This window comes from Pseudopipra pipra, chromosome 8, assembly GCF_036250125.1.
Source record: "Pseudopipra pipra isolate bDixPip1 chromosome 8, bDixPip1.hap1, whole genome shotgun sequence".
NCBI classification, from domain to species: Eukaryota; Metazoa; Chordata; class Aves; order Passeriformes; family Pipridae; genus Pseudopipra; species Pseudopipra pipra.
Window position 1 is genome coordinate 12107835 of NC_087556.1, and position 70815 is coordinate 12178649.

General features: G+C 39.3%; 2 protein-coding genes across 4 annotated transcripts; one reads left to right on the forward strand and one right to left on the reverse strand.

The window, feature by feature from the left end:
- Positions 1-5195: 5195 nt before the first annotated feature.
- Positions 5196-18378, forward strand: PLAC9 (placenta associated 9). The gene is made up of 4 exons (XM_064662561.1): positions 5196-5373; positions 15899-15999; positions 16915-17035; positions 18194-18378. Exons 1-4 carry the CDS (start codon positions 5316-5318, stop codon positions 18202-18204), a joined length of 291 nt encoding a protein of 96 aa, XP_064518631.1. The 5' UTR covers positions 5196-5315; the 3' UTR covers positions 18205-18378.
- Positions 18379-19297: 919 nt separating this feature from the next.
- On the reverse strand, positions 19298-41732 carry ANXA11 (annexin A11). 3 transcript variants are annotated; one of them, XR_010432262.1, is made up of 16 exons: positions 41602-41732; positions 32578-32638; positions 31380-31492; positions 29694-30035; positions 29104-29191; positions 28611-28705; positions 28053-28166; positions 26850-26940; positions 26654-26733; positions 26418-26474; positions 25428-25521; positions 24577-24672; positions 23020-23039; positions 21895-21953; positions 21187-21309; positions 19298-20052 (listed from the first exon to the last, which is right to left on the reverse strand). XR_010432262.1 is itself a non-coding variant. In XM_064662560.1 (15 exons), exons 2-15 carry the CDS (start codon positions 32627-32629, stop codon positions 19993-19995), a joined length of 1464 nt encoding a protein of 487 aa, XP_064518630.1. In that variant the 5' UTR covers positions 32630-32638; positions 41602-41709; the 3' UTR covers positions 19298-19992. The 3 variants fall into 3 exon arrangements, 2 of the variants coding, with proteins under 2 accessions (XP_064518630.1, XP_064518629.1); XM_064662560.1 differs by lacking the exon at positions 23020-23039 and having other exon boundaries at positions 41602-41709; XM_064662559.1 differs by lacking the exon at positions 23020-23039 and having other exon boundaries at positions 29709-30035; positions 41602-41686.
- Between the last annotated feature and the right edge of the window lie 29083 nt (positions 41733-70815).

Consider the following 70815-nt stretch of genomic DNA (forward strand, 5'->3'; position numbering starts at 1 on the left):
GGCAACTACCACAAATTCTCCTACTAAGCAGTGGCATTATGGAAGTATTTAAGTTGTCTTTTAATGCAGTTTTGCAGCTGGAATTAAAGAGGTGAGAAGCCAGTACCATACAGTAATAACTAGCTGTACTGTTGGGGAATCTTGTTGGACAGGGTCCACCATGTGATTAACTACACAGGCAGCAAGAGGAAAAAAATCCATACACATTCTTGCTCACTCTCTGCCTGGAAGCATGTATCAGAAGCATGCTTGAAGAAAAATTGCAGCTAAAGATGTGAGGGATCTGTAATAACACAGGAACTACTACCATCCTGCTACAGGATTGTATATTCTCTGACATGCATATTTTTAAAGGAGCCTTAACCAGGGATTTTTACTACATTGGCTGTAAAATTATACATGTACTGTAAATTTTCAAAGGAATAGCAGTGGAATGATTAGCTTGGCTTCTCTCTCTGGCAAGTCATTCTTCCCCTTGCACCTTTCCATGACTTTGTGGTAATTAAGAGGAAACGAGAATAGGCTGACAAGCAATCAAAAATGTGTTTTATTTCCAGCTGTTTCTCTGTTTCACTAAATATCTCCACTCATATGGCAAATATTACCCATATTCAAAGGCTTCAGATACGTGGCTGATGCATTCCCTCATAGAGAAAGGTACAGAGCTGTAAAGTAACAAACCTCTATTATACTGCTGTTTGTCATGACTCGTGTTCAGCAAGGTGCTATTCAGCAGATGAATAGCTTCTCAGATATTATGTGCTCCTTCACAGAATGAAACTGTTGGTTCAATTTCAAGTAATTATCTCATTTAATTGGTGTGGTTTGCAATACTGATCTGCTAAAGACACTAGATGAGTAATTCTAATTTGGGAATAATCAAGTACTTCCCCCATGAGTATTATTTTCCTCGAATATTATCCGCCATGGACTCACAGATCTATTTCACATTTTTATGCGACTCAGATGGGTGGACATAAAGTTACAACAGCAATGCGACATAGCCTTATATAATACAAAATATTGTGCATATTCTTAGATCACCGTGTGTGCAATCCATGACTGGGAGTCAAAAGTCTATTCCTGAGTCGCTAATTTAGCTGGGAATATATTTAATCCACCTTTGTAAGGACAAAGGTTTCCTTTCTCTAAAATGAGCTGGCACTGCATACCATATTTCATAGGGGGTCCTGAGACATGGCCAGCCTGAAATCTGTCAAAATGGAGGGACATAACAACTAGTTAAAAATACAAAACATACATAATTCACTAATATTCCATGTGACCCACCTTTTCCTTCAGGTTTCTGAGTCAGTTTCCTGGCAGATGAGTGCTCAGGAAGCTGAAGCCACAGCTTCAGAAAACAGCCTGAAGCCATCGGATGCTTACCTAATGCTGGCAAACAGAATCCAGCCCAGTGTGCTGGCACCAAGAGGACACCAGAGAGTCAATTCTCACAGCTGACTCACTGTTGGCTTTAGGCACAGTACAAAATGTATTGTTTTGAAGAAGGCTGGACCAGGGTTGTCTGCTCCATGACACATACGCTTGCTAACTTCTCCAGGGAGGCCACAGAGACAGAGCTGGTCTCACTATGAACCTCACACTACGAACCATGTGATATGGGGGCTTTTTACAGCATCAAAGATTATGCATTTATGACAACAGCAGGAGAACTTCATGCTTTTTGATGTCCCTTGCAAATCAAGGTAATAAACACTAATACAAGTTCATATGTAACAGACTAGAGAGGGGATCGCCCTGGTACAGAACCTGAAGGTATTCACACATTGAAGGCTGCGGCCCATGAGACCTGTAACACCAGCAGAATCTGCCCCATGAATAACAGAGGGATGGAGGCTCTGTGGAGACTGCCAGGCATGTGGTGCTAAGAGTCATTACCATCAAAAGCTTTAAATGGCAAAGTCTACTTCATTCTCATGAAATCACCACTGCAAGAGGCCCTTCATCTGCCCTGAGAAGCAGCCCAAAAGCTGCATACCTGGTCTGTGGAAATCAACCTCTCCAGGTAATAAAATTCTGCTTCTAAATCCATTCAACTACTGTTACAATCCAGCAGCCAGAAACTGAGTGAATTAAGAGAGTGAAAATAATTGACCTCTTCTAAACTGATCACGAAACAGGTCTCATTTTATATAAGGTGTTCAGTAGCCTCCAAGTAGCAAGAACTGGTCATGAGCAGCTGACAGAAATTAAGCCTGTGATAGGAGCTCAAGCAATCTCCACAGTCTGTAATGGAGACAAATCTTCTCTCAGGGGCAGGTAGGCAGAGCACACAAACCTTGCACTGATTTCATCATCCACCAGTGTTAAATCCAGGGTAGAGATTATTCTCTTTCATTTCCTTCTCTTCAGGGTAAGGCACTTTCCTCTCCCTACAAGGATGGGTTTTCTACCATATTTTTGTTCCAAAGTAATCTCCACTTGATTTTCTCTATGTCTCACATAAAGTCCCAAGGGACTGAAGTACAGTACACTCCTACTTTTGCCAAGTGTTTGCTCAGCTATATCTTCTGTCAGCCCATGCTGCAGGATTCCATGCCCAATAACAATATGATCTTTTTCACATGGCACCTATATCCTCTGTTGACACATATCCTTTATTTATTCTATTCCTTCTCCCTGTGCACTCTGTAGGATCACTGTGCACTTATTCATTGCTTTTGCCAAGCATTTGACTAGTCCAAGAAAGTGATACAGAAAGACTGTACCAAAAACAATCAAAAAAAGCGTCTCCCAAAATAGACTTAATCCTTATGCTTGCTCTCCCTTTCACCAAACTGCCTGCTGGCAAAAATTCACATCCCTGTTCACTGGTATGCTTTTTTTGGCTGCTGGTATCTTGGGAACATCTCAACAGCTGGATTTTGTGCAAACCTATATTCATATGATCTCATTGTGTTCTCATATATGGCCATTTCCAAGATGAATGTGCTGAAGAATGCTTTCTCTGATGATAATCAGTTACTAACTTTTCCAAAACCAAACACATTTGTATAATATTCTTTCTTCTCTCTTACACTGAAAAATCTGTTTTGCAATTGAATGGGTGTTGTCACACACTCTGGATTTTTTATACTTCGATTGCTAGTTAAGTTGTCTTACCCTGCAGCTTCATTCTGAGTATTTATAAATAACAAAAGTAATCTGAGGTAATTAACCAAGATTACTAAATATCTCAGGACAGGTAATCCTCCTGAAAAACCAGAATCCCACTTGGCAGAAGTATTCTTTCTGGCTGCATTTCCCTGCAGTGGAAAAAACTTCTCTCTGCTTACAGAAACAACCCCTGGAGCATAATACTAGAGGAAAACCCACACTATTTTGTTTAGTTCTCCATGGCTATCAGACCAGCACCTCACTATGGTCAAACATAACACAGTATGCAAAAATATGCAGCAAGTGCCTGAGAGGGACTGAACTGTTCCAGGAGCCTGAGAGCAATTCAGGAGGAACCTTGAGGAAATGTGCTATAAAGGGGGTGAGCAGCCTCAGGAAAGGTGGTCTGGAATGGAAATGGCCTTATTTTTTTTATAGTGTGTTGAAGGGAAAACTGATTCAATGAACATTCATTGCTTTTTAATGGTATGGCATAGAGGATGGCAGAGAGAGCACACGGAAAAGCACCCACAACAGGCTCCCTTTGCATTGATGCAGTGGGTGATTCTGCTTAAGGAAGGACAAAGGTAAAGGACAAAGACATTCAGAAAACAGCAGCCAGCTATTCACAAATATTCTTCTTCTGCTCCCAAGCCTCCTCTCTTCAAAGCACAGGCAACACACAGAGAATGTCCCACTTCAAAAATCATAGCCTACCATTTCAGCATCTCACATTCAAACACAGGGCTAAACTGAGGGTGGACTCACCATTACCTTTTGCAGTTCCCTTTTAAAGGTGTATTTATATCAAAATTAAGATTTATGTAACTTTTTACCAGGCATGATCAAATTTATTCTCAAAACAAGAATTCAAATCGCAGTATTGCTACATAGTGATTTAAGCCAAAACACCCAGAAAAACACTGCCACTCCAATTTTCATAGCTAATTTCATTTTCATTTCATAAAAAATGTTAACTCATTCACACCAACCCTGAGAGCTCAATAAACACCGAGGTTGTTCTGTGCCCTGTTTTGCTCAGTGCCTCATTCAAGTTACCAGCTAAATTCCAATCACAGAATCTCTATTACCAAGGCTATTTTGCCTTGCAACTGAGCTCACAACCTAAGTTGTTATGGCAGACCCTGAGGATGATTATACTTTGAACTCTAAGATAGCATATCTACAGGCTCACTTTCAGTTATTCAAATAACTTGATTTTCTGACTGTTTGGGAGGTGGTAATGACCAAAGAAATCTGTTCTAGTTTGCAGGATTTGTTTTCAATAGTTAAAACACTGTTTATCCTGGACAATGGCCTTTGGGATTAAGTAGGATGCCTTAATGGCCTCTCACCTTTGCAACATTTTGAAAAAGGTAACTTGAATATGAGGAACAATACCGGGAAGGAGATACCTTAAGTCTAGAGGGGTCAAAGGTTGATGCTTATCCAGTCAGCACCCAGGAACCCACAAGACAAAAACAACATCCAATTAAGATCCTGCTAAAAATCACACACATTGTCAGACTACCATGAGCAGTGCTACTTTTGCACATGATGTTACAAAGCCCAACATATTTCAAAAATCTGCCAAACTGAGGAGAGCTCAAATGGCTCCTCAGGAGCTCCTATGATACTCTCCAAACATAAAGCATCACAGACAGTTGCCACCTCCCATGTACTGCCCAAGAAAGATGTTTCCACACTCTTCAAAACGAGCAAATTCGTAAGCTCACAAGATCTAAAGATATTGTGTTTTCCAGTGCTCCTGCCTTCCCTGCCCTAGATGAAAACCTACAGGGAAAGAAATAACCAGCACCCCTTCTTTCTCCTTTCTCCCTTCCTTTCCTTGCCCCACTTGCTGAATTTTATAGGATCCAAAGCTTTTTATTGCATTCCAGTTGTAGTCTGGGTAAATAAACACAAGGGTAAAAAAACAACTTTGGGGAGACTGGACCACTGCCAGCTTGCCTGGATAGCTGGGCTGTGCATGGAGCTGGAAGGGTGTTTTTTAAAAGGAGGGAAGCAGCAGAGAACAGCTTAAGAATCTTGGCTCAGCCTGGGCATATTTCCGCCTAACTCTGGCTAAACCTCAGCACAAACGGCTGGACGAGGAGTGGATACACAGCTGGGGAGGGAGGGAGGCTGCAGGGCTCTCCACCAGAACTGCAGCAGAGCCCAGCGAGGCTGAAACCATGCTTTTCCTTTGGGCAATGGCATTTATTTTAGTCCTGCAGGAGCAAGATCTTCTAGGTAAGTGATTCTGAACTTGCAAAGCAGAAACTACAGCTTAATCGTAGCATTGTTAAAGCCTTTGCATGGGGTGGGAGAGGGAGGACAATAATTGTTCACTGTATTGGTTTTATATGAAGGTGACACAGGTATGTGTCAAAATTCTGTGGAAATATTGTTTTTAACAGAAAAACTCAATTTTTATGCTATTAAACTCCACCCTGTAGGCATATTGTTTTGGTAGAGATTTTTTTACTTCTTACAGGAGATACCACCACTGTATCTTCAGAAATTCAGAACTACATTGAGGTGTGGCAGCCAGTGCTCTGAATCCCCATCATTACTGTTTTGGCAACCTTATTAACATACTAACTAATCCACTCAGAAATGAGATTGCAGTTCAAGGTGATTAGAGAAAGATTCTCCTTTATTCATACCCTTCTTTTAAAATTTGCTGATAACAGCACCACATTTTTCTTTCTTCTGCTTTGGATTACTTATTCCTGAGATTTTGAGGCACTTAATGCCTTCTCCAAATAACTTGGGAGTACAGAGTATAAACACAGAACATCTGATAAGCCTGCATCTGAATTCTACTTTCATTAACACGAGATTAGTGCTGGAATAACCTGTAATCACACTGATTAGTGTGACCATTCAGTTTGGCTAGTTCAAGGGTTTATAGTCCCCGTGTAACCACAAACCCGGCTTCCCAGCCTGTTTGTACTATATCTTTTCTTCTAGCTGAGGCCCAGATTTATTTTCCCTCTGCTCCTACTTCGTGACAACACAAGGGCTGTATTTCATGGCAGGGTAGTAAGATCCTATTACATTCAAAACATTTCCTGAAAAACTGTTAGCCCCTTCTCCCCCCAAGTCCTGGTCCTCTTCCTTGCCCTGACTCCCTCCCACCTAACCAGCTTTGTAATGTTTATCAGTGATGAACTGAAATATCAATGCCCCCTCAAAAGCATTCTTGTTTTCACTCCACAAGAATTCATTATCCTCTTGTGAGTTTTGCAAGCTTCACCAAAATAAATGTGAAACTAAATAAAAATTAAAAAAAAAACCTGGAAGAATGTTTGGGTTTATTCCCCAAAAAAGTATGGTTTTAAGCTAAAATCATTAGCAAACTCAGATAAAATCCAGCTAAATAGAATAGTACTTGAATAATAACTGCAGTGGAGACTAATACCCAATATAATGCCAGATGGTAGCTACTCAGTCAGGGAATCATGTTTGCTGTCTCAATGGTATACTTCATGTAAAATGGAAAATTTTGTGTCTGTCATGGCCAGGGGAGCACCCTACCTGGCTGACAGGCTTAAGAAAATCATCCCCACTTTCCCTTTGCTATCTTTGGCTTGTGGGAAACCTAACTTTTGATTTCCTTGCAGATCCCCCATCCTAACTCCTGCAGGTTCCTCTTAGAAATTATTCAGATTTGGCCAAATCAGAATTTACATTTTAATTCAGCCATTAATGTAAATAACCTCATATTCAGAGAGCTCAGCCTCCAAATCATTCAGGAGAAGAGGCTGGCACAGGGGCCCTTCCGGATGCAACCACGTGCTCCTGCCTAATGGCCACAGTTCACAGTGCTTTGCTCTTGGTGCTGGGTTAGTTTGTGGGGTGCTGCCCAAACATAGTGTACAATGTAGCCTGGGGAACAATACCTGCCCCACTTAAATGTGTTTCCATTCTTACAAAAACCTCCAGGCAAATTGTTCCGAGGGGTGCAGCACCCCAACAGCGAAGTCTTTGCTCCATGTTTATCCATGGCAGAGAGGTGACCTGGAGTCCTCGGGTAAACAAGTACCTGGCACGCAGGGTGGCCCCACTGACATGTGCCATTCAGCTGAGCAAACCAAACACTGAGTGTTCTGCCAGGGAGGCAGCAACAGGAGGGCCTCAGTGGAGGCACTGCTGCTCTATACTCCACACTGTGCTGTGATTTGCTTTTAAACAGCAGAAGTTTCATTCACTTTTAATTACAAGTTAAACAAGCGTATTCATTTTTTTTTCAGCTAACGTGTTATGACTTAGGATATTTTGAATCCTCTGATATTTACATGCAGTATCAAAGCTGGGAAGATCTATAAGCTAGACCATTGCCTAGAAATTGAAAAGAAAAAAATCCCTTCAGAACAGTCAGCTTTTCCCTAAAATGGACCATTTGCCTTCTCACAGAAGAGCATTTTGTCTCCAGGAGATTAAACCAATGTATTGTAGAACTAAAGCCACAGTAAAAATTTATGTTAGGTGTCCTATCTTAAATCATACTTGGACTCATATTTCTCTACTAACAAAGTAGTAATGGTTTATAACCTATACTGTAGGTTATAAACACTATAACACTATAAACACTGTAGGTGTTTTCTGTCCTTGCAAAAACTTATCAGCATTATTGTCTCCAATGCAAGGATTACAGTCTTTGCAAAACTCATCTCTGAGATCCAGCTAGGAAGGAGATATAAAGCTTGTCACAACAAAGTGTACCAAGAAATAGGTGTGTTTGTTCAGACCATGAAACATCTGAAGATAGGGTTCTCTACAGAAGTGAGCCTTTTTACAGATTTTACATATCTGTAAAACCCTATGATTTGTTACATTTAGGTAAAAGGAATTTATTAAGTTCTGAGGACTTTGTAACCTCCATGTGTAAAAGCAAAAGTTAATACCAAATTTCAAAAAAACTCAGGAGTTTAGAAATATAGGACTCCTGCTATTCACCTGCAGGATGTGGCTCTATTCACAAATGCAGCTGATCTGCTCTGGTTGAAACAGTTGTGAGTCTTGGCCATGAATGCCAAGATTTAGTACATACACATGTACATATTCACTCACTATTCTACTTCTTGAGCTGTCGCAAAACACATGAACTGTCTGCCAAACAAAATATCTTCAAAAAAGTTCCTAGGCTTAAGTATTAGAAAAAAACCTACACTATCATTTCATTGTACTTACCTCTTTCTACTACTATGACTTAGCCATATGCAAACTACACAATCACAGAGCTGACTAATAAGTCACAGACTCGCCTTACCCACTCCCCATGACTGTAGCTCCTATGACTAAACACAGACCAAAAGCCATGTCCTCAAAGTTGAAAAACTGTTTATTCCCTGATACAGTGGTCACCCTCAAATTGATGGTGGCATCCAATATTTATGCATCTCACGTCCTCCACTCTCAAGCCAGCCTTAAGTTCACTAATTCTACACAACTCGGGTTCTTTATGTACACTAAGACAGAGCACCTTTTCTTCCTAAAACAGCTCACCCCCTTCTCCACACACAAGCAAGTCTTCTACAGCTACTAGCTATAATCTTCCTAACACTTAGCTTTAGTTTCCATGACAAAAATATATTCACACAGAAATAAACACATAATAAAGGCAAACTTTTTTTGCAGCCCAAAGCATCATTGTAAGTTACACCATGAATTAGAGTAACGTACCTGCAAATTACGTAGCTCACATCTCTTATCAATCCAATTCCCTGTAGTCCTTTTCCATTGCAGCAGCAAGTGTAAGAGGATATTCCTGGCTGCTTGTTCAGAAGACCATCATGCTGGAATCATACTCCAGGCCAACAGCTCCCTCACAGGAACATTTAATTGCTATCCTTCTTCCTTTGAATGAAAATATACAAAACTTAAGTGCTTCTTAAAATCATAGACATGGTCACACAGCAGAAAGAGGAAAGCAGTTTTTCAAGTGGCAGTTTTGCTTCTGGCAGATAGCCATGGCAGGGACCCAGCTTCTGATGTGCCTGAAAAAAACAGTGCCCACTGGCAGCATGAACTATCCCTGGCCTTGTGCACTCTGTCTCCACTGCTGGGTGAGAGATGAACCTCCCTTATGAAATAAGAATTACATGGATCACTATACCAAAAGCTTCCTCCAAATGAGATAGTTTTACACAGAAATATGTAAACAACAACTTCTAACAAGTCCCATTTCTGATTGTGCATATTTCACAAGCACAAGTGATGCACAGTAGGACCAGAAGACATTGTATCATGACATCTCACACGTAGATGGATGGGACAGACTAGTTAGAGATGTGAGAACTGGTAGGCTGATACCTGACCCACCTTCACTAACACATTCCACAATTCATGAGATTTCCCCTTTGGTCCTTCTCTTTCAGGGAAAAAACCAATTAAAGTAAGTACAATTTTAACCGATCCAGGATCTGAAATAATATTCATAGTAGCATATTCTACATCTTAATAAACACAGTATGAACCAGTCTGGAAGTCTGGAACTTGACTTTCTGATATGGTTATTTAGCTTCTAAGATGAATATTAAAAATAATTAATTTCATGGAGGACACTTATTTCAAGACCCTTCTGTTATCAGAGGCTTGTGAATCTTGGATACCAGAAAATCCCTTAGATTTTCTTCCATGTCTGAAATCTTTCCAAAACTTGGCATTTAGGCAGCAGTTGAAGTATTCAGTGAATATACAGATTACAGATTAACCCCCAATCAGGCATTAAACATATTCAATGTACCTTCTTGAAATAATTTTAAAAAAAACCCAAACAAACCAATCTTACCACAACTCTTAAATTTCAGATCTTTCTACTGTCAGTTTTCTGTCTAATATACAATGCCTACTTTCCATCTCCCACTTTAGACAGACCATATTTACCCTGTATGAAATTTGCGATGTAGTTCTGCCATAAAAGCTAGAACCTAACAATGGTGTGTGTACATTAAAATATTTACATCTATACACATATATAGTTGCATGTAGATATAAGCAAACCCATGGAGCCACCCCCAGTGTGAAGCATAGTAACCTATGGCAGTGTATAAGCTGCTAAGACATTTTAAAATATTTATTACAATTCCTGTAGTCTTTAATGCAATTACTAAAGGCAAGAATTCCTTTATCTTTGAGCAAATAGAGACTCTAAACTGTAAAAAGAGGTTCACAGATGCCTAAATCACAGCTAAGCATTAGTGTTTTATGGATTACAGCCTGAAAGATGCTCTATGTCCAGTTAAAGATATGCTCCTGAGTGGATAAGAACTTGAAGGGTATCTGTGCATTAAAAGCATTTTCCATAAAACACTTGCTATCCAAATCAATTATTTTTGATGTCCCAACAACAAAATTTTATATGGCTTGAGTTATATATAACACAGCTTAAAATGAATTTGGGCACACTGGTGATAATGAAAGTGCTACAGAAAGTTAATTCAGTACTTCCATATCTAAGGATGTCAATGTAATTAAGGACTGACATAAACTAAGATTGATGCCTTCAAGAACAGCCCCCAAAATTAAATATGACCAACAGTCTTAGCTTAACATGGTCTTCAGTCTGAAAGCACTAGTACTGATAGTGTAAGTATGAACTCAGGTTTAAAGGAATTGGACCTTTCCTGAATTCAGCTGAAAGTTATCTTCACCGACCACTTTTATAAACTGTGTAATTTCTTGAGCTAACATTTCAAACTTACGTGCACATATTAAAGTGGAATCCAGCACTGTTGCATTCTTCCCAAACTGGTTAGTGGGTTCACCATTTGAGCCTGGTACTCCATTTCATGACCTTGAGTTCACGATTCCCATTCATTTTCTCATCAAAAGCTGCCTGGCCACCTTATGCTATATGCTCCAGGAATGAAATGATACTGCTAAACCTAAGGCAGTGCAAACAACACACAGCATAGTATGTTTTCCTGAAGAGTTATACATGTTCTTCATTCCCCCTGCTCTATCACGTGTTTTCAGGCTTCCTTGTTTGCCATCTGGTTCCTGTTTCAATCTCACGTGCCCTTCTCTTGGCTTGTAGCCTGCTTTGTTTTACCCCTCCCGCCCCACTGAGCACAACATGAACTCACAGTTAACTTTCAAAACCACACTGATCATACAATGAGGCAAAAGGAATTTTATCGATTTTAAGGCCAATGGGGAACATCGTGGTCACTCACCTTGACCTTCTCTGTCACACAGACCAATGAACCCAACCCAGCGATCTCTAGATCAAGCCTGTAACTTCAGTTTGACCAGCAATGTGTCATTAGGAAGGATACTTATAAAGACCTACCAGATCTGTATGATTACACACTTCAGTGCTGTTGGTCCTAGTAACAGCAGAAAATGACAGCAAAGGAGACAGTTGCTCAGGTTTATTCTGATGTTTACCATTAGCAACTGCTTGGATGATAAAAATGAACCACTTAGCAGCATCTGGATATACAGAACCTTGACAGTCCTAGAAGGGGACATCTTCAGGGAGCATGTAGAAGCAATATCTTGGGGGGATGGGGGAATATATATCAAATGTACAGGAGGCAGAGGAGCTTAACTGAGAGATATTGTCAGTCTAAGGCCTTTGCTCTTAACCTGTTTGCTAAGGTTGTTTTGATTTTTACTTCATTAGTCTGTCTATCCCCTTCTATAAGATCAGGTTTTGTATGGTCAGGCTGACCATTGTACATAGATCCTTACTCTTCATCATGCTACTTTCAAACTTTAAGCATGTTCTTCTATTACACATATCCTTATTAGCAACAGCTCAGAGATGCTCCATTTCCCTGCTGGTGTCTGACTGCATCACAGCACAGGGCAGCTAGAACTACCCAGATTTATGGGCACCATTAGGGTAGAACAGAGGACTTAATCAGAGGAAAAAAGGCACAGGTGGTTTTCTTATCTTGAACAAGACAGTTCTGGTTCTTGATGGAAAATAAACACCCATATATCAAATAGAATGGACTTCAAGAATTTAACTAAACATCTCACTTGCAGGAAACATCAGGGGGAGATTTGCAGATGGGATGTTAACTGAAAAGTAATGTTCTCTCTGCCATACTGAAATGTTGCAACTGTCTGAGTGAAATAATCTATTAAGTTTCAAATGAGAGATTTAAGACATTGAAATATGCCTCCTACACACTTGCCTAAGCTGTCAGAAGTTGCAAACACCCACACATTTTAAATATGTAATTTACATGTCATACAAAGAACATTTCACTTTTAAAAGTGGTTAGCTTTAAAACTTACTACCGAAGTTTTCTGTATTTATGCATGTGATTCGAAACATAGGCAAGCAAAAATTCCAATTTACATTTAAAAGTTTTTTCAGCACCTTGAGAAAGCAAGCACACGGAAGTATCCTAAAATGCCATTTGTCTTTTGTTTACATGGCTTGCAGCCTTCCATTCTTCACTTCCTTTACATGGTGACTGTTACTATTACGTGAGGTAGAGATGCTGCTGGAGTAAGGTCAGTGCCAAAGGCATATGGTGTCATTTTCTTTCACCAGCTGCAATACAGAGAAGGGCAGTGCTCATAAGCAACATGTGACTCTCTTTGAACACATGGAAATTATTGCTTGGATTGAATTGCCTGACCATATTGACCCAGATGTGTGCTGTATTTACAAGGGACCGGATGTGTCCCGTGAACAGCCCATCTCAGAGATAAAGCTGTGGGTTAAGAGCTGAAGCCAGACAATAAAATAGCTGTGAGGTTTTTGAGTAGCCAAAGCCTCAAGCTAGAACTCAGAAAATGGAAGAAATCTACACTGCTGACAAAGCACTTGCTGCCCAGCCAGGAAGGCAACCACCTACCTGAAGTACCCTGTTCTGGTGCAGGTCCTGAAAGGGTTTCTGCTAGGTCAGCCCTCAGCCAGCTCCATACTGTGAGTTCTGGAACCAGACATGCTTTGGCTTATACTGACTCTTAGGTCTTGCTAAGATCAGCTATCAGGTGCTTCCTGAGACACAGGCTTGGGCTATTTACTAAATTTTTTAGGCGCTGCACTAGTTCTGTGGCTCTGAGTGACATCTTACAGCCCTGTCAAACTAGGACGAGACACTTTGTCCTCCTGTGGTAAGTCCATTACAGCTGATAGGGCAGCAATGTGCTCTGAGTGCCAGAAAGCTGTCTCCTGCTGTGTCAGAAGAGAGGAACCAACCACCCCACAGAACCAACCAGCTCAAAGAACCAAGCACTACTGAGTCCTGCATCTCATAGCAACCCCTTTGCCCAGGTCTCTAGATGCACACAGAGTTGTCAGTGCTTTGCTAACCTCACAGTGAGATGCAACAACCTTATGTTGGCTATACATACTTATGGCACATGGCAGCCACCCATCATATCTCACCTACCCCCCTACATACACCTGCCTAGAGAATCAGCCATCACAATGCTGAGGTTTGTGCTGAACAGAAGTGCTAAGCTAAAGGAATGACTAAAGTAATTTAAGCAAGACCATATAAAATTTCTGCTTCAAAAAGTCACTTTGCATATTTAAGGTCTTGTATCAGAATCAAGGTGAAAGAAGTCCCAGTAGAGTGCCAACCATGTCTTTAGGTGATTTCAAAAGGCCAAAGTCTCTGGGTCAATCTGGCTCGAGCAGGACACACTTCTGCTTCTCCTACAGCACAGGTCTGAGCTTTCTTTAATGGATGAGCATGGTATAAGGTGCATGGTCAGCGAAGTGGCCAACACTAACTTGAGCTAGCCAACATTAACTCTCTTGCATTTCCATTTCTAGGGAAAGGACAAAACTAAGCAAGCCTGGCATGTAGATTATGGCTGGCCAGAAGCTCCTTTAACATCTGCATACAACTGGTGCTGGCCTTCACCCAAACTTTACCTATGCCCTTGTGATCCAGATATCTACATCTAGGGTAATATCGTGAAAAATAAAATCTCGGCGGATTCTTAAATTCCTCCACTTGCTCTCAGTCCACATAGTGATTTCTGCTGCCTCTTTTCACAGTTCATTTGTAGTTAGATCTGGGAATGCTCCCAGCAGCCAACTGATCCACAGTTACCTCATCACCATGCCTTCTGCTTGCCCTTGGTTCTATCTCCAACACAATGAGTAGCAGTTCAGCATACAGCTGAATTGGGCCATTGGGCTTGACACTGAGAGCTAGGGCTGGGAATATTGGAAAGGTGGAAATTTTATTCATCTCTGACAGTAAAATAGATCTTGCTATTATCCTATTATTAGTAAAACTAAGGTTTGTAGACAAAGACTGGCCACTGTTTTGTAACCTGTATTTCCAACACAATTTCAGTCTCTCCACACTGTTCCAGTCATGATGGAAAAAAAATGTAAAGAAATAAAAATTATGAGAACTAGCATGGTTCATTACCATTATGTTAAATGGTAACAACACTCATAAACCACTACTATGAGCAGCAAAGAAGAAAAAAAGGGCAATTGCAAAGCAGCTGTTGTTGAAGTACCTGCTGTATTTCTGCACTCTTCAGTAGACGAAGTCTTTGGAATTCCATCCTACAGCACCACCACCTGGTGAATGCTCTAACAAAACCCCCAACCAAACCTCTGCCAAACCGATTTCTAAATAATGTCCAGTACACCAGGTCACATTTTAATTTTCTCCTCCTCCCTGCCCTCCAATTCCAAGGATGCCATTCCAACTCACCCTACAGCTCTCATCCCACTAAACTGCAATGATTACAATCCTTCCTGACAATGTGTTTGCTGTCATTTGACACCTGCACTCCAGAAACCTTGGCACAGACTTGCAGTGAAGCACTGCAGCAGCTCCAAACCACTGCTCTGGCACAACAGTACTGAAGTTGCTGCTCTTGTGTTTCTCACTGTTCGTTATAACACAAGCTCATAGTTTTCTCTTTGTTACAATCAAATGATGACAGAATGAGTTACTGCTGCTTTTTCACTATCATAGCTGCTCTAAGCCTCAAACAAGAGCAAGACCTAACTTTACACGGGGCAAGATACGTTATCACTTTAGTGAGACTTAAAATAGTCTGCAACAGTTCTACACACGTATTAAAATCTAAATGTTACTGAATGTTGCACAGAAGTTATGGAAAGGAAATTGGTTCCACTAAAGCATGGACACCAGCAGGTACTGACCTTTCATGGAACAGAGCCAGCAGAATGAAAAGTTCAAAGAGCAAGAGCTCATGAGTACTGAGAGGTAAACACAGGTCAGTCAGAGATAAGTGACTTCATGTATAGCAGCATATATGAGTGACTTGGTCAGCAAATAACATCAGCTGTACATACTTTCATTGTTTCTCTTTACATTGCAAAGTCAGATTGTCAGGGACAACTTTCTGGCACAGAGGAATCATCAGCCATCATCAGTATCCATTTGGAAAGTGGACAAAATCAGCTACTTTTCAAAGCTTTACTGTACCAGCTGCTTCTGAAGAAAGTCCAAGAGGAACTGCTGTGTGAGGCACATCTTCCCAATGCTTATGTTTTATATAGAGACAGAGTTACAGTCTATAAACTTACCCCACACAGGTAGGAAAAAAGCAGACCATGTAAAACAAACGCACAGATAAACAAAAACACCCATGGCAAGAGAAAACACCTTGTTCTAATGAAGCGTGACATGTGCAGGCAGGGAGACACTCACAGCGCTGGGGCATCGGCGAGAGGTTCAGTTCCTACATTTGCCTCATAAACAATGCTGTTTAGCATGCAAAATTCCAATTCAGAAGTCAGAAAGGCAAGGACTGCTATTTAAAAGCTCCTGCTATTTAACTGTGTCTGTTTTTCCAGTTGCTGCAGATCCTGTCGACGAGTTACCCGGAAGTTTGGGAAGGGGAAGCTGGTGTGATGAACATGATACGATCCACGAACGCTTAGATATTATTGAAGAGGTAAGAGGGGTTGTGCTGGCTCCTGAACCTTACCAGACCTTTGCCCTATTCTTTTAGCCCAAGAAAAAGAATAATATTTCTAGACAGCATCCCTTCATTACTTTATTCTAGTCAAGGTCAGACAATTTTTTTTCAGATGTCATAGCTTGACATCTATAAAGCCATTATCACTAGAAATATATAATCTTGATGATTCCAAAAAACTGATTAACCAATCACTGACTGTTGTATATCAGACTTTTCTAAAATGTTTATAATTGTGCCTTTAATCCAACAATCTCAGAATTGATGTTGGTAAAGTTTCACACTGGCTGACAGCTAGGTTCTGCAGGTGACTTCAAGGCTGATGGAGGAGTTTCTGCTCACCCCTGCTGACACTCAAGAGCTAAATGAATTCTATGACTGGGATTCTATGAAAGCTGCAAAGTTTGGTTTTTTTACCCTGCTGTCTTAAGCACTCCCAAGATACAAGCTAACTATTCTCAGCTGGGTAGTTGCCAAACTCCATGCTGTTGGTTCTTAAAATGGCAATGTTACCTTTCTTCTGCTCTAGTCCCAGCCCTCTTCTTTACACCCCATCAGATCCTCTCATCTTCCACACAGATTCTTTTATTGGAGATGATGGTGACTCAGAAATAATAAAGAATCAAAAACAAATTAATGTAAAGCTCCCTCCAAGAAGTCAAATGATGGGTTATTCTTCATACAGGAGTGCTGTAATGCAAGTCTTGCAAAACAAAGTGCTAATACTTAGTGCCACTAGAGGCCAGCAGAACACAACAAATATTTGAACCTGCAATGCGCAATATAAATTAAACCAGCTGTCAGCATTATGGGACATTGGGTTTACACATTCCTTCCACTTGACCCTTTGACTACCTCCTTTTATCCATTTGTCTCCCTTGTTTCCATTAGAAAGTAATAAAAACAGTGGAGCACCTGGAATCAGAAGTCAAATCACTCCTCAACATCATCAACGAGACAACATCGAACATCCCCATCATTCCAGGAACTCCACTTATAGACATTTTTGATGGTCAGTATCTAGCTGAGTGTAAGCTAAGCTGAAAGAAGTGTTACATATGTTACTACCAAATATGCCATCTTTTCTTGCCCAAGATGATCTCACTCCTTCGTTCAATTAGGGTAGTTAAGGCCTCAGCTGAAATACTGAGTCCAGTTTGAAACACCAGGTTTCAACAACCACTAAAGAAAGGGCTGGGAAAAAAAAAGGGGGGGGGGGGGGGACAGACTAAGCAATCTCAAAGTCTCTTACACTTTTAAGATGCTGTGATTCTTTAGCTTCACGTATGACAAGATAACGGAGGGTAACAAAATAAATTAAAAAAAAAGTACTGGAGATATTATCATTTTGATATCTTAAATCCAACTCTGAAATGCAAGCCCTTCACACAAAATGTGCTTCTGGATAGATGTTTTTGGAATAAATTAAACCACAACAGAGATTAGTTGGATGAGACCACCTATTCTACACAGCTTCTTATAATGGTCTCTCCTCTTCATTCTCTGCCCAAATATCAACGGTGCATTTAACAAGGCGAGACACACTCCTGGTGGAAAACAAACCACTTGTGGAAAGGTATAAGCATCCACAGACATGTTTATGAAGTCAGTTTTGTCAGTGTTGGGTTTTTTGTTTGTTTATTTGTGATAGCTGTACATGGGCATGCCACAGTTCACTTACATGACAGAAGGTGGGCTCGAAGTAGACAGTAGAGTTGATGCTGGTTTTTAGTTCTTGCAGTTGCTATACTGATCTGGTCATCATGATTGATATGTCCTCACCAACTTTGTTACCCCTTAAAATTTCCAGTTCTCTCTGAGGGGCAGTAAACAGGTAACTAAGTAATTAAGTTACTCCCCTGCAATGGAAGAGAGTATTCCAATAAAAGTGAAAAGTATTCCAGTAAAGTGTAACAGTGAATTTAAAATGGAAATCCTGGGTCAACCCAAGCACATCTGCAGCACATCTATAGTAAGTACTACTCAGACAGAGCTTGCAACAACTGCCAAATGGCTCAGGAATTACAGATCAGACCTTCCTTCTATGATTTCATGAATCCAAGTAACAATTCCCCACTTTAGAGTAGCATATTTTAAAAGAGATTTATCCAAAAAAGATGGATCCTGATCTCGTAACCAAAAATAATTACATCAACTCTTCTTTATACAGATACCAGCTGAGCACTGCAAAGACAGAAGACAGGTGAATGTAACAGTGTGGTTGTCATCAACACTTGCACTTTTGCTCATTTAATAAGCTTGTGTTTCCAGAATTTGTGCAGGGATGAACAACCCTCAGCTGTAGTTTCACCTTCTGTGTTCCTGTGCTTTATAATAAACAGGTATTTGCTTTTAGACAGTGTTTCAAAGCTTTATATTTAACAAAACTGCATTTCAAATACAGCATTGTCAGTAAGAAAACAAGATCAGGTGGTGTCTGTGACTACAGCACAACTAACAAACTTCCCTGAATTCAAAAGCTTCCTTCTTCCCTGGCAAAGAAATGAACTCTTGCTATTGGTGCTAACCAATGAAGATACACTTTCAGCTGCAGTTTCCACTCAAGACATGCTCAGATTGTCTGACAGAAATGAGTGTATGGAGCAGTTTGGCTTTGGACATAAGTCACGTTGCTGCCACTGACTGAAACAGGAGTCCTGTCAGCACATCCTAGCCAGAATTTGTCATGTGGACACACGGCTACCATATTCTATAATCTCTACACTCTTCTCCCTTGCCATACTGACAATACAATCAAGAATTAAATCCACGACATCACCATTTTCTTTCAAGACAAACAGCAACATAATTCTAGGAAAAAGGACCTGCCTGGCCCTTACACAATAGAGACAGTGCATGCCTATGAGTGTGAAATAAGAGGGGTTTGCATGTTCTTGATTAACAAACAGCCTATTCTCACTCACCTAGTTAGAAAAAACTCTTCCCCCTTGTACTTTTTTCCTCTAGATGTTTCTATTTTTGAGAATGACAAGCTGGAGAGATGCCATCCATGCTAGCAGAGAACAAAAATTCAGAGTTCCAAGAATAAGATAAAATACAACATGTAAAAGTGAAAATACTGAGCAATAACTACAGATTACATATATCATGTCCAGACAATTGCTCATCAACAGCAAATAAGTACCAAGCTCTCATCAACACAACAGTTTCCTAATAATCCTGTAGATTCAAGTAGAGAACCTCTATGGAAAAAGAAAGTGACATAAAGTGAGTAATTACTCACACAATAAATCAACATGAACACCAAAAAGCATAATCTGCAAAGACTTAGACAGCTTTAATTTCATAATCTCTTCTTACATACATATATTTAAGGCACAGTGCAAAACCTTTAAACATTAACCATAGAATCCTTACTGCTGTAAACACTACTACTGCCTTGTGACAGGTTGCCTTGGCAAGAATGAAATGTGGAACACATCTTCCTTGAAAAGAATCAAGGAAAGAAAACAGAACTTGACAAAACTTCTTTAAAACTTCTTTTGTGTCTTAATTAGACACAAAACCTCAAGCTGCTATCTCCACATATCAGGGAGTCAGACAGCCTGAAACCAACTCTGCATACCGTATATATAAAACTTGCATTAAAATGGCATGCAATGTTTATACAAAACAACACCTTAAATCATACAACTGTGATTTTTGTTTTATAAAACAAACATTATTTCAGCATGATATAAGCAGAAAAGAAATAATGACCTGCCATTCACGGATTGCTGAGAGTGCTATACAGAATCCTGAGCAGATGGCACATAAGCTTGGTATTTTGGGTGGTTTTGGCATTTATTACCTACTATTTTTGAACTGAAGATATATGCAATATTATCTTTTAAAATGCAATTGCTTTAGAAGAAACAGGTCATTACACATTTACTTTTGGAGAAAAAAAGATGCTTTACAGCAAAAACATGAAAATAGAAGCTTTTTAAGAAAAGCTCAATGCTCCATTTAGTCATTTCCACCACACAACTTGAGTAGGATTTTCCGGTAGTCTCCTGAAGTATCACCCTGGAAAGGAATGCAGAAAAAGAAAAGTTAAAGAACAACCAAAAGAGATGAAGCCAGGGCTGAAGAACTAAGAACTTTCTTTCCAGGGATGATTTGGCTCTACTTTTACAGAAATAGGAAGCAGAGTTTATATATACATAACTGTGCATATGCATGCTCCATATTTACTGAAATCAAGTTTTGATTAAGTTCAATCCATTAAATGGGTATGGCCTGTTCTGTTTCTGAATGTCAGAACAAAGGAGAAGTGTGGAGGGAAAAGATGCACAGCTTTCCACCGGTGTCTCACTGCTTTTTACTCATACATTGGTGGTTACAGGGTGTGCAACTATTATCATCGAAGCACTCCTTCAGAGTTACACACTTGGGAAAAGCTCCTGCTGGGTAATCCTCTGTGGCAAATGGCAGCAACACCATATAGCTGCTGGCAAGCAAATCAAGACATTTGGCACACACCTATTCCTTCAGAATCTTTGCAGGATTCTTTCTAAATGCCACCAAGTTACAGCCCCTCAGTGTCAACAGCAGAAGGAATAAACGGGGGCTTAACAGATTTGGCACCCTCATTACAAGGTAAATGAAAGTGGCACCAGTCACTTTCCTCCAGCTCGTACTCCCCTGCCATTGTCCAGGCACCCTCCTGACTGTTGCTAAGGCTCTTAACAACAGTAGGATGGTGGATCAACTGCGAAAGAATCTGAAGTTTAGTCTCCTTCCAAAATCTTGTATTTTCAAGAGAAAGAAATCCTCTACAAGATTTTTAGGAGCTTTCCATTCTTTCAACACACATATGAAGTAGAGCACCACTGTTACCTCAGCTGGAGGACTGAGTGGCTTCTACAAGATCATATTCAGAGACTGGGACAGAGACCAGACTTGAAACCAGGTCTCTGAAACCCCTCTAGACCAATTTCCCTTTCCTTGTCTGTTAGCTTCCTTCCCATTTCTAGCTCATCTACCCCCATGCAAAAGCAAGTGCTGTCTGTTCTCTGCCACGTCAGCCTCCACTATCCCCATGAATGCAGCAAACCAACACGGACAGTTACACTCAGAGCAGTTAACAGCTACTCAGTGTCAGTATCCACCCCCATAAAGGATGTCGTGGCAGGAAAGATAAAAATCTCCAAGTCTTACAGTGATATCTGTGTAGAGAGACCTGCCGTACATCCGCTTGTATTCTGCACGTATGTCCAGCAGGTCAACCTCGCTGCGCGACACCATGATTCGGATCAGAGTCCTGTCTTTTGTCCCTGCTCCCTGAAACGAACAAAACAGCAATGTAACGTATAAATGATGGGTGGAAATGCTGTATGTTACAGCACTGGTTAAAAATAGAATAACTTATCCCCCCAAAAATGCCTGTTTACTGGCAAACCCCACTGACTTCAATAAGCTGGAAAAGAATTTGGCCTATCACGCTTCAACAAATTAAATTTCATGGTAGGACACTAAGTAATTTCTTTGCACAAGAACAGTTCGGAAAAAAAAGAAGGGGATTGACAGTGGTACAAGGGGACAGGAAAATTTAGTAAGTTTAATGGCCTATTTATTTATTTCTGCTAGACCTTCCTACTTAAGAGATACCAATTTCAATTAGTTTAAAGCATATCTGTGTTTTACCAAGTGAAGACTTTGTTTTATGTACGGTTGTATTCATCTCTCTGTTAAGTGGATCAAATTAGCTAGATTTTTCCAGCCTTTCATAATAATGACTGCATCCTGTTAGTCATCTGCCCACTAAAAAATGTAATCCCTTCAGATGAACAGTTCATTCCAATGAGCTGTACAAGAATTAAAAAACCCCCACACTATAAGTTTATGTAACTTGTCATAGGCACTTACCTTCATAGCTTTCTGTAATCTCTCTGCAAAAAAAGCTGGTGTGTTCTTGAGACACTTAACTGCAAAAAGAAATAGTATTACAGAAATCAGCCAATCCTCCTCGATCAGAACTCAGTAATTTTTTCAGTTTATCCTACACAGTCACATGCTTTAATTTTACATAAACATACACTTGATACAGTGCAGCTTCCACTCCTTCTGTTAGTCACTGAAATGTTTTTTAATCCAAACAGTAGCTGCAATAAAGAACCTACACTTCATGGCTCAAAGCAAGCTTTTCTGTCACCAGAAACCATCTAGTGTGAAGCAGCCACAATGAACCTTCAAAGTTAAATGACCAGATTCTTGCTTATGAAGGAAAAAGAGAGGATGGAAAGGTGGCAGAAGACTTGAAGTAATACATAGTGCTCCTAGCTGCTTCTTAGTTCTGAATTTTCTAGTCATGCATGTGCAAAGTGCGGCAACTTGAGTGTTGCCTAATATAACTTGGGTAGCCACCTATTATAGCAGAGAATCTTAGGTGCTTCCTTCCTCTTAAGGGTGAGCTGTCACAACCCTTATTTTAAAGTTCTATTTTAGCCACCAAGTTCATTAGGACTGAAAAATTCTTAATGTGCTCATTTAGTAATGACTGGATTTTATATTTAATTAGTACAGTTCATTAGAAATCTGAAAGAGCAAAATCTAAATCAAATCACTGTCATGTTAATCAGGATAACGAAAGAATCCTCCATCACTCATCAGAATTGAAATCTACACATTGATGCAATGTTGGTTACAAGTAAACAATCATGCAATCTGTGGCAAACTACAGAGAACACAGACCACGCTTGACATCTTATAGCACAGAAGGGTATCAAAATCAATCACACAAAATCAATACAGAACCAAAGGGGTAAACCTAAATATTATTTCACGGCAACACACATTCTATACAGGAAGAAGTACTTTTCTGAGTAGGAAAATGTAGATGAGAGATAGGAGTTCATCACACAACTGTCAATGATACATATAATACTACTCAAAAATGAATGACAAAATGAAATGCACATTTCTGTATCACTGTATTTAGCTAAAACAACACACTTGCACTTTAAGATGTTTAAAGATGTTATTGTTAGTTACCAGTTGTACAATCCAGAAAGCTTTAAAGAAAGCAAAATTAAATATTTTCAATTAGAAAACCTTTTTTTCCTGCAAATAATGTTCACAGAAAAAATGATGTTAACATCATTGAATGATTCAGATATATGTGCATACACATATAAATAGAAAAAACTCCACAAAATCTATTCAATAAAGGGAGTTATTCAGTGAATATTAATGACAAGCCTTATTCTGAAGGCTAATGACTTGTTTGCAAGACACAGTCTCAGTTTTGAATCTGTATCTACATGGAGACCTGTCAAGTCACTGCAAAGCTCCATTAAGTCAAATGACTTCCAAACTCTGAGAATAGTTTCTTTACCAAGGCAATCTTTTACTACAGACACTGTGAAATACCTCTTTTCCCTAAGCTTGGTTTTCTAACAGTACTTTCTGAGGTGACAAATTTTGAATCCTGGAAAAGGTCTGAAAATGTATCACATACAATGAGCTAGACTCAGTTTGGGTCATTAAAAGACCAGTATAGTGCCACTGTGGCAAGCAGAGTAAGAACAGCAGTTACATAGTTCACATATGTACAAAAGAGCTGAGAAAAAAATTAAGCTTTTAAAACTGATTCCCATTTTGAAAGATTTTGTTGGAAACTTCAATGAAAAAAATTTGTTGTGGTTGAGCCAAATATCCTCTCATATCTCATTTCCAAGTGATGCAAAGTTCATTTTTCCTGTTTTGGTAGGAGTTTTGGGGTTTTTTTTTGTGTCTGGTTTTTGGTTTGGGATTTTTTTTATGGCTTTTTACAGCTTTTTACAGTTACATCACTATCATATTCAAAACCAAAGAAAAACACCTTTGAAGTAGGAGCTCTAGGTACCACAGTATGTTTACAGTAATAAACATAAAAAGAAATGGAGATGTAAAGACAAAAGACAAGAAAGTGGCTCACAACTATATCTAGAATAAAACATTTCAGATAAAACTACTACACAACAACTGGAGGCCTTGTCCCAACCTCATGGAAATCAATGATGACCTCTGAAGGGACAGCAGTAGATCTGAGGTAAGATTTTTCACTCCTCAGTACTGGAGGCAATTAAAAACAAAGATTTAACAAATCTGTGAACACAGGAAATGTGAAAAAAATAACCCCTTTGTGATCAAATTTAAGTTTTCTTTCTATTAAAAGGAGGCAGAGGTAACTAATCAGAGTCAATGCCTATATTTTGCTGGATTCCCAAGGCTGTCCCAAATACTCCATTCTCACTGACTCAGCAGTTGGTACAGGTTCTCTTCACTTCTCAAAACGGTGTCAAGTACAGTTAGTAATTCTCTCCTCATTTTAACACGTGAAATTTAAATTCTGTAGTTGCCTGCAGCAAAAGCCTGATCTGTCATTTTGAGGTGAATTAAGTGCCCCACTTTACCAACCACAAGTGACTTCACAGAAAGCTCAACGTGAAAAGCAGGAAACTGGAATTATTGCCAACAAGAACATCCTTATCTGAAGCCACAGATGCCATGTGAGCCAATTCAGCTGCAGCAGAACACCAGAAATGAACTTGCTGAGATGACACATACCCACAGCCAGCATGCCCTTCTCCAGGTCTCCAGACATTTCGCGACATATGCTTTTCTCAATGTCCCGGTTGCACATCCTCTGGTACTCATTGAAGACTGTTAAGAAAAGAGAGTTTTCAGGAGTTAGCTTTGCAAAAATGGGTGGTGTTGGTACATGCTGGATGGCTTCACTTTAAATCGCGTTTCTCAACTTGACACTGTGATGTATTCACACAAGTTTTAGCGTATCAAAGACTAACACTGTGCTATCATATTGTTCCATTTACACCTTATCTTGCTCTTCCCAGCTTGTCTAGTTCTGTCCTTCTGATTAAAGGGCTAGACCAAGGAACCACTGTAAGGGAAATAGTGAAAATTCTTCTAGAAAAGGCTTTGGGTGTCAATAAAATTAACAAGAAAATATTCAGGTTCTCGTACACATCCCTTTCCTACATTCAAGTACCTCAATACCCCAACAGAACATTTTAAAAGTTCTATGTAGTTTCTAAAACATTCCCACCACTACAGACTGATGTTACACCTAATACTAACAAGTAAAAAGGGAAGGGAAGGTTGCAAGTGTCTTGTGCACAACACAAGCATGCAAAACTGAAACAACTCTAGTTTTTCGATTCTTTTGTCAGAGAAACATTTGAACAAGTATGACCTCTACCTGCTCTGATATTTAAACAAGATGACTACAATGTGCAGCATTTGTTCAGCCTTTTCAAAGCAGAATTCACCCCGCTTTTCACTGATATCTCACTGTGCTCATTTTACAGATGGGGGAAATTCAGGGACAGAGTGATGTTGTACATTTTCACCATTACACACAACAGAATCAAGTTCCCACTTGTTTCAGACACCATTACCTGCTCTGAGGTGGGCCCTGCTTCTTGCACACAGAATGGCATTGAACTTGGATTCATCAGTTCCTAGACGGTTCTCTCCAGCTGCATACAACTCCTAAGCAGGGAGGGAATTCACGCTTCATTACTCAGAAACGTAGTCAGGCTGAACAGCTGAGTTACAGATTTGCTTCCTTACAGCCTCTCCACTTTTTATATTTATTTCTTAGCTTATGTACTGCTGGAAAACAGGAGCAAGCAATAAACAGCAACTAGTTCTAACTTTCCTATAATACGTTCTGCTTGCATTTCTATCTTGATGCATAAGTGCTCAAACACAAGAGCTCCAGGTTACTAAAGGAAGGGAAATTGTTTAAAAAGTACCTGAAAACTGTTCTTCCTAGTAGTCCTTACATCTAGCTTTTTTTCTGTACCTCTAGGTGTGTTCTGGGACATTCTTGTCTTTTGGCTAAGGCATACTATGTAGAAAGCTAATTACATTGCTATTTAAATGACAGTAGTAAGCTAAAATGAACCCTTTGCTATGTGAGGAAATGGAACATACAGGAAAAGCAACAGGGCAAGCATTACTAAATACAAGTGCCTTATTTGCTGCAAAAATCCAGAGTTCCTTAAATAACACACAAAAGCTAAAGCAGGTGTTGAACAGATTAAAATTTAATGCATACACATATCACCTCAAATCTCTTTGGGCAATTTCCTTAATAAACAGCACAATGGCATCATCCAACACCTGGAAAACCCAGAGAGCTGACAGAATGGAAGTAAAATATCCTATGGACTCTATACCTAAGAGCTTCATCTCTGTAATGCACCTACATGGCTCTAATGCTCTGTCAGGGTTTTTCATATCACTTCCATCCACTGAAACTTAAGCACTACATTAGGAGAAGTCACAAGGTGTCCAAAACTAACAGTAAGCAGAAACCACACAGTCAAATTTCAGTGTATTGAGTTCACTGTACTCAGAAATGATGAAGCATTTCCACTGACCTGCACATCTCTCTGGACAAGAGACATGTCAACAGTTGTACTTTCATCTCTGTTTCCCTGAAAGAATTAGAAGATACAGAAGTGTTACTGATGGGCTTTGATGGGCTCCTTTCAAATTAAAACAACAACAACAAAAAAACCAACCAAACATAAACAAAGCAAAACCAACCAAACAAAAAACCCTCACCTACAATCACACACACAAACCAAATTCCAAAATCCCAGCAGGCAAGTACCTGAGAAAGTGAAACTAAAAGCCTCTGAAAGTGTCCAGATGTGTCACTTTTTATTGCTTCCTCCAGCGTTTTCTTAAATTCTGGAAAAGAGATGCAATCATGAATCATCACACATCCCTGCTCATTTCCTAAATTCATATTATCAGTCAGTGATTAAGTAAGAAAAGGAAGAAAATTTGTATGGAGCAAATCTAACCTGCTTTATAGACCCTGTTGAGTTCCTGAATATGCTCGTTACTGCGAGAAGCTAAGATTTCAATGAGACAATTTTCATCTGTGCCAACACCCTGAAACAAGGCATAAGGAGAAAACAGATTTCAGATTCTCATCTGTCTCCTACAACCTAGTATAAAAGAAATGTAATAAAATTATATAAAAAAAATTCAGAATATAACCTTGTATAGAAAAAGACAAAGCAATTTAAATGTTACTAATGATGTTTCTAAGACAGATATGTATTAAAGATACAAAATTGAACAGATAATTGAAATTATGATAACAAGCTTTCATTTAAAAAATGTCATCCTTCATCCCAGATTTAAGACATTTTAAGAATCCATTTTTTTTACCATTAATGATTAATTTGTTGATTCTAACAGGTAACTATCACTAACTAATAGATAGCATTTGCAATTACAATACAGCTAATATTATTTCATCCTCATAGATGGTTTCATATTGTGACTAAAGATCACATAAATATATGTACTGACCTTCATTCAAACACTGTCTTAAAATACAAATGTTTGACCTGGTTTTCTTTAAAAAAATCTAAATGTTTATAAAATAGTCTGATTGCTACAAAGTACTCAAAACTTCCATAAATATTTTAGAGAAGGTTCAGCATGAGACAGGAAAATACACTTTTGAGGTGGGCAAAAAGATAAAAAAAGGTACACACTGACCAAAATGTTTGTGAAAATAATGTTCTGAACTATTCTTGAGTACCAAGTGTAAAGTCCCTGGAAACCCTTAAGTTGAGTGGGTTTATAACCAGTTCTATTACAGCTCTAAGCAAAACCCGAAAAATAAAGGCTCCCCATACAGTGGCTGGCTTAGAAGAGAGCTGCCTCAGTGCCTTACTCAAGACTGTGTAACAAATTAACTGCAGAGACTGTTAGAACTCGGTTTCTGCCTTTTCTGAGTATTTCTTTATCAATATATTTTTTGTTACAACACAAACCTATCAAATAAGTCTCTACCCTTAACCTATGGGAACAACATTTCTCCATGTTATTATCATATATTTCCAAGAAACAGAGTACAGAACAGTCAAACAGTGGGTTGAACATCTGGACACAGAGGAGGGAAGGTAAGTCCAAGCTTTTAAATGGCAACCAAATACTTTAGCAGCTCAGCTACTTCCTCTATCTTAAAAATTTGTATCTCCTACACAAACCTTTATAGCTTCCTTGATTTCATAAGCATCAAACATGACAGGTGTCTTCATCATTGCCAAGATTGTCTTCTCAAAGTTACCTGATAGCTCAGACTTGAGATCCTTGATCAAATCCTAATGACAAGGAAAAACAAGGAAAAATGCATAAAGACCAAACTTAACAAAAGTAAACATGAAAAATATGCATTTTAATTAGAATTCTTTATGCACAAGGACCAATAATGTATCTTCAAAGTAAAGCTGTTCCACTTAACACTAAAACCAGAATAATGTAATATGTACATTGAGGTAATTAAGGTCCAATTAAATACACTGCACAGATCAAAGAGTAAAAGTAACGATTTAGGAGAGAAACTGCTTTACATGTTTTATCTGAAACACTGCATGAAGAATTCAAGAGTGGGTAAAAAGTAGCACCCTGAGCAGGCTATGGCTTACAAACCATCTTCCCCTAAAGCTCTTTCCAATCCTTTTTTTCCCAACACTAAGCCCTCTGACTTCCACTGAAGGAATGCAGGCTCATATTCCTTCTTCCCTCTGTTCTCCCGACGTCCGTACCTTCCCATAAGCTGTTTTGAAGGACAACATTATCTGCTGCCGCTGCTTGTTCGAACGACTTCCAAGGCAGTCGATAATGGCTTGCTCATCGGTTCCTGTACGGGCACACAGACACCACAGAATGAGCAGCATGTCATGTGAGGACTCAGCTTTCTGTTTCCATTTGATCCTAAACTCTTCTGAACCCAGATGAAGGACATGCATGCCTTTAATCCATCTACAGTATCTACTCTTGCATACGGCCACAGAACTTCAAGCTCTACCCCCAATAAAACACAGGAAGAACAACAACAAAAAAAAAACCAAGAAAAAACTAAACCAAACTCATTATGCTGTTTATGCCTACAAGAACTTGCAATGATTTTTCTGATAACCAAGGACAGTCACATGTGAACTATCCCACTCAGTACATGTGCAACAATGGAGAAAGATCAGTGCTGAATCAAGCTGCAATTCTACTTTTAACTGAAATGTAAATCCACAGACTGCTCACCTAATCCCTTCATGGCCTTCCTTAAGACTTCTGCGTCCTTCAGAGGGTCAAAACCCGGTGCATCAGTGATTGTGCCTCGGTTTCCATGCTAAAACGAGATCAAATTGAGTTGCATATTAGCATTAAACAGTAAAATACTGCGTTTTACTACTTTGGAAAGATGCCTACTGTTACCCATTTTCTTTTTGTGAGTAAAGTAATAGAAAGAACTCAAAACAACCCTACCTAAAAAAATTTGCTCATTTCTACACACGAATTAATGCAAGGTCAAGAAGGTTCATTGATATTAAATCTGCTGTCCAGGAATTAAGGTTGATGATACTGTACATACAACTGGCAATACTTCATAAAGTTAGGAAAGGCAAGATTCCTTAAATTCGAATTCACATTGAATCTTTCTTCTTGGATAATGCAGTAAAACAGCATTTATTTCCAGTCATATGCCCCTATATTGTTCCATCTCTTCACTCAAACTTCTTTTCATAACTTTATTTTCAATGTGAGGATTGGTTTACACTACTATAATGAAGAAAATGCAGAGAAACATATACATCTTGGGAAAAAAAAAAAAAAGCAGTGAATGCTCTTACTGTTACAGGAGAGACTGCAGGCCCTGTAGTTCCTGAGTAAGAGGGCATAGATGGATTCACAGCTGGACCTGGTGGATAATTTGGCATGGGCTGCTGCCCTGGGTAAGCTGCTGGTGGTTGTCCTGGGTAGTTCATAGGTTGCTGACCAGGCGGTGGTGCAGGCTGGCCTGGGTATCCTGGGTAAGCTGGCATTCCTGATGGTGGATACCCCCCATAGGAGGGCTGCTGTCCTGGTGGAGGTTGCCCAAAGCCACCTGGAGGGACTGGTGGATAACCCCCAGGTGTTGAAGGATACATGCCTTGTGGTGCATTTCCTCCAAAGGTCCCTGCCAGGTTGGCTGCCTGCAGTGACAGCCAATACAGCAAGAGAAAGGAAGGGGTACAGACAGCTGAGTTTCAGTAACGTGCTCAACACAATACAACCTCCCCCCTCACCAACAGACAGACATACATCTACAAAAGAACTTTGCACTAATCATGCCTTACTAGCAAGGAGGATGGATAAAACCTGCCTGTGTTCAGTTGACTCTTGCTTTACTGTGACCATCAGCTGCCATGCATCAAGAAGCAGAGCCAACAAACACAACTGCCACTGCATCCCACACCACTCACACCAAAGCATATCCATGACCACACACCTCTGATTCTAAAAACTTAAGCCAAATAATCCCAGCAACATAAACCTATGCTTAATCTTTCTCTGTCCATGGCTGCCTTGCATGATCACAGCATCCCCTGAGTGCAAGGGTCTTACTCTGAGCAACCTTTGGCTGTTTTATAGACATTCAATGTATTAGTAGTTTACAACTTGCAGGATTTCAGACTACATTTGGAAAGACTTCTGCAGAAACTGCCACAAAGATACACCACATCAATATCATCTCCCCACGTGACAAGCTCAACCCCTCTTCTACAGAGGGACCAGAACTGACATTTAGTGACTGCAGTATTATCAGAAGCTACTTGCTGTGGATATTGCCATGTGCACCCCAGATAGTTTGTTGCTCATTTTGCCTGCTGGCTGCCAAATCCCTTCATTTAATCACTGCCTCAGGAAGGCATCTATAATGCAAATGTCTTCCTAAAACTACATTCGTTATGCAGCAGAACAGATTTTTGAAGACTAAAGTTGTCAGAAGTGTCACTCAGCTCTGTTCTATGAAAAAAAAAAAAATCACCCTGGAAATGTCTGCATTTTCTTCAATCCATGTAAAAGGTTTTTACTTCCATCTGTTAAACATCAGTGCTTATAAGAGATAGTCAATCCTATATTCTTTTCAAGGATGAGTCATTGATACCTCCATACTCTGACTGGGCAAAATCCAGGTAATAGGCAAAATCTGGACTGTGTTTGCCAATGTGAATATATTAACAGAGGATACTCTGTGTTAATAGTCTTTTTCCCCACTCCTCTACACAGCAAAAGCCAAGTTACATTAGTTCTATGTCCATGACTTTTGAAACTAGACTCTTAAATCAACATTTAACTAGTGCTGTTTTCCTAAAAGAAGGAATAGCTTGCAGCAACCGTTTTCTTCAAGAGATGATATTGAATGCTCACTACCTAAACAGATTAGACATAAAGGCACAGAATTCAAGTGATAAACTTGACAGTGACAGTGCCAGAAACACAACTTTGCACTTAAGGAAGTCACAGTAAAACACATTAAATGAAAGCAAACTCACCATTCCAGCCATCTGGCTGGGATTGAACTGGTTGGCATAGCCAGACACATTTTCCAGACCAATTGGAGGTGGATTTGAAGGTGGGTAGGCAGCACCACCCCAAGGACTGCTACCTGAAATCAAACACAGCTGCACTGAAACAAGAAACTACACCTTTTTAAATTTCTTACCACTTAAATTTCTAATGTGTGTTCAACACTACAGGAAAATCGACTGAAGAGGTGCAGAGTAGCAGGGCAATTATTATATAAAGAGAAATTTCACTGGATATTTCTAGTCATGTCCAAATCTGTAAGGTCTCATTTACAACTCTAAACCTATTTCAAGGTTAACACTCAAGACTTAACACTGTACACACTATATTTTGACTAGAGGGTAGTTTCACTTAACTATCAAGTTGTCCAGGTATTCCAGTAGGAAGATAGTATTAATTCCACTGATGCTGCAAATTTGAGAGATGCCCACAGAGCACGACGGTCCATTCACAGATACCCAAGTCATAAAACTTGGCTGCACACAGCAGTATGGTCTAACTTAAGCCAGAATACTCTGCTGAGAAATAGAGTTTATCCTCCCCGGTAGTCTGGCTTCTCACTGTACATCACTTTCCCTTCCTGAGTTAGCTTGCCCAAATCCAACTGGCCACTTTCTTTCTACCAACAATACTAAAAACTGTAAAGTTCACCCTGACAACCAAGCAATAGTTGCATATTTCATCAGCTTGGTATTGTTATAATTGCTATCCTTTTTAACAGCACTCTGCCTTCCATATGGAACCATCTGCCTAAGAATAGTGAATTAAGGATAATTTCATAATAAAGAGCCTAATTCTTTGTGGGATATGGTTTTAAGTAGTGTGACTGATTCCTCCCCATACTTGTTTTTCTCACTAGCTACCTTCACAACTCAGTACCAACAGATCCTTGACACTTTCTGAATTTTTTCAAACTGTGACCATCTCCTAGTGCTGTCTGCTTCATCTGAGATGAATGAAAATGGACTTTATATGAGCACGTGGCAGAACACACATATTAGATAAATCAGAATCCCCAGCACAGATGAAATAGGACTTAACAAGAGCATACAGAAAGCTTTGGTGAGTCAAGAAAACACCCTGCAGCCTTGTTCTTCGTCCATGCCACCTTTCCACTCCAGACCACCACTGCCATTTAATGTTTACTTCATCTAAGCAACTTACCTGGTGCTGCTGGTGGATATCCACCCGCTGGGGGATAGCCTGGGTAACTCATTGCAAAGATCTGAAAAGCACGTGTGACACAGTTAATTTCTGTAATGCTTCACTCATTACATCACATACAACTAAGAGGCAACATGTATGCAGTAGCCAATTACCAAAATTTAGACATAAACTGCCCTCTCTGCCCAGGCTTTTCTCTGAGAAACCTCTTTACCATTCTTTTTGCTGGACTAATAAACATATTCAGATAGCTAAGTAGTTCCAGAGTCACTCCTCAGACTACTTTAGTTATTTGTTCCAGTTGCTACTTACTGCTTACTTGGTCTGTTCTGTTGATTAGGATGTATTACTTGAACATGCTTCCTTTATTGAGCTATTAAAATCTCCATAAGCTTGCAGCTCACACAGAACAGTCTGATTAATCAAGAGTAGAAAATCATTTGACAAACAAGCTACATCTCAAGTGAGTAACTGTATGAGAAGTGTTAGAAGGCATCTAAATGCAGACATCTGCTAAAGTGCAAGGTCAGAGTAAGAAGCACAAGGGATACACCTTCATGCTTGCAGCATTGTCATAAAATATGAAGGGTCTACTGACAGGGTAAGATCACTAGAACAAATTGGATCCCTCAAAATGGATAGTGCCTCTGTCAGCACAGAAGTGCACAGAGTCATTAGATGTTCAAAATAGAAGTGGAGGTCAAAAAGGAAGAACAGCTAAATGAAGGACAAAATTAAAACTGTCTTCCAGAATACAAAAGGCCTTATTTTAAACAGAACAACTCCCAGGAACAATGGTAAAAGTAACTCAAGGAGCTTGTTCCAGATGAAGAAAACATCCACAATGAATCTTAACTTCTTAGAGGTTATTTTTAGTGACAATTCCCATTGTCTATTTTTAGAACTGCTGTGCAAACTATTCCTTTGGGTTTTTTTCCCCTCTTTCCCCTTAAGCACTACCTTTTGCATCTGGCTTGTTTCGCCATGTTTTGGATTTCAGCTGTGGAGTTTTGTTTTGGATTTGGTTTGCGTTGCGGGGGGGTGGGTGGCGGTGTTGTTCTTGTGGAATTGTTTTCATTTTGCATAATCATATTAACTTTCCTTTCTGGTTTGCATGGCTCTTTTGCACAACAACAGTGGAATGGAAAAACACCTTTTTTTATTTATTTATTTTTAGTAAAGAAAATACAATTAGGGAATCTTCAATTTATTTAAAAACTGTTTGGACTTCATGCTGCATGCACTAATTTAAATTTAAAGAGAGAGAAATTATCTAAGAGAAACTGCAATGAACAGAGGAGACCAGAAGTTATAACCCTACCTTACCTACTCCAGTATGTAAAGTGACTAACAGACTCAATAAGCAAACACAGCTTATCAGCAGATACAGGTGTATGGGACAGGAGAGAGGTCAGAAGAAAAAAAGATTAAAAAAAAAAATTCAAGAGAAGGCAGTCTGGCACTTCAGAGCCTCTCTAATTCAGTAATAGGCTTTACATAATAAAGCATAAAAAATAAAAAACAATTATTACCAAGTCACTCAAAAAAAACAAACAAAAACCCCACACACAATCTAGATTCTTAGCATGCATAATGTCAATGTGTACATTTTTAGATACAAATCATTACAGCACTGTAACGAATTTTATTTCTTTGGGTGCAACTATAATTATTTTTTATTTTTAGCTTCACAAGCAAATACAATAATGACAGGATACTCAAAAAAATTGTAGGATGCCTTTTCAATAAAGCTTTAGGTACAAATTTAAGGCAAAAGGCTTTTTTTTTTTGTGGCAGAGGGTGGGATAGACCTTGTTTTTCTTAGCGGAGTCGTTTGCTTGCTTTTAATCCTATGTAGACTATTAATTTTTAAATTGAAAAAAAAATTAAAAGAGCCTTTTGGCAATTAAAGCTGAGGTTGAGAAGTAACAGCTAACTTCATCAGCAATCTGAAAAAAAATGTTACTCTCTCTATAAAAATCATCCACTTGCTTCTTTCAAACACTGTATTTATCCAGGACCTTTCCAAGGGGAAATTTTCCCAGACTGGTTTGATTCCAGGCAAACTAGATACACAAACATACTGACTTCTCATGTTCAAAAACTTCCCTGATGACCATCTTTTCTGTAGTTCGAGTCTCTGTTGGCCAGCTCTCTAACTTAAGAAATATTAACATAGAAAGGTAAGTTTCCCAACCATTCCCACAACCTTGTCTCCATTTCATCTTCTAATCCCATCTTCCAAACTTTCTGATGCTACATCCACATCTTACTAAAACTGTCAGTGACGAGCAGCAGTTGGCTGCTGACAACAAAGTGGTGACACAGGCCAGGGAACAGAAGATACAGAAATCCACCCTGCTATACAAATATTGCGTGGGAGTATACAGGAACAGCAAGGTCTGTGTTTGCTCAGTCATAAAAAAAGTAGTGGAGGAAAAAATCCAAACAACCAAACCACACATGGAAAGAGGGAGTGCCCTGAAGGAAATACAGAACAAATACTGTTAAGGTCCTCTCCCTATTCCCAGTGTTCAGTCCTGGAGATTGACCTCAGGGCTCTATAAATAAAGATCTGAGGTTTTACTCCCACAGTGAACATTGATCTCTATCGTGCTTCACACTGCAAGCCATGAAGTGCTCAGGCTCTTCAGCATTTTCCTGCTGCTTGGCAAGGGTAAGAGGAAACAGACCTGCTCATAAGAGATTAAATCTGTAATATACTTTCAATGGGAATCTTGAAAAGATGCTTCTCTAAGACACAGCACGGCAGAAAAAAAAATTTGTATCAAAATTTGTATCAAAAATACAAATTACATATAACAATGGCAGAAGTAAAGAATAAAATTGTAAGGCTGCCAGAAAACTTCTGTTTCAAGGTACAACAGAAATAAGATCAGCAACTGCGTTCACGCCCATTGCTGGAATTTATTTAGTGACTGCTGTTCAGGGTCCAGCTATGCCAAGGTTCAAATAATCTGAGGACAAAAAAACGGATGAAAAATCGTGACCTTTATTTGTCAAAAATAATTAGTTTAATTATGCCCATTTCACAGGGAACATCGAGTAAAGCGAAACCCTTGGCCTTTACTCCTCCACAAGGTTAATTACCAGGATACAGTAGAAAAGGCAGCCTAAAGCTATAAATTACGGTGCCTGCTCTGAGACTGATCCCTGATTGTGAAACCAGCAGAACAGAATTTATCACCTTACAGTACACTGCCGTTTTTCATCAGATATGAACTGAGGCACCCACCACTGCGCTTTTGCAAGACAAGGACAAGCCACAGTCAGCATCATACCAGCTAACTGCTATTTTACGAGCCTGAGTAAGATTCATCTTTGACTCAAGCACTGCAGCACACAAGTTGTTCTTGTACCAGGTGAAATATTTTTCATCCTGACAGATAAAAAGCCCTGCAATTTTAGTTTCTCATTAAGTCTTCTGTGTATGTGACTCCCTGTCTAGTCTTCTTTTCACTATCAAAAAAATAATGTAGTAGAATGGGGTCCTCTTCCAACAGGGCTAATTTCATGCCACCCCAAACTCAGGAAAACTCTTTTACACAGATCTTATCACTCATTGCTCACCTTTACTGGGCTTCATCCAAGAACATATATTTAAAGAGTACTAGTATATCATCCACTTCCTATAGAAAAACTTTCCTTAAAAAAACCCAAACCAGCTCTGAATAGATGGCAAAACAGAAACAAATTCAAATAAGGATTTCTTTAAAAAACTCTCCATTTCAATTGCATGCTAGTATTGCAACTCAGAAGCTCTGCTAGTTTCAATGATCTTTCTAATTCATATAATCATAACTATTACTATTATAGAAATACTTTATTGGAAGATAATCTGGCACTTTTTGACCTGCTGGCATAACCAGGGAACAGGGAAGAGCATCACAAAGGTAGCACTTGCAAATCTAGTCAAAGTAAAGTAGAGCAGTTGCCAGTCCAACAAAGAAAAGCTGAATGGGAAGATAGACACATAAGCTACAACTGAGCTACACTTTTTCAGTGATAGAAGCCCTACACACATGCTCATGCAACAAAAACCAAAGAACTTAATTCAGCTGCAAAGACTTTCAAGATCCATGTGTAGCAAAAACATGAGTTAATTCCAAGAGGGTGATTTCACTTTGGCTTCCTACTCTGCCCTGATCCAAGTGTTTCCTTTTGTAGCACACTCTTGTATTTTAAATATTCCAAGGACAGTATTGCAAGTCAAAACATATACGACAACACAAATACACTCTCCAAACAACGTAAGAAGCAAAAAATAATACTAAATTAAGTTTATGAGATGTTTGAAGAAACAATGGAATGGGATTGTTCTATTTCAAACTCATAACTTGTCATAGAAATAATTTGTTGCAAAACCAGTCATGCTATAAATAGTCTGAATTATGTTCCCAATTGACTAATGCCTCAGGGATTTATGCTCCTCTATTTTAAGTTCCACCATGCAAGAACAAAGTTTTTACATCGTTTGTGCAAGTCAGAATAGGTACATACCAATTACTGCACGAACTAAAGCAATAGTGTAACGTTCAGTACCCTAAAACAATTACTAGAAAAATACCTGATTGTTCATTTCACACCAACGATTTTTAATTAGCTGCTGTGCCCAAGCCTGAAGCACAAAGCCAGGCAGTAGCCCCACTGCAAAAGCAGGAGGGTTCCAGTGTTCCCCAGCCCTGCGAGGCAACAGAACAAAAGGACGACAAAAGTCCTCTGACAATACTTCCCACATTTACACTGTTTGGGCTGCAGAAGAAGCCAAATAACAGCAAGTTGTCCAAGTGACAACTCGCCAAAGACAGGCACACTGGCAGGACCTGCACAGGACCTTAGCTAAAGGCTGTATGGATGTACCGTACACTGCTCACAAAACCTCTGTGCCCCGCACCAGGCTGACAGCCTCGGGATGCCACAGATAAATATAAGTGTGCAAATATATCAGCTTTTTCATAAAGGTGATGGCTTTCGTGCTTTCTAGACAGGGAAGGCTTACACATGCAGCTGTCCAGCAACACCAGGAAGATACCATTCATCAGTGAGCAAATGGACACCCCCCCGGTTCATTCCAGACCATAAAGAATTACTGATTTACAGCTCATTAATTCTTTCCAGGAACAGACTTGCTCAAGAAAGAGCGAATTTAGGGTAGTAAACTAGAAAGACAGGTATTTCACAACAACCATAAACAAGCATTGTGAAAAGAAAGCAAGACAATGGCCTTCAAACCTAGCCTGCACTTGATATAGCAAGCTTTGGTCCTAAAAGTGTACCACTGAAAAGTAACTATTTTTACCCCTAAATCCTAACATTTGTAAGGTGCATTTATTCTCCTAGCTAATAGAAAACCGAGTATTTTTAAAACACTGTCAAATGTAATAACCAGTTACTCGCACTATAGAGAGGTGCACTGTTTACACAATAAGTGCAATTTTCCAAGTTTAAAGTTGTTATCTCTAGCAACAATAACAGGGATATTTGTGCTGTCTGTTTCAGGTAACTTAAGCACCTAATCTAGAGCAACTGGCAAGCCCAAAGTTCAAAACTAACATGCTTTTTTACCCAAGTTAGAGGTCTTTGGGATGCAAAAATTAATCACAGCGAGTATCACTTCATATGCATGTTGACTGTATGGCTGCAGTAAAGTTTTAGCACAAACAGAGGCCTTCAGAAGCTTTAAAACTCATTTATATTTTTAATATGGGATTGATTTGTTTGACAGTTCTTAAGTCTGCTAGAAGTTCAGATCCAAAAGCCTGAATCAGATGCCCACCTCTCCTACAGTTTAACTGAATTAATGACTCCAAAAAAGAAAGGAAATGGTGAAGTCCGGTGCTTCCTCAAGAGAACAGCTGAGCTAAAGAACAGAATGACCTACCAGCGACACTTCCCCAATGCCCTCAGAAAAACCCCACCACACCCACACTTTGTACTAAAAGAAAAAAAAAACAAAACCAAACAAATCCCCAAAAACTAAAACACTTTTAACCCTCCCTTAAGAATAAGACAGTATCTCCTCTCTCAGTCAGAGAAAGCATAAGGGAAAAAAGGAGGTAGTATCTGGCAGGGACTTAGTTCACTTTCTTCGTGTATCTTATAAAAGAACATTGTTATGTATCAGACACCACTGACACTCTGCACTCTACAGGGAACAGCCAAGTAGTGGGGCTGTGTGGGCTTGTGTTTGTTTTATTCAGTCTAACTTTACACAATCTAGTGACTAGCACTGGTCCACACTCAGCATCTGTGACAGCTGAACAGTGTGGATACAATTTCACATATACAAACAAAAAAACAGCTGCTAAGCATAGGCAGGATTGGCTGCCTGGTCAATCACAAGCACATACGAAAAATTGTGTCCTAGACGGGCACCAGTGAGTCCCTACTCTGACCTGTAAGTCACTTCAGGCTTGGCCCAGCCAGCATCTAACCTCTTATCAAGATTCTGCAGCAAGCTCTGATAAAATCTGGAACAAACATGGAGCAACAATAGAAGCTCCACTGTTATTGCTGTCCTTTGATTTGCTTTTACCACTGCATTACATTCTTCCCAGCTTGGGCAACTGCCTGAAGGAAATTCAGCATTTACATCAAACACACCTGCTTTCAGACAAACTGGCAAAAGCAAAGGGACGACCTTCACTTCTGTGCGTGACAACAACTCCAGTTTCAAATAGGTGAAAGTGTTGCTCACTGAAGGGTAAACATCTAGCTTTTTCCTCCTTTTTTTTCCCTCCAAAAAAGTCTTTTGCCACATTCTTCAAGAGAAACTCAAAACAAAAGTCACTACATACAGCTAACAAGTCTCTGTCCTTATTTCCAACAGTTTACATAATACATTTTTAAAATATATCCAACAAGAAACATGTTTCAAGGTAGTTGACATAAATGTACGAAATAAAAAAAGAAATTACACTGGTGCCATTATTCAGTTGTATATTTAATGTAATGGAAGCCTTTAACTGCAATTTGAAGCTGACAGAAAAGTTTCTATGGATGATTACATAAAGCCTTGGCTAAACATAAATGAAACTTTCAAATTGTTCAGAAGCCCTGCTATTTCTGTAGCCACAATTAAACCATCTGCTGTTTTCAATTACAACTCTGCTTTAACTTCAGCTTCCTTTTCTTATCCCTAGATCTCTATAACAGAGCTAGAACTATATAAGCTCTGTCTTAGCTCTGATTAATGCAATGTTACTGAACAGACCCTCTGGAAGCTCCATCTTTCAAGACTTGCTAGAGGTCTAGGAAACAGCATCTCCTGTGAACTTCAAAGCAGACAGACTTCTTGGCTTGACTTTTTGTAGTAGATCAAGTTCAGTATTTTAAGTTGTTACCTAACACTACATCTTTACAATGTTCTTTTATTTGACTACATAAAGGCCCCCATGAAATATATTCATCCCACTGCTCATTTCATTATATCTTTTAGTGACTTCTGACATTTCACAGAATTTCCAGTCTAATGAGTCAAAACTTCTGGGGACTATAGAGAACAAGCTAAAGAAGTGACAAAGCATATGAATGAATGTGATGACTACTCCAGAAACTTAAGTACAGATTCACAGAGACATTTTGGCCTCTGACCTCATACTGAGGTCTCATATTGAGGTCAGACAAGAGAAAGATGCATAAATATTGTTGACATAAAATCATTAGGCCCTTCAAAATCTCGCTGAATCTTTATGGTATTCTATACAACAAATTCTCCCAGTGCATTGGGAGCAGGGGGGAAAGAAGTCACAAGAAGTAGCTACAGAGGCACTTTCAGGAAGAAAAAAAATCAGCAGAAATGCAGCGGGGACAGGGCCACAGGTGAAACGGGAAGCAATGCTCAGTGCAAGTTACCCTGCTGCATCAGTGGGAGGAGAGTGGTCCACATGACTCTCACAGCAGCTTGCAAAACAGGAAATCATAGAAATAGCCAAGCTAGGGGGAAAGCGTTCATACACTCGAGCCTTACAGCAGGCATACACTCACACTAGTTTTGTACTGTTTCTGATGTTACTGTGAGTGCTCCAGTAAAGCACTGACTCACTCAACAGAAAATAACTGTGCTGGGGTTGCCAGGAAACAAACCTCCCACCTCCTACAGCAGCCAGGCTTTTAGATGCACAAACCCTAATAACGAGCTCCTTCATCAAAACACACTGCACCAGCACTTTTCTTCTCTCTCGCCAGCCTGCTTTCTCTCCCGCCAGCCTGCTTTCTCTCCACACCTTCACCTCAGTCTTTCTGCCTCAGTGCATCTGGCTCCCTTTTAGGCTGAGCTGCCTTACATGCTTCTGCCACTCCCTCCAGAACGCTGTCCCTCCTTATCAGGAAGGAGCTTCCAGGAACTACCATTAATCTATGAAAAAAAGAAAAACATATCCCACGAAAATACTCCCTTACTGCCCAGAAACAGGATGGGGACAGAGAGGGAACTTCATCTTTCTTCAAGATGTTTGTGTGGTTTTATGTCGCACACACGTAGCAAGAGTTGAAGAGTGTTGGTTTTAAGACACTTAAGTGTCTCGAAGGCACTCTAAGTACATGCCGTATAAGAAGTAGTAAAGTACAAGAGGTAGTAAAGTTCTGAAGTTTGCAAAATGGGACCTTCGAGGGGCGGAGGGGAATAAAAAAAAAAAAAAAGCATTGCGTAATGTCCAGCCTACCATCTTAGGCTGCTTTCTAACTGTACACATCTAAATTACAAGCTCGAGATAAGACACGGGCACAGGCAAAGTACCGAACTGCAACGACAACAGCAAAACACCTCTTCTCCTCCGAAACCACCCCATTTCCCTAGGAAACGGGAGTCGTTTCCTACCAACCGCGGAGCTCCAGGACGCCCCGACCTCCCCTACGCCCAGCCCCGGGCCGCTGCCCGTCACCCCGGCTCCTGCCGCCCCAAGGTCCCCCCGTCCCTGCGGGGACACCGCACGGCCCCGCACACGGGCTGTCCGTCACCCCCTGTCCCGCCCCGTCCCGTCCCGTCCCGGGGGTCGCGCCTACCGCGGGTGCTCGGGAGCCGCTGCCACCGCCCGTCCCGGCTGCTCGGGGCGCTGCGGGCGAGGCCGGGGAGCGCCAGGAGGAGGAGGAGGAGCCGCTGCGGCCGGGGCTCCTTCGCCCTCCCCGCCGCGGTGCGGGGCGGGCCGGGGCGGGCGCTGGGAACGTGCCGGGCGCGGCGGCAGCGCCGGGGAGGCGCCCGGGCCGGGAGCGGGAGGCGGTGGCACCGGCCGGGGTTGGAAACACAGCACGGCAGGTCCGACCGAGAGGCGGCTTCCAGCGAGGGGCCCCTTTGATAAAAAGAAAACACACGGCGGGGGTGGGGGAAGAAAGGAGCTCTGCCCGTCACATGGGCAGCCTGGGCATTCCCCGAGGGCACAGCGTAGCCCGAGGGAGCGGGTGACACGGCTAAAGCAAGGACGGTACGGTTCAACTCAAGGTTGTAACATCGGATTTAAGCCCACAAACTGCCTGTTCTCACCAGGAATTCGTAAGACCTTTCAGAAAACATGCCTTCCAGGCAAGGTGGGACAGAAAACCCCATTTTTTGTCATATGTTACATTCGTATTCCTTGAGTAAAATTCTACCAAAAATTTGGAGGAAGGAGATCATTCATGTTGACCTTTTCTAGCACAAACAGTACTAGCTAAAGGCTTCAATAAACATCTTTTTTTCCTACATGCATTCTTTAAAGATGAGTGAAATTGCTCACATGGAAGCATTTAGGGGAACAAAACAAAATAATAAAAAGGAAAAATGAAAAGGGCATTTTCCAACTACATTTTGTTTGCCAAGACACTAATCAAAATAGCAAGCACAGCATTATCTGACTGAATCAGAGCATTATACAACTTGGGTGGGGAATGAACTTGTCCTTGCAGCTGGGATTTTTGCGAACAGAGTCCAGAACCTCCTTTACAGCACTTGCTTCCTTAATACATATGCATTCTAACGGGTGATTTCATTTAGAATGAAACTAATTTGGATAGATGTGTTCATGCTTCTTAAAGCATACCTCCCGTTCAACCACTTCATACAGTGAGTGTGACCCCATGTGGTACAGAATATCCCTTGGGTCAGTTGCAGTCAGCTAAACCGTGTCCCCTCCCAGCTCCTTGTGCACCCCAAGCCTCCTCGGTGGTGGGGTGGGGTGAGAAGCAGAAGGAGCCTTGGCTTTATGTAGGAGCTGCTCAGCAATAACAAAAACATGTCTGTATTATCAGTGTGTTCAGCACAAATCCAAAACACAGCCCCATACTAACCACTGTGAAGAATGTAAACTCTACCTCAGCCAAAACCAGCACATTGGCTTTTTGTGGTTTAGCACAAATTATGAATTTATACCCAGACTATTTTAAGCCTTACTGATATAAATACATTTCTGATTAATAGGCAAAGCTAAACATCGACACAGGTTTTGATGCAGATGGAAAAATGAAGATGTGCCCATAAAGTAGCTCACATCGAATGAAGACCAGGGATCTTGTCCTCTCAGTATGCTGGTATTGCTTCTCTTGGGAGTTAACTGCTCTCACTTGTGTCAGCCAAAAGGGGCCACATGAGCTCTAACAGAAGAGTTCTGTTAACCAGAGTAATTTTGACTGAAACAGGTTAGGAGCCGTTCAGGGGAGCTGCTACTCCCATTGGATGAGGACACAGTGACCCTACACAAAGGGTTACTTCTTCTTCCAGCAGGATAAGAAAAAAACCCAAACCCATATTTCTGCAACTTCAGTACTGCTATTTTTTCATGTAGAAAAGCCCTTTGAGTATCATGCCTAGGCTGGAAGGGATGTATGAGGAAGCTTGTACTGCTGCAACCAGCCTGGTATTCATTCCAGACCAGGTTGTGCTCACTTTGAAGTCAATTGCAATGTTCCATGGATTTAACCAAGGTCCAGATTTGGCTTACTTCTATGAATCCCTCTATTTATCCAACCTCAGTGACTGGAAGCCCCACACCTTTGACACTGCATTCATAAACAGAAAACTGGACTAGCTATGGCAGCATATGGAATATTCTTCTGACAAGGGAATCAGTGTATAGAAACCTCACTACCTGTCATTTTCAGACAGTCAGGGAATGAGGCATTTGCTTAATCTATTTTATTTTTGAAAATTTTTCCACAGAAATGATAATGTCCTAGCCTACAGTTTTTGGGAGCTTTGGCTGGAGCAAATCCCTCTCCCTGCAAAACTTGTTACGGGCAGCATAAAGCCCACTTTTGCTCATCTTCAGCAGTATTACATCTGATACTCCCACAGAGACATTCACAGAATAGTTGCTGCCAAAAAGGGACAAGCAACACCCTCTCCTTTCCACCCTTCACTCCACTTTTTTTTGACCCTTATTAGATCAGCTTAACTGTATCATGGTTTCCTACCAGCAGTGTAGGTCTAGGAGCCTTACTGTTTCTGACTAGGACTGTCCTCTATATCTTTGTAACACATTTAATCTCAAAAGTACATTAGAACAATTTACTGGTGAAGTAAATATTAAGTCACAACTGGACTGACTACTTCTCCAGAGCAGGATGTAACTGCAGGTATTTTCCTTAAGAGTTTACAAGAGGAAAAGTGCAGAAACATGCAGTATAACATATGGTGTTACGTGTATTTGTTATATGTATATTGTATACATACCTTTTAAGACTGGTTTTCAATCAGTTCAGTTTAGGAATCCTAAACCCAGCCTGGAAGTGGAACCACTCCAGCACAGAGTTCCTAAGGTAACTGTGACAGCCATGCTGCGCAGCTAATACAGAGAGGAAAACAAGGATATTTTCACCAGTTAAAGTTACAAGAAGCCTACCAGCAAGTTTTAATATACTTTTAATTTTTTTCAGCCTTTTGGGGTTTAATATTTAAACGACAGAACAGCCAAACCTCACGTGCCGTGCAATTGAACAGAGGCTTTTTTTTACTCATATTAAAAACTGTCACTCTGTATTAGGATTTCAAATCAAATGCATGCAGACATGCATTTGATTGATGCCACAATCAGGATAAGACAGCAGAGATGAGGCCTAGAACCCTTAGTATTGGGATAGGTGAGAGCTGGCATGTCATCTCAAGCACAAGCATAGTCATACTGACATTGTGCTGATATTGACTCAGTACCAATTCAAACAGAGAAGCCTTTGTGGGAGAACCCACAAAAATCACAGCAGCATTTCCTGCAAGCACTGCATTTTCCTAGTCCCCCTTCCAAACTTTAGTTCCAACCTTGTACATTTCCAAGTGGATTTGTGCCATAACAGGACACAAACCAGAACCAAGTGATGGAAAATAGTACAATAAGCACCATCAACACTCCCGATTTCACAGGCACTGTCTTCCTTTTTTCCGTATTTATTTTGCAGAATTTCATTTCCATTGCTAAAATATTCCACTGGTAAAAACTCAAAAAAAAAAAAATCCAAAACCCCAACAAAAAATGATCTGAGTGTTTACGCACTAAAAGCAAGAAGAAAATACAAAAGAAAAAATAAAATAAAATTTGCAAGTATTATAACGCCTTCTTTCAGGCAGCCTAGGAATGTTGAGTACCAGCCAGGCTGTGGTGTATTTTGGGGAGTTCTAGCCTGGAATCTGAATGGTCCAGATTACCCCACAGGCTTCCTGCATGAACTTGATCAGGTTCGGATGCTCTGAAGATACATGTCCATACAGCCTACATTCATTTTGAGCCCTAAGGAACTGATAGGCATCATTTGTCAACTCCCTCTTATGAGAAAGGGAGTCCTCTCACAGTCATTCTATATTGTAGTTCGCTTCTTTACAGTCCTGTTAGGGGATGGAGATTTTGGAAAGACAGTCGCCCAAATACTTCTACTCTGCTTTAGTGACAAAAGTAATTTATTTCCCTTCCTTGGTTTTTTACTACTCCTGAGCATTCTGTAGGTTTTATATTTACTGTTTTTTGCACATGGTTTCTAACTTCTGCAGCTTGCAACTCTTCAATGCACGTTTTCCCTTCTTCATAACTGTTAAATCAGATCCCTGCAAGACAATATCATGTGCTTGTATTTTTCTCCCCTGCTTGTTGCTCCACAGGTTCTTTGTACCCGCTGGTGTATTAGGCTTGCTGATATTTAGATAGCAGCATTACCCTCAGTTGGTGTTACACTCCTGAGAAAATTCTACTGCTTAAAATCCATTGCTTGGAGGCAAGCTTAGCTGAACTGACTTCTGCAGTCCAGCTTCATTTCCCTGGTGCATTGGTGTTGCAATGGGAGACTGCAATGCTTAATGTCTCTGCATTGCCACTAGTCTGGAATAAAGGTGATAGAACTTGTGATGGACTGTGCAGACTACGTTATCATAGGGCATCTACCTTAGGCCTGTGTAGGTCTTCAGCATACAAGATTTTTGCTGAAATAATTTTCTTTCATGTATCTTGTGTTTTCCCCAAAACAATCATGCTGTTAGCTTTGATCTCTGAGTCTGTCAATCTGAGCACCTTCCATTATTACTAAAGGCATTCACATTAAGATAAGAGCAAATTTTGCTTTCCAGGGTGTGCAGGTTATGGAGTGTTGAGCATGCATTTGTATGTAAAAATTACCCTTCACATGCAGCAGAATATAGCCTTGAAATAAACATTTTCATCAAGGAGCAGCAGATGGAAGTGCTTTAGTTTCCATTTTGTATTAAAGAAACTTGTCATTAAACTCTTAACAGTATTACAATTGGACAGCTCTGTGTTTTACTGCTTGGTGGGCATAACCCAGCTTACTTTGGTGGGCTGACACTTCGCCACACACACTCAGAGAAGTCACTAGTTCAGCCCTTTAGAAGTCAGATTTTCTACCATTTGTTTAGATTTTCTGCTTTGGGTTGTATCTTGTGTAAAACTGAATTTTGAACTCCAATTAACATTTAACTCTAAGTAGTAGAGTTAGCCAACAGGAAAAGGAACTCACAGAAACAGACTGAGCTGGCCCTGGCGCACACACTCCACCTACACCTGCAGAGTTCAAGCTCCCAATATGGGGAAATAGATAAATATTTGCTTGCATTTTTAAGTCCTTCTGAACACAGTTCATTCGGGTGACTGGGAACCCCATCTGAATGGGTTCTAGATGAGCCATTTATCCTTATGTGTCAATTGTGGCAGTTTGTAATAACATTCTGAACTGTTTGCTTCATCATTGTAAATGACTTTCCAGCCCCACAAAGTTTCTGGGTGGAGCTTTATATGACGTAAACGCACATACCTGCCTTTTTTTTTTTTATCCTCCATCTCCAGGAAGTAGAGAGCAAAGCAGCTTGGGCAGTCCAACACTCAGCAGAATCAAAGAGTTTCCAAACCAGGTCAATAGCTGAGCAGATGATTTCTCCTGGGCAGAAGAAGAGCAAGGGTCTCTGATAAATTCACAGAAACTAAAGAGATTTATCCAACCATATATTGTATTTCAACAGCATGTTTCAAAATTTGCATTTTCAATTGAAGGATATTTGGTTTGCAGCAGAATTTCTGAAAAAATGTAAGCGAAATTTAAATAAAGACAGTTTTTCTAGCACTTCCCATACTCTATTATAGTCTGCAAAAGGCAGCAGGGTTGTTCTGAGCTGGCAGCAGGTAACTCCAGTGATTACAACATCTACAGTTTAGATGCCATTATTTTCAATGGCAAATTATTGCACTGCTTTTCCTATAACTTAAGCAGGACCTGTTTCTTTGGTATTTTCCATACTGCAATTGCAGATAAAAGTATTAAAGAATGACTTTCATTATGACTTGTATGTAAACTGAGAAAACGTGAGCTGTTACAAGTACATATATCTACAATATCAGAGATTTCACAATCCTTGTGTTTACAGACACCATCTCTCCCTATTTCTAGAGGTTTAGAAGAAAAAGACTATCCCAAAAACACGAACAAATTATTAACAATAGTGCCAATGTTTTGTGTAGTCACACAAGTGACATTTTGTCCTCTTACCTGACCCTGATTTCCATGTCTCAGGTGAACTATTGAGAGAAGTCATCACTGTAGGGTTAACCAAGAGGTGTTATTAAACGATGATTTAATGATGACTAAACAATAATGAAAAAGGTAGTCAAACACTCTGCTAGTTACTACACTTCTAATAATTAAGCTAGCTTTGTATACAGTATGCTTTAGATCTAACACGTCACTTACCTTGTTGTAGATATCAGATGCCAGGTAAGGGATTGCTTGACCTCAAGGAGCAACCTTGAAAAGCATTCCTGCTCATGGGGAGATCACCACTGTGCAGCCCATGCAGGAGAGCTTAACAGGCTGTGGGGGCTGCAGATATTTGTGGTGCAAAGTGACTGGTCTGTAGTCAAACTCCTCTCTGATGTATGTGCAGGTGTGCAGCTGTAGCAGTTTGAGTTTTGTTCGGTCCCAGTTCAGGCTGGTCCTGCTGACTCCTGGTCAGACCTGACCTAAATTCTTCAGGTTCCTGAGAAGATACAGCTTAGCATAATTTCTCAAGGTTTGCACAGCAGGGCTGGCTTCAGCCAAGCCTCTTTGTTGGTGATGCCAACAAATGATGTACCATTAACTCAGAGCAGTGCCCATCACACCATACAGTTTGGGAAACAATTTTGGAAAACAAATACCTCAATTCTTATATCCCATTGCTTCCGAGGTAATTGTTCAATACTCCTGTCTTAAAGCTATGTTTCTATTATTGCCTCCTCCTTATTTTCTTATCACTTTGCATTTCTGATAAAAGAAGGTGGGATTTGGAGTCGCTTACAAAGCTCCATTTAGCCTTCATTCTAGTTTTGACACCTTTTAGGTCCTCCTTTCAGGTGTCATGCATCCACAGCTGTTCACCTTTCCTGTGCTATTTACTAGAACTGAACCCTCTCCCCTATCTTTTGTTCTTCTTTCCTCACCTTGAAGTGTCAGAATACAGCATATTGAACTATCCTTTTTTTCCCTCATCTACTATATATCCCTCTTTCATATTTGTGTGGTGATTCTTCAGGGAAAGGAGTGCCTGTAGCCTATTCATATATTAAGTATGTCAAAACAATCATGGAGCTGCAAATATGACTACTCAGTGAACATCAAGATCTGGGTGACTTTAGCCTGTCCATTCTTCAGATATCCTTCCCTAAAACTGGAGACAAATATCATAAATCTATCCTCAATGTGAGGATAAAAACCAAGAGGACCACATAAAGATAAACATTCTACATGTGCAACACTTGTATGTAATTATTAGTCAAAATTGAAAGGCTTAATAAAAATTCTCAAGACTACCAAAACACAGTACAAACTGTAGTTAAAAGTGTAACTTGTCAGAGCTTCTGATCATTGAATCTGATGCCTGTGGGGGTCATCTGTGCACAGCAAGCTCTGAGGGGCTCCTTCACCTCATTAATGATACGGGTCAGCACCTCCTCAAACTCTGCCTCCAGCTGCACAGCGTCCTGCTGTGGCGAAACAGTTTCTTGGGGCATAACTCTTGGAACATAATAAGCTAGGTCTCATATATAGAAGGAGCATAATCTTCCCATGACTCAGCCCTGACTCACCAGGAGCCTTTCCCACATTTAGGGAAAACCCTGTCATTAAAGCCATCTTTAGCACAGATGACCTTTTAACCAAGATTGCTTAAAATATTCTGCAACCATTAAGAAAAGCAAGCATCTGAGATGTCCAGATCCTGAAAGAGTTGGATGACACAGTATTTAACTGAAACTGAATAAAATCCGTTTTATGTTCTTGGTATTGACAGCAATGAGGCAGCATTTGTGTAAAAGGAAGAAGATAAATTCGGAGTTTTTCCAACAAACACTGCCTCCTCAGCTGTTACCTTGAATCAGCACATACTTCTTCACTTGCCTTCAAACTGCAGGGAGCGAGAGTCTCCTGGTGGCGTTGGAGTGCACAGCTGTGCAGCCTTGGGTGGCCCTGCTGCACCACACAGGTCCTTCCTGCAGCTGTAACCAGCAACCCAACTGTGTCCTTTCACTGCGGCTCTGCAATAGTAATTCACCCTTGCCGAGGAATTCTCTTCTCTTTCCTTCTCTCTCCAACTCAGCCAGTCCCAGGTGATTACAACTGGCCTCAAACGCTTTTTTGTTTGTTTGTTTTGCACCCCTCACCCTTATACTTTAAGCCCTGCAAACCTCCTTTGATTGAAGTTTTAAGGGAGGGAGCCTCATTGTATCCTGAACTAGAGACTTACATTTTCATATTTAGAAGCAATATGAAAAAAAGAAATAGATGTTTTCTACAAAGCAGCTGCCACGAGCAGAGCCTGTTATCCAAGGTGGCTCAAAGCACAAAGGAATGATGGCTCGGTGCTAACATTTAAGATTCAGAACTTTGGTCTATTTTAATACATTTCATGATGAGTCAGAGCCCTCTCCTAGAAATAAGGAAAGGCATTTTTTCTTTTCTTTACATAGTTATGCTATTTCACCTCAGAAATACTTAACACTGACAGATATGAGCCACTGACATTCCTGCTTCCTTCGATTTTGATTTGCTTCAACAGCAGGGAATGAAAAAATGTGTCAAGAGAAAATTCTGAATGTGATACTTAGATGTAAATAGACCAGAATTATGCAGTGTCAAAGTTTGCAGTTCAGTTTTGGCTGGTTGCTTTTGTTTGTTTGATCACAACAGCATTAATGGAATTGCTGAGATTACATGCACACAATAATTTTATCTCACAGTTACACATAGATTTCCCAACAGAGGGAGCCCTTTTACTGTCTACCAAAATTTTATCGAAGTGAATATTCACAGAGGTTTCAAATAATGACAGTGTCCCTGCTGTGCAGCTATCATCCCACGAATTGCAAAAATGAAAAAGGTTTGCAAAATAAAGTCACCTCAGGGTATTTAGCAGATCAAAATATGGGGTAATATCAGATATCTAATGACTAGAAATGCACTGGAGGATTCAAGTGGCCGTTTGTGTTATTACAGCAGTTATATCTAGGGGTACAGCAATGAAACATCTATGAGAGTAATTACTTTAAAATACATTAAGAAGAATTATGTCAGAAAAACATATAGTTCCCCTATGTCTGCAAATCATTGTTTAACTATAACACTCCTTTGAGTTCTTTCCTGTTGTTGCAGCCATCAATTGCCAAACAGAAACTATTCAGGCTGTAGTTTGGAGGGAAAAAAATAATTAAAAAAAAAAATCTTTCTTCTACATTGTCATTTCATTAAAGTGTCATGTAATTTTTATCACAATCGAACTAACTTGTATACAGTAAGACCTTCAGAACTTCACTTACTCTTTCATCACAGCATAAACCAAACTTTCTTGTGAAACATGAAAATGTTAATTTAGTATTTTGGAGCCACTGTTTGGATTGTTACTGTTTCTGCTTCTTACCCTCTACATATAGTGGCCAGTTGCCTTCTGACTTCATGAGAGCATTTCAACAGCTGATTTGGTGATGACATGAATCCTGTTCCAGACTAGTTTGGACGCAGCATCTTAGTGTACTTAAGGAAGAAAAAAAAGGCAGAAATAGCATTTATTCTGACTACACCAAAGTAAACACTTTATAACTACAATATATTGCCTAGGCTAGCAGAGTTTTGTGAAATATGAAGAAACCAAACCAAGAACTGAGGAGCGATCCCATTTACTTGCCTAGAGGTATGATGATTACTAGCAGTGTCATAAGGACAAAAACATGAGGTTACATTCACATCTGTGGGACAGTAGCTCCTCCCTTCGCACAGAAATTTACATTTTTATGGTAGTTAAGACTGAAATGCTCATGAAACAGCTCTGAAACCTCTGGGTTTTTTTCAGCTTGATGTATCCCAGTGAGCCTTTAAAAAAAATAAAAATACAAAACTAGTATTACCTGTATCATCCCATACCCTCCCCTCATTTCACTGGGACCTGGGTTTACACTGAAATTCCAGTGGTAGCCCTCTTCCCAACCAATTATCTTCTGAAATTAGTTCAGGATAGGTAAACTAGTGCCAAGGAAACTGCAACAAAATTGAATGTAATTGTTAATGGGAGCCAAATTGACATTTTTTTTTCTTCTTCACTTTCAAATAAGTAAAACTCTTTGTTTTCTACTTTCTCTTAACACTGCAAACAGATCAGCTTTGCGAGTTTTGGACGTCTGGCCATTTTAGATAAACATTCCAACCTTTCAAGTGTTTACAGACTAAACTGCAGAGCTAAATGTTTATGTTGCAGTGAATAACTTCAGCATTGTATTTAACAGAAAGGCTGCTGAAGTAATATTTTTCAATCAGTAGGTGAAGACACACGCTACTGAAATAACCAAAATTTTAAAGGAAGATATTAATACTAGTCTGTCCATAAATATTTAGCATATTTCTATGTAGTAGGCTTTATAGTTGGAATATATAAAACTTCCACAGTGTACAAGGTTTCTAAGTTTAAATCTATTCCCAGGCCCTTTGAAAAGAATTATTATAGCTTTTTAGCTTCTATGGAAAGTAGAATGTAGATTTTGGGGTATCAAATTGTATATTCCTCCCCTAATTCTAGTTTAATATGAAATAAATCCTTGGCCTTGTATTTCAAAGAACATGACCTGAGATATTGCTAGGAAAAGGGTTTGGATCCTATTGTTGTACTTGTGCAGGACAAGAGTCCACCCTGACAGGTGCAAAACTACATAGAGCAGAGAGCTGGTCTGGTCCAGAAGAGATAATTTCTGGAGCAAAATAGCTGTTTTCAGTCAAATCTTTACTCAGTTTTAAATAATGATATAGCTTTCACCTGCTGAAATTAATTTGAATCATGTCTCTCCTTGGTATTTACATTTTTCTTACTCTTTGGGGGCAGCAACAACGTCTAACAGTGTGTAAACCTCAAAGTATGCCATTCACTCCACAATACCACTTTGCTTGCAAAATGAAAACAAGCTGGGGTACAATATTGCTTCTAAGAAGAAAACCAACATGAAGAGAGCTGCAGAGGGGCATCAGCTTGCAGGCTGTGTTATTCATTGCTCAGCTTGTCATGTAAAAACTTTCCACTTTAAAGCAATACAATGCAGATGAGGATATTTCTTAATTGGTGGTTAACTTGTATGTTTCCATTTCACTGAGTTTGGTCTGGATGTGTTTTCTGCAAGGTCAGAAGAGTTTGCCCTGGATCGGCTCCTTCAGGGATCTTACCATTACACGTTTCCTGTTTTGCACATGACAACACAGTAAGCTTTTTCAGACACAAGCTGTATGTATAAGCCTTCTGAGCTGAGTTACTACTGTACTGCTGCAAGAATCAGACAGTACAAAGCCACAGGAAAGAAACTCCTGACTGAAACCTTTGCCATCTTTCTATTGAGTCCTTCAGAACTTGAACACAAACAAGTAGAATTCAAAGAGTGACCACCTCAGGATTTTAATTGGGTTTTCAAATCCCTCATTGTAAAGGGATCAAATATAGCATTTAAGTTTTGTCTTTTGGCCATTGCTTAGGCAAGTCAATTTTCTCTGTGTCAGAGTAGCTGCATTAGCACTTATCAACTCTGGTAATATGAATTTACCAGAGACTCAGTACAGGCACATCCTTTCCAACAAACCCAGAAGTATTCAGGCAACAGTTCCTGAAACAACTGCTAAAAACTGGCATCACTACTCCTTTTCCACAAACTACTTCATCTATGCTTAAATCAGCAGGCTGCTTCTCACTCCAAACAATTTTCTGGAAGTTCCAAGTTATTTAGAGGTTGAACCATGTCCAGTGCTTTACAGTAACTCTGCTGTATTGACGATAAATATAGTGTTTTAAAAGGAACTAACATCTCCAAGAGTCTTCTGTTAAGATATTGTATTGTAAAAGGAATTTTTTAAAGAGATGGCAACAGCAAAAGCATGGAAATTACAAACGAAGTGTAAAGGAAACAATCATCAAGAAACACAGTTTTGGGGTTTTCTTAATCAGTTCAGTTGGAGATGCAATGTAGACATCCATCTGAAAGTCCTGATGGTGATCTATGAAACTGAGAATAGGGCTATAGTTTTAAGACGGTTTATTTCAGCCAAGCATCACTGAAATTACACCTGAAGACTTGGCACAGATCTCACTTTTTCCAAGACTGTTGGAATCACAGTCCAAACCAGAACAATGCATCCCCCATGCACATTTCTATTGCTGTCTGGCCACAGAGCATTTTTGGAGCATCTCAAAGATAAGAAAGAAATCGTCTGAAATTGTCAGGTTTGTCCTGACATGATCCTGAAATAGTGCTCTTCTCTGTGCGTGAAACAAATATAAAGGAGGACTTCAGACTAATTGACAGAATCCTAGAGTCCTCAAAATTGGGAGTGTTACGCATAATTCACAAAACTCTTTCCTGTGAGAAAACTCTTGCAGTACCTAGGTCAGAACAGCAGGAGGGGATAAAGGCAGCCTTCGTTTTTGGGAGCTTCAGCCATCAGGGAGTCCCAGGCATAGTGGGACTGGGGTAAAGGCTGCTGTCTCCTCCCTCCGTCCCAATGCTTTCTGCGTTGTTATTGTCCCAGAGGAAGCTCTGCATTGAAGGAGCCTGGCTTGCCTGTTCGTAAAATCAGGAAAGGAAAGCATTGACAAAGATGAGCCAGAAACAGTGCATCATCCTGCAGGACACTGGTATCTAAACTTAACATTTGGGAAACAAATTCAAAGGAAGAATTTAAGAAAATACATAGAAACATCATAATTTCTTTCTGGTATTTCTGAGGATCCTGACCACAGAGTATTTCACCAGTAAGCCAGTAGCCTGTTCCAGCTTCAAAGATGGACCATCTCACTTCACACACAACGAAAAACAGCTACAGGGAAAAATCTGATGCCTGCTTGAATCCCTCAGTGAGCTCAGGGCAGGCATATCCCTGAACACTGCAGGGACTGCTTGAATGAAATTCAGTACAGGACTGAAGCCGAATTCTCTGTTCTGACAGCTGCTTGGTGGTGTGCAAGACCCCAGCTAGTGAGCTCAGATCAAGCCTCAACAAGCACATGCTTACCTCTTAAAATAGTACACTCTGGCAATAGGTTGTAAAAAGACAAAGATACACATGCTATAAAACCTAATTAACATTGCATCCCATGTCATGGCCTGCCATTGCCCATGATGCACAGTAAAGGAAGGGTTTACTCTCCAGGACTTTGACAGCTCAGCAAGGTGACTCTCCACCCCTGGAGTGGAGAGATTTTTATCTATTTTCCTATAATGAAGTATTTTTAAAGGAGTGACACAGATGCTAGAAATGGGGAAGACATACCATTGCTTCATCTAGTTGTATTCCATGCCTAAACAAGACTGATCTCAACTGTAATTTATGCATGCTCGAGCCAAACTACTGTTTTTTGTGGAAAAAATTACTCCACTTTTATCTCTGCAGTCTCTATAATAGAGTTCACCATCAGCAGAGTAGAGAAGTTTCTCTTTCCTGACTACAACCTGATAGTCTGTCTTATACCACTGTTGAATTACTCACTTCACTCACCAATGTTTGTGTACATCAAGTATTTACTGGCATTTACCTTGAATTCTCTGCAGGGAGACTTCAGTCCTTTGAGGGTTTGAAAAAACTACAGTCCCTATTCACGGCTCTACTAATGTACAACATAAAATGCTAATTGGATTCTTATCGTTGCTCTGCATATAATTTCTAGTCTGTCCATATTATCCAAATATAATAACTGGGTACTGAATAACAATTCAATGAACAGTTTTGATCACTACCTTCTGCACCTACAAACCCAAGCTTGCATCATGTGTATTTCCTTGCCAGAACATTGAATGAACATATGTGTGCAGTGACATTATTACCACCCTCCTGTATTTTAATTCCTAACTATCTTTCTGTAGAAGAATGACAGCATATAAACTGCATGATCTATGGCAAAGCAATTTTGTTCATTTCTTATTCAAGCATCTTAGTTCTACAGTTGTTTCTCAGCCCATTCTAACATTTACAGTTTCCTATCAATCTGGTACTATCTGAATATTTTACTGTTATTCTGCTCCTATTTTCTTTTACAATAGGCTCATGATATACTTTCAATTCATGTTTTTTGAATCAGTAGTTCATCTATGTACACAAGAGTAAAAAAACAGAATAAACATTTGTTCAGTGTTATCTCCCACTATGCCTTGCATTTGCAATCTATTGTTTCTAACCCTGAGTTCAACTCTAAATTTATTGTACTCTAGGCTTTTAAAATTTGTTTGAAGCTTATCAACTGAAACTCTAAAGTCCTAGTAGTGGAAGCTTAAGAAACCATTTACCTACCATCTGTGTCAAATTACACTCTCACTTCTACCTATATGATCAGAAATAGAAGAACTTAGCAACTTCAAAATCCTTTTTCCAGGATCTGGGGGAAGGGTGGGGGGACTAGTGCAGCCACTTTACTAGATATGAGTTATTAACAGCAATTACTTACCTTCTTTTGATATATTAGGAGTGAGACATGATTTATTTTTAAAGCAATCTAGTATTCATATTAACTACTAGTGTCTAACAGACTGACATGATTAAATCACACAAAACCTAAGCTGAGTTACGTGGGTAAGAGGACTTGCTTCAGAATATTCCATAAAACAATTCCTGATGTTTTTGAAGAAAGTTTACAGTCAGGAAAGGCCCAGTGAAGTAGGGGAGATCTCCCCTCAAGATAACCCTTTAACAGGCTCTCCCTTGGAAACTGAGTATGCAAAGGGATAGGAATAGAGTGGCAGAGAATGCATGCTTAGAAAAAGAGAAAGTAGCAGCTGCTACTATAATTGTAATGCACTTGTGCTTGCAGGACAGCTTGAAAGTTACAAGGGAGTAGCAAGCACTAGTAACTTAAAAAAATAAAACCTCTAATTCAGAGCCTAATACTCTGTGTGTAATTTTAAGCCCTGCTGAATGACCAGCTCAACGCAATGAAAGAAGGACAGGCTAAAGAGAAGTCACAGAAGATTTAGGTGGGATTTTGAGCAAGGTTCTAACTCCAGTCCCAAAGTCAAGTGGGCTTTTACTAATCCTGTCCTTACTAAATTATCATTTAAATTGACACAACTACTCTTCCTTACAGGTTAGATACAAAAGCCACTTTATACGTGTAATAATTCCACAAGCACTGAAGAACAGTGCTTCAACAGGATATCTAATGTCTGCAGTTCAAGACTAGGGCACAGCACTTTTGGCAAGAAAAAAAAAAATAAATAAAAAAGTCAGTCCTCAGTGTAATTGCAATAAATTGATAATTAACTGCTTAACATGGTGTGTAATGAAAGGTCGAGGGTAAGGTGAAAGAGATGACTTTCACCTCTGCTACAGTTTAATAGCAGGAAGATTCCTTTGGAACCTACAGATTTATGTAGGCTGTTGGTTGAAAAGGAAACATTGTGTGGATTTCTATGAGGCTTCTGTGAGAGGCAACAAAAGTTGTTCTTTCTGAGAAATGTACCCAGAATGAGAATATCTCCTGCTGGACAGCTTGGACAAAGAGCTGGGACTGCCAATAGCTGAGGAAAGCTGCCAAAGGAGAAGGAAGAAAATTAAGCAACAGAAAAGTGCTAACATTTTATCAACAAAATCTTTAGGGAAGGGAATGGCAGACTTAAAAATGCCAACAGTCACCGTACACAGAACACCCTGAAACAGGAAAGAGCCAGAAATTCCAGCTGGAGAGCACAGTAAAAGATTTTGAACAGGAAATGGGGAGATCACATTACCATCAACATTCAAAATGTTGATTTTTCAGAGAGGGCCCAGATAGACTATAAAACAAACTGTTACAATCCTATAACTCCTTTTAATACTATGAATAGTAAAAAAATGGAACACATGAACTGGAGTTAAGATGCTCCACAGTCTAACCTGCAAGCACCCTTATGGAATACTGTCTGTAAACAGCAGGAAATAGTCACAGATTCCACTTGGTAAAGCATGATGCACACATATCAGACTACAGACATTTTCAGGTAATGTTTTGCTGCCATTCACCAACATCTGAGCTTTGTTCAATCATTTCCTGGATTAGAATAAAATTTGTATCAATTGTTGCATAAAAATGAAAAGGCTAAGCTATTAAAACTCCCACGATGAACTACAATTATACAGCCACTCAATTGTTATGACTGTGACTTCAAAAATAATTTTTTTTTCCTCGATAGCCAGGATAGGTAGAAAAACCTCAGAAAACATACACCAGCACATTCCAGAATGTTTCCAGAAAATGCAGCTTCACTAGTGCTAGTGAAGCAAGAGACTATTTAAGCTCTGTCCTCAAATAAACTGTGATTTTTCTTCATTCCAATCAAGCTCTCACATATGCTTTTACATGAGTTTGTGAAGGAATTTCAAAGGAATATCTTCAGGGTTTTTTCTACTCTCATGTAATCAGACCTGGCTTTAACAAGAAGTTACACCTGACTGTGGAAACTGAGCTGCTGCATTACTGCCACGGAGAGATTAGGTATTACTAAAATTAAGAACGTGGAGCCACATGTCATACTTTGCAGCATAGTTACTTCTCTCATTACAATCTTCACCATATGCTTCTTCAGTAGTATGCAATTCGGTGTAATTACATGGACTGTGTGTTTATGCATTTGTATATGCAAATGCCTTCTATGTTCCAAACAAACGTGGCTGTTAACATATATACCTGCTATTGGAGTCAGTCATTATTTTAGCCTTATCTGCACATGAGTAATATCCTGTTTTAGTGGTTGGAACATGCATATAAGTGGCACTGATTTATTTGCATGATTAGTGAAAGCAGTCCTGTGTAAGGATCTCTTGATTACTTCTGACAGTATAAATTTTAATAAAAAACATTCAGTAGCTGGCACTGAACTCTACGTGGCAGTAATGTACCAGCTCAGTCTGTACAGCCAAGGCTTAAAATAGGTAGGGGATTACATGACGCAGGTGTAAATTAGGAAGATATTAGGACTTGACCCTGTGAACCATGAGAAAAAGAAACAACCTGTGAAACAAATTTAAAGAATTCATGATTTACCACAATTTAAGGAAGGCACCTCCCCCCCTCTCATGCACAACTAGCAAAAATTCCCCTTAATCTTTCTTAGAATGGTTGCTACAGTCTTAAAAATCTACTTATATTTTTGAGGTCATCCTGTCTGGCTTTGTAGGATCTTTTGGAACAGAGCTCTACAATTTTCCGTCCTAGGACATCTGATACCTACACTAAAAATAGCCCCATGGCAGTTCCTCTGTTGAAGATACACCTACTGGTATGTGTCATTCTGATCATAGTTGAGAATCCTCTTGGACACTCAAACTACTGCTGATGCCCTGGGGGCTGTAACAGAATGAGTCTCAGTGTGCTCTTTAAACAATCATTAATAACTTATGCCCATAATAAACCTCATGAGAAGTGTATCTATTTTCTGCACATCAAGAGTATAATACTTAGTGTTCTCTGACCACATAGAGGGGGGTGGGGATGCAAATCAGCAAGGAGAGGGTATGAAGAACATCTTAGCACTGTTTGCACAGCTGTGGTGTCATGTTTTACCCCTACATTTTCCAGTGTTCATGTCCCAACCACTTAAATACTCCACAAAACCCAAACAAATGACCTCTGATATTTATTAAGAACCAACAGTTAGAAGATCTAGGCAAAGTCCTGCTTCTGTGGATATCCACTCAGACAGCTCAGAGAAGCATTAACTAGTCTCTCACTAGGGTTGTCCTGAAAACCACCTTGCCAGTATGGCTGGTAGGATGTGCAGTGGTAACTCAGACCCTGGTACCTCAGGAAAGACCTCCATTGTTTCCCAGTGGCAGTTAGCAGCAGGAATGCTGTTGCAGCAGGAATGTTTCCTGACAGGTTTTGCTTTATATTTTCATCGTATACATCAAATAATTGCATTCTGTGTGTAAGCACTATCAAAGATCATAACAAAAGCATAAAAAGGCTTGAAAAAGATTTAGTGCAGCTTTAAAACTTATCCTAATTTCCCCTTAAAGGAAGCTTTGGGGTATCTAGGTGTTATTCTGACTAAAACATCTCTTTTATCAAAATCAAGAGAGTACAATGGTGAAGGCCTACATTTCTGCACCACTCTATGAGCCAGCACTTTCTAGGTTATTGTTAGAAAAGACATTCCTGCTTTTTTTTTTCAACAAATAAAATGGAATTTCTGGAGCAACTGAAGTGAATTAAAACCCCCCATATAATAATTAAAAATAATCAGTCTTCATTGTTCTATATTCTAATTAGTCACTAGATATCTCTGTTCTTGCTTTCTTTTATATTTTTTAGCAATATAATTATTGCATAGGTGAACTTTCCAAACGGGAACCTGCTGAACAACAGTGAGACTTGGAATAATCTAGCCCATTTCCTTCTTTCAAACAGCAGTTTGTAAAGACTCTCTTATTGGAAAAATATGGTCTCCTCAAACTATAAGCAAGAACCAAGGCAATGATATTGATCATAAGCTGAATTGCCACGAAAAGTAACATGCACCAAACATGAGAGGAATGGAGTAGGCAGGGTGAGGGGGAGGCATCTTGGAAAGTGAGAACATGTTTGATAGGATCTTCCCATAAGGTATGGAATATCACTACCCTGGAAGTAGTTATTATTGCTTTCCAACTGCTGGCTTCAACCTGGACTGAAGCAATGTTACCCGTGGGTGTACTGTTTTGATCAATTGCATGTATTGCAGTACATAATTCATCTTCCTATAGTTCCATGCACTTCTTGCAGGTGTGGTGTTCAATACATACTATTACCTGGGTTTAAACTAGTAACATGGAGAAGGCCTGTCCTCAGCCTTGAGAGTAAGGGTAAAGGGAAACAGGAAAGAGAAGGAAGTCATTAAAGGGTTCTAATTCTAGAGACTTGAACTTCAAGTTTTACTTTGTTTTGTTTTTGGTTTTTTGGGGTTTTTTGAGAAGGCAGATGATTAATTACCCTTAATTACCTGCAAAGAGGAAAAAATCATTCCTGCAGATCCAAAAAGGTATACAAAATATTATATCCAAAAGCAAGGAATGCAGTTAGAGTGACAAATTCCTAGGAAAAGGAGTTTGGAACAAACATAATCCTTCCATGTGCTCCAGGCAATCCAATTTCTTGGATATACAAACAAAAGTAGATATGTTGATTTTTGGTGAGAAAGTGATTTATTTCTATATAAAAAGTTATTTATCTCTATATATGGTTTCAGTACTAGAATACAGATGACAACCACATTTTAATAAGACCAGCTGAAGTTTGGAAAGCAGACTAGCAGAAAGGAAACACTTCAGAAACTAAAATAAAAAAGCTTTTGAATTAATTTTTTACTTAGTCATAAATGGCCTCAAACTGTTTAATCTAGAAAAATAAAAATGCAATATGATTATGGAACAAAAGAACCTCCATAGAAATAAAGCACTGTATAATTAAAAAAAGCCTCTTTGCCTAGAGTGTGGCAGGGCATTTGGCAGGAAAAAAGAAAGAGACACCTCCCCCCCCCAAACTGATAACTAACAGCTAAGGACAACTTTAATCCAGAGAGCGACTAAACATTGGAGTTGATACTCTGTCTGTTGCAGAGGTGTTTTTCAGGTCAAGAAGATATTTTTAGCCAAAGATATTAGAAAGATTATACAATTCTTGGCAGAATATCTTGCTTACTGGGATTGATCAGAATAAGCATTTCCATAGTCTCTTCCAGCTTTAAATTCTGTGAAGAGTTAGACCTTCTTCACAACATTTTGAGAAGAAGGCTTTTATTCACTTTTTTACACAAAATCCTGTTATCTACTAAGATATCTAGTAATATCAAGTATATTTTTAACAAAGTTGCTACTTCACACCAGTAGAAGGCAAGAAATACAAACACACACAACAAAACAGTTAAACCCAGTGCTAAAATGCAAGCCCAAGGGAACTGAGCCATGTCCCAGCCATGTCTGTAGGGCTGAGTAGTCAAGTAATTAGTTAAGTCTTTTTGTAGACAACTGACTGTGATTTAAAAGGGATTTTTTCTTTTTTAGTCCATTTCAAGAAAAATTATGTTGAATGAGAATAAACCCACACATTGACAAAATACACCAAAAAACACCCATGAGAAAATACACTATCAAATCCTTGATCAACAGGTCTTCTGTGCCTTCACAAAGCTACATATTACTGCGGACGTAGAGCAAAATAAAATAAAAAAAAAATTAGAATATGTATTTGAGATTGGAACTAGGAAGGATTCCATCATGAAACTTCTTCACTAATCTTCTCTAAGAAATGAGTGGCAAGAAAGAGATATATGGGTGATGGCCACCTCCTGAACACCTACATTTGAGTACCAGCGTCTGTATTTTCTGGGTACAATACATAGCATTCCCTTTTTCTTTTGATCATCATATTTTTATGGTTTCTATCTCCAACCTCAATTCTTCTATTTGTTGACTGGGGATTTTTATTTAGGGTTTTTTTTCAAAGAGCACTTCTGGCTTTTTTGTGCTCTTCAGCACAGATTTTGGGTTTCAAACACTATGAAAATAATCAGCAACACTTGTCAAGCCAAGGGATTAATCTGAAAATATTCAAAAGAGCAATTTATTTTTGCCTCCTTTTCCTCTGCACTGCAACCAACATAACAGTGAAGAAAACCTATTTCCCTGCTTTTCATATCACATTTTTTCCAAATCATGATCTCACTAGGAAATATCTGCTGCATGTGCTGCATGTGAGAAGAATCCCCCCAGCCAAGTTGGCTCTTTCTTAAAAAGAAGTATTTGCAAGCCACATGGCATAGCTGGAGCTGGCAACAACTCTGACCTGAAAGGGGGTACCACAAATCTGCCCTATTTCGCTCCAAGCCTGTCCAGTGAGACTGTTATCAGTGTACCTGATAATGTACAACAGCATTTTGCCTATGACTTTTAGGCACTGTAGATATAAAGTTGATTTAAAACTGGAATGTTCTCAGTGACAGGTTTTATGCTTGGTCTTCCCAAACACCTAATCTTATTTGAACCCTCTGTGTCCATCCACAAGGTAGGGAGGAAAATGTAAACTATAGAGGCACTGAATAACTTTACTCTTCATCATAAAGCAAAGTGCAAGAGAGAGAAACAGCTACAAGTTCACGGCAAGAACGGGAATGGCAAACCTTGTATATCCTATCAGCACCAAACTACATGATATGATCACTTCTGTTCTTAGAAGCTGACCTAGAGGACGATATAATGGACACAGGAGATGGATCTATAAAGATGTGACCAGACTATCCAGGCAGGCCTTGTGCTGAGCTTGGCAAAACAGAGAACAGAGGATAGTTCTTTGATAAAATGTGCACACCATCTAACAAAAAATAAAAATGGACAAAGGAAGTCAACAGGAAGAAGTGAAGGGGGTTTTCTAATGCCATAGAGCAGACTGAACAAGTAATAGGAATACAGCTCTTACCAAGTCCCCTCTATTTCCCTAACCACAAGATGTGCTGCTGCATACCAGCAATCGTTCTATGAGATCAAGACTTTACTGTTTATTGATTCACTATTTACAAGCTGAAAACAGACAAACAGTTCAGAAGTGTAGTAAGAAATCAATGGATCACTGTTAATTTCTCTCCCAGTATCCATTGTTCCCTCTGAGATGCTTCCACACAGCTTTTATGGGAGCTCTCTAAGCAACAATGCAGCCCTTCTTAATCCAAGCAGCAACATACTTTTCAAAGTTTCATTTCCAAGAAGATACTTCAGCTGCTGAAAGGTTTAAAATTTCTCCGTTTGTCAAGCTCTTTGGGGTAGTGGGAGGAAGAAAAGATTGGTAGGTCCAGCAGTGAAAATAAATTCCCTAAAGAAGAGAAGATTGGGCACTGAATAATAAGTGGAAAAATGGCCAAAACATCAGTTGTGAAAAGTCAAACTTCTATAAGTGTTCCTACAAGATCTCACATTTATCTACAGACAGTAACATGTCTAGACTTATAACAATCTTCTGAAATACAAAAAGAGAGCCTTTTCCCTGCAGATTAGTTATCCCAGGTGCAAAGAAGATAACACTAACAATTCCCAAAGTCTGACTTGCTGCAAAACTAATGAAGTCAGGTCACATATTTTCTGGTCTTGATATGAAACTCATTCAAAACATCAGACTTTACTAACACAAAATGCTTAAAACACCCTGCAGAGGAGCAAAGGGATGGTTTTTTTTATTGCAGCCATTTAGGAACACTGACAATCATTTGTCAGAGGCCCATTGTAAGAGTACTGGCACCAAAATTCAGTTCTCAACATATAACTACTGATCTATACTCACCCTGGTTTTGCTTATGAACACGAGTAACTTGTGTTTCTACAGCGAAGTAAAAAGTATGAGAAATTTCTTATTTCTTAGATAAAGAATGCATCAGCAAGTCATAATAGGTAATTACAAGGGGTTTGTAATTAAGAAATATTAAGAAATATTTTACAGAGTGTGCTTAAAAGGTATAGAATAAGATGCAGCATTTCTGGCCAAAGTATTTAAATGTAGAAATTCATTGTCTATTTTCTACTGTACCTAAGGTTAAGAATAGATATTTTAAGAAAAGTAAGTAGTCAGAACTCCAAAACACAAGTGCTCATGCATTCATTTGCTACAGTCACACAGCTGTATGGACACTGTGTGACAAACACTGTTAGAATCACACGATTTTCTCTTCACACTGGAGAAGTGTGGTCCTATAGAGTAAGACTAAGGTTTGTGGTTTACTGCTTGGAAAAAATCTGCTGTGTTGCTGTCTATATAGGCTGCATTGTGGCCAGTCTTTGCCCAAAGGATAAATATATATGGCTTGCTATTCTGCCCAGACATAGCCTCCATTGACATGTACATTCAAAATGCTAAGCTAAATTCACACCCTTCGCCTCAAAAGCTATGCAATTTAGCAATGTTTCAAATCTATAGCTAAAATTTCAGGCTTTTGTAGCACTGAGGAGCTTTAACCAGTGACTATTTTCAAGACACACAAAGAAGAAAAAATTCACATGCAGAGTCATGTGAATAATGAATTCCCTCATGAAGCCCTAGAGATCCCCAAGTTAACAGCTAATGCAAGAGATTTTTGACAAATTTTGCAGGACAATCTAGCTTGAACTAAATCTGAAAAAATATAATAAGATTTGTCAGATATTGGACAAGATAGTCAAAGAAGAAAAATAATATGAAAGAAACTTTTCCCTGGTGAGATATTCTTTTTCGGTTAAAAATTAGAGACTTTTTTTTCCCCAGTCATAATTGTACATCATTTTTCCACAGAATCTGATGTAATCAGAAGTTACCAAAAAGAAGAAAAAGAACCACAGCCTGTTACATTTATTCCATATTCTGTTTTGGGTGAAAGCTGGGAATGAAAAGCCATGTTATCCACTGACAGATCATCAAAAGCCTTCCAGGAAAGTAACTTGTGGTCCATGTAGAGCAAGCAACAGAATCACTGGGTCTAAAGTAACCACTGGTGAAAATAAGACAACTGGGAAGCATCATTCCAATAGCCACCTTTTAAAACCTGAAAACAAATAAATTGGCAATTGCTAATTATAATAACTGCTGCTGGATAAAGTCTGAGCAATTACTACTTTATCCTTAAGGCAGGTATAGTCTGAAGTAGGAGGCAGCAAATTCAGGTATTTCAAAATGTACTGCTTCAAAGAAGAAGGTACTTTGTGAGATTTTAGAGAAAAGAAATACCACTTAAAAACCCCCCGATAACTCTCCTAAAATGGCACATTAAAATTTAGTAGCTGCTGTAAATTTTTAATTTAAATTGTTTCATGAAGCATCATGAGATAAATCCTGGCATCCTATATCTTCCATTTTGTTAAATTTAGAATAACTGAGACCAGTTTTTATCCAATGGTCATTGAAACATTTCCTGCCACCCCTTCTCTCTCCCCAGCTCTTCTTTCTCCATGTTCCTTCTACATCTTTCTTGATTTGTGTTGCTTAAAAAAAAAAAAAAAGAAAAAAAAAAAGTCAGATAGATGTAGTAAGTCTACGTGGAGTAAGTTTGTCAGAGTGTATAGCTATAGCTTCAGTCAACTCAAAAGATTTACAGTGTACAATACTTGAAAAGTTCTAGTTAATCATAGGCTATATTAAATAATTCCTTTTTAACAATCATAAAAATTTTAGTGGGAAACTAGTGAAAAGTTATTAGAGACAGCATAGTCCAACACTGACATAAAGAGCAATAGCTGTTCAGTCAAAGCAGTGTGGTTTCTTCAAAGAAAATTTGTTCCCTCCTTCAACAATTTTACTACACTAATAAGTGAACAGAACAAGCAACAATAGAGTTTTATGTGCTTTTTCACAAGACATTGTGAAGAGTTATCTCACAAATTTTAACAAGGAAAATAAATAGCCTTGAGCACACATGCATTTAACTAGAGACATCCATGCATATTCCTGCTAGGGAAGAAATAGTATAAATCTATTCTTTAACAAAGGAAATAAAATTAATACTGGAATAAGCAAATCTCTATTAACTAATTGTATTATTGATACACTTATTAACAATTGGAAAGTAGCACAAGAGAGTCATGAAATGAAGGTATTATGAATAAATGCACAAAGGAACTCTCTTCCAAAGAGAAGCACAGGAATAAGGGTGATCAAGGGGAAAAGTACATTCTGTGTTGTCTTGTTTTCAAATACACTATAAATACTTAAAATATTATTATGTAAAAACAGAGCTTAGTACTATTAAATAAGTGATTGTAAAATTTGATTTTTTAAAGAAAAATGTTAATTGACATCAAGTGTAAAGTCAAAACCAAATAACTTTGCTTCATATGTCAGTAAGAACTGTTAAGTCTTGAACATTTCTACAGGTATATTTGAGAAAGTAAATCTTTGAGAAAGTATTTATAACATTCAAAACTATGCACTGTGGTTTGCAGAGCAGACACTGGACTCCTTCCAGGAGGTGGAAGCACTCCATGTAGAGCCAGAATGGTGGGAGTGATTATGGCAGACCCAGAGCCTTCCTCTCGTTAGAAGAAGGTGGTTCTGGGAATCTGTCACATCCAGCCAGCAGAAAAAAGGGAGCAGGAGATATTCCAGGCAAGATGCAGCAAAAGTGGTTTGCAAACAAAGCACTTGCTGCAAGACAGGGTGTTTTTGTTGGGTTTTGGTTTGTATTCATTCTAAACAACGTCCTCCAGAAACACCAATATCCCAGTTTATCCTGTACCTATATTGGCGAACGAGCAGAAGCAGAACAGTAACAGTAGTACTTAAAGTGAAAAAAATGTTTAAAGCGCAAAGCTTCTAATAAATTCCTAGCTTACACCTGAAACTTCAGGGCCTGGGCAGGCACTTAAAAGCCACAAACACACACGTGGCCAAACAAACCCAAACTGCTGCAGAGATCCGAAGCCACCGCTGAAGGTTTGGGTTTTCATTGCCTTCACTTGGTGACCAGCTTAGCTTGAAGGGATGTCAGCGTTAGCTGACACTGTGCAGCGAGGTGTCTGTCACAGACAGAACTGATCATGGGAGGAACAAGAGAGGCGTTATTTTTGTTTCCCACAAGTATTCCACAGGCAGTGACTGTGTTTAAGGTTTAAAGCCAATCCCAGCTCAAATGCCTAGGTGCCAAAAGGCGGACGGGTTCTTAAAAGTCACTGCTTTGCGGTGGGGCTGTTTCTCACTCTTAACAGTGGTGCGACTTTACAACGCTGTCTGAGTGGTGTGAAAAGAAAGGAATAAGTTAAATGAAGGCTTTTATAGTTCCCCAGTAGCTCCTGTCACTCAAAACACAGCCGTTCTTAATCCCAGTTCCAATAAACAGTGGAAACCATTCCCCTGAAATTCATGTTGCAAAGCAGGGTAAAGGGAAGGGTTCAGACGACTGCCTTGCTCTTGGGCCTGGGGGATGCCAGCAGCTTTGGTAGCCAAGTTAGCTCATTAGAAAAGGCAGAAACTAGCTCAAAGGTGAACAAAACGATGAAATAAAGGAGAAATATTCTTCATCTGTCCAGATTTTAGTCAGCCCTGTAAAGAGGATGAAATTCAGTGGGCCAAATAAATTTTAGAAGCAGACTAGCTGACTAGGATTTTTTATTTTTTTATTGAATTTTTTTCTCATGTCAGATGAAAGGGCAGGATAGAACTTTGCATCCCAAATGCCAAACATTTTTTTCGAGAAAGGGGATATATTTCAAGAATACCCACTGTTAAAGCACACACACTGAGTCCCTGTTATGTGGGTTGGTGGTAGAAATTAGAGGCCAGAGCTTTGGCTGTTTCTGCCTGCCAGGGGTTCACATTTACCCATAGTAAAATAATTTTGTTGGTCCAAGTTTATATACCTACAGAGTTGGTTTTAGTAACACCTATCAAATTGATGCACTAACCCGTATTTAATATCAATAAAGTATTTAGTAATTCTAGAGTATAATTCAGTTGAGGGTCACTAAAGAAAAACATTATTTTAGAGTCTGAAAAGAATTATATAGGGGCATTTTCTTCCTTTGATGGTTGAAACTTGGCCCACACCACTGATAAAGTTTTGATTTAATGGTTGTTTTGTGTTCTATGTCAAATAATACATAGTTTTGATTCCATTCCAAGCAAATAAGTGACTATGCTGGGCCGCTAGTCATGGTATCAATCCTTATGAAAGACTCACAAAAAGGATAAATAGGCTACATAATGAAAGAAACATAAAAGTGGTACAAGACAAACTATTCAGTGTATCACAGCATGAAAACATTTTGTGATTACTGAAATGCCAATATGGCAAGCTTTCATGTAATATTCTCTGTTCTTCAAAAACACAGGAGGGTTATCTTACCATTTTGAAATTTAAAAATTTAAAAATGCTCAGTTGAGAGCCTTCTTTCAAACTCCCACAGAGGAGAAAGCATAAAAAGCTATATAACTGGGTGAAAGCAACAACAACAACAAAACGAAACCCCAACAAACAAATAAACAAAACCCCCCACAAACAAATAAAAGCCAAAACAAACAAAAAGCCAAAAACAAGAAAGCAACAACAGCAACAAAAGGCACACAAGGAGAACTACTATAATCCATCCTAAATTAATGGAAAGGGGAAAAGCAGGAATTTGCATTCAGTTCCAGGACCAGCATAGAAGAAACAGAAATATACTTAATCTTCTCTCAAGAGCAAGGAGGAAAGCCAGAGGAACAGTGTAGTTCCTGCTCTGCTCTCAGGCTCACCTAGAGAACATCTATGCTGACATTTTAGTCCAGACCAGGAACACACTCCTGTCATAAATACTGGGACTGTTCTCCCTCATTTGTTTTTATTCACATTTCAGAACACAAATAGCATGCTCTGAACACAAATCTGTGCTCTGTCTGCCGATGGGCATTTGGTCTAGATGGTAAGACTAGATCCTGCCCTAAGGAGAAAAAACACGAAATGTGTAAAGTGTGGATGCCAGGTCCATTGATGCTCCTTTAAAAATGAAATAAATCTTTTACTAACACAGATATAACTCTATACACTATCCACCACTTGGGTTGGATTGTTACTTCCCCAAACAGACTTTCAAAACAATAAGCACCCAAACTGTTACAGGCCAAAAAAAAAAAAAAAAAAAAAAAAGGAACAAAGAATTTACTGATAAGGAATAATTCAATAAGGAAAAGTGGATGATTAGAGAAGCAGGTTGAAAACAATGAGACTTTTCCCCCAATCTCTGGGAATTACTACAAGCCAAAAATATAAGTTTAAGAAACCCGTCAGGATATATGACTCTTTCAATTTCTACTGAGTTATAACTGAATGATTTTCAAACTTTCAATGGAATATGCAGGTACCATGGAGCCATAATAGTCCAATTAAAAATGCATTATAGATTCCAAGGAGACTAAGCTATATCTCTGGGTTACTCAGTGGAATTTATTAGTCCTTGCACACTGGCTGCTATTAGGATCAAAAGCAATTATTCATGTTAAAAGTGCGACTGTCAGTTTTAAAAATGTCCCAGTGTAACTCAAGTCTCCTGCTACCATACAGTCTTCAAGCCATCCAGAAAGCAGATCTTTAGGAGGTATAGTATGAATTATTTATTTATTGGCCTTCTAGAGTGATTCTTTATGAAAGAATTACAATCACATAACTGCAGTGGTAGAGAGAACAAGAGAAGTATTGAAGTACTGCAGAAACAGTACAAGATAAAGGTATTTTGAAACAGAGAATTGAATCAAATCTGAACCCAGTTCAAACTGTCCTACTACAACTGAAAATGAATTACAATTTTGGAAGTACTTCTCCAAATTGCACATCCAGCTGACACCACAGCCACAGTTAACCACAAATCAAAGCCAAACCACAACGTTTTACTGGGGATATTAGTTGTCGCTGTCAGTTCTTCTCAAAAGATTTTTAAGAGAATCATAATTTTGGCAATAATTGCAGCACTATCATATTTTCAGTTCATCAAGGAGAAAAATTTAAAATCAGTTAAATTAAGGATTTTATTTCTAATATATTGTTAAATTCTTTACTAGATTTAGGTAAGCTTAAGCCAAGTGAAATTTTTTGGTAACACTCAGTTTGCCAAGGGATGCCTGATATTTTTCTGCTAACACAATAAAAAACACAATACAGATAAGTGTGGTGGTTTTTTTTTTCCCTAGCTGCATGAATCCACTTATCTCACCTCAAGACATCTGGCAAAATAGAAAACCAGATGCAGGATACTGATATCTTCATGCAAGTCATTCATGACCTAGAAAGAATCAGACTGAAAAGCACAATCCTTTCTTGTGCTGTGCCTCCTCGTGGATGTCACTATTTGTCATCCCCAGTTTCCTATATTTTGATATAGATACAGTCAAAACACACATGCTAACACCCGGGGCAAAATGACAGGCATGTACAACATTACACCATGAATTTTCTTCTGCAGAGCCTACAGAGACCCCTCTGGTTCTCACAACCCCCTGCACCCCTACTTTCAGGCCAGAAAAAACAATTTGCATCTGTTTTCTTGGAAGTAATATGTACTTGACAGTGTCCTATTCTTAAAATGGTAGATAATAATCCATTTCTAACATTTTAAGCTTTTTTAAAAATTAATTCTCCTTTCCTCTCAACCTAAGAAAGCAAAGTTGAATGCAGACCAGCAGTTGAACTCCTACTCACTGCTATGTGTTTGATTCAAAATACATTAGCAACTAAGTAAAAACAAGCTAAAGATACAGTGGGAAGGTTCAATAATTTCATATGTACTACTAGAAGGGGTAGTAAACAAAGTGCATATTCAGCACATATAAAATAAATACATAAATAC

What these genes read in the sequence shown, in the direction of transcription:
- ANXA11 (XM_064662560.1), bottom strand. Translation starts at nt 32,629, where the DNA reads ATGAGTTACCCAGGCTATCCCCCAGCGGGTGGATATCCACCAGCAGCA. An exon ending in AAATCAAGGAAGCTATAAAG is followed by an intron (nt 26,941 to 28,052) that starts GTTTGTGTAGGA and finishes GCCTTGTTTCAG; the next exon opens with GGTGTTGGCACAGATGAAAA. An exon ending in CAGGGCCCACCTCAGAGCAG is followed by an intron (nt 24,673 to 25,427) that starts GTAATGGTGTCT and finishes TTTTCTTAACAG; the next exon opens with TCTTCAATGAGTACCAGAGG.
- PLAC9 (XM_064662561.1), top strand. Translation starts at nt 5,316, where the DNA reads ATGCTTTTCCTTTGGGCAATGGCATTTATTTTAGTCCTGCAGGAGCAA. An exon ending in GCAGGAGCAAGATCTTCTAG is followed by an intron (nt 5,374 to 15,898) that starts GTAAGTGATTCT and finishes CTGTTTTTCCAG; the next exon opens with TTGCTGCAGATCCTGTCGAC. An exon ending in GCTTAGATATTATTGAAGAG is followed by an intron (nt 16,000 to 16,914) that starts GTAAGAGGGGTT and finishes TGTTTCCATTAG; the next exon opens with AAAGTAATAAAAACAGTGGA.